The 72,089-nt window shown below is 35.9% G+C and overlaps 2 protein-coding genes across 2 annotated transcripts; one reads left to right on the top strand and one right to left on the bottom strand.

Annotated features, from left to right (window-relative positions):
* Positions 1-22,504: 22,504 nt before the first annotated feature.
* Positions 22,505-28,105, bottom strand: ALG2 (ALG2 alpha-1,3/1,6-mannosyltransferase). The gene is made up of 2 exons (XM_074280090.1): positions 27,558-28,105; positions 22,505-24,224 (listed from the first exon to the last, which is right to left on the bottom strand). The coding sequence occupies exons 1-2, from the start codon at positions 27,897-27,899 to the stop codon at positions 23,322-23,324; spliced, it is 1,245 nt and encodes a 414-aa protein (XP_074136191.1). The 5' UTR covers positions 27,900-28,105; the 3' UTR covers positions 22,505-23,321.
* A 213-nt stretch (positions 28,106-28,318) lies between these two features.
* SEC61B (SEC61 translocon subunit beta) lies at positions 28,319-36,904 on the top strand. Its single transcript, XM_074280091.1, has 4 exons — positions 28,319-28,472; positions 28,658-28,755; positions 34,300-34,401; positions 36,534-36,904. The coding sequence occupies exons 1-4, from the start codon at positions 28,470-28,472 to the stop codon at positions 36,619-36,621; spliced, it is 291 nt and encodes a 96-aa protein (XP_074136192.1). The 5' UTR covers positions 28,319-28,469; the 3' UTR covers positions 36,622-36,904.
* Positions 36,905-72,089: the final 35,185 nt, after the last annotated feature.

The raw sequence follows: 72,089 nt of genomic DNA, 5'->3' as shown, positions 1-72,089 counted from the left end.
TAGTACCAATCTACATGAGGAAGGAAGGGATGAAGGAAACATTTATCAAATGCCTATTTAGTGCCAGCCATAGTACAAAGCATTTTACAAATATATCATTTGATCATCAAGACCTAGGGAAAGAGATACTTTATATTTATAGTTGAGAAAACTGAGGGCTCTGTCATTTTGCTTGCCTCTAGAAAGAAAAGTCCTTTTTCTGTCTTGCTCCCTAACCTTAATCCATATCTTACTCTGGTGACTCATGGTTGTAAGTATAGAGTAAATATCATTTGAAAGAGTGTAAAACTTAGAGCTGGGAGAGACGTGGATTCAAAACTGACCTCTCACATATTGTTTGACCATAGGCAAGTGATTTACTTTTTTGGTTTCATCACCTATAAAATGGAGGTAATAGTATTTGTGGCATCCTTGTATCAGAATTTTGTTAATTATAAAATACTATGTAAATATCAGCTGTTATTATTATTATAGCTAACATTTATCTAGCACTATATACCAGACATTATATATTATATTATATTATATTATATTATATTATATTATATTATATTATATTATATTATATTATATTATATTATGTGTATATATACATAATATAATTTTCATTTTATTCTCACAACAACCCTGGAAAAGAGGTGTCATCATTATTTCCATTTTACAGATGAGAAAACTGAGGCAAATAGAGATCAAGTGATTTACCCAATGTTACCTAGTTAGTAAGTATCTGAGACTAGATTTGAATTCAGATCTAGGGTCCTATTACCATTATTATCATTGTTAAGTCTCTTGTCCTTTACAATCTCACACTGAAAAATGCAAGAATATTCAGCATTGCCATAATGGATTGCAGGCATTCACTTTCCAGATTCACAAAGATACTGCCACTTCTAATCTAACACAGAGGTGTCAGCTTAATCAGGCAACACTCCCAAGTGCTACTCAAACCAGACTAAAATATTTAACAATAATTAAAATATAATAGAATATAGGCAATGTTAATATGTGGTTTTCTAAGTCAATATATACCTACAGGGAGGGACCTATATGTATAGTCTAGTGGCCCTGCCTTCCAATTAAGTTTGACACCACTGGTGTATCACACCAACCATACCCTGTCATCCCACCTGTCCTCCATGAAAGCAAAGTACAATGTATAATCCAGCATCTGCCAAGGTGCTCGGGTAGCATTACTATAAATACCAGACAGGTGAACATTCTGGCCTGTTGGGATACAATCCCCTAAATCTCCAAGGACTACATTAATAGGTACCAACTCCTACCTTTCCACCTGTGATTGTAGGGCCCAGGAAAGGTGTCCTCTAGGAAAGGGAGTTTTAGTTAGCTCACTGGAAAAATTCCAGGGCTAAATATAAATAATATTTTTTAAAAATCCAGGCTAATAGATAACTGATTCCTAGAGGCTTCTATTGTAGCCATAATCAGGGAGGTGAGACAATTCATTCATAGGGTGGTAAGGAAGCAGCCTAAGTCAGAAGGCAGAAAGCCCATTCAGTGCGTGGTGGTACTCTCATGGATCTAAGCAATGGTGAAAGACTGATGAAGAGGCATGGTAGGCCATAGGTTGTGTAGTCCAATTAGCTCACAGAAGGAGAGTTGGAAGGGAACGTCTGTGTCCCATCAATGTTGTTATTCAGTTGTTAGTATCTACCTCTTTGTGGCTCATTTTAGGTTTTCTTCGCAAAGATTCTGAAGTGGTTTGCCATTTTCTTCTCTAGCTCATTTTAGTAATGAGGTACCTGAAGCAAATGGGGTTAACTGACTTGCCTAAGATCCCACCACCTCCATCTGAGGCTAGATTTTAACTCAGGTCAGCTTGAGCCCAGCCCCCACCTCATTGCTTGTTATCCCCTCTATAGTATCTTTGATTAAAGATTGCACCATCTACTTGATCACTTCTGGTAATGGGAAATATATTTCCTTCTCTGACAAGGCTTTGAGTGGGCCTTAGAAGAAAGAAGGCACACTAATAAAACTTTACGTCTAAGCTCTAATCATGTTTCTTGTTTTATCTAAACCTGTCTCTAATTCCCCTGAGTCTTAGAAGCCTATACCTATCTCCTGAAACCTAGCCTGACTCTGCATCCAGAAATGCCAAAGTCAACTTTTGTGCTTCCTGAGATGTTAAGATTTTCTAATAGTCTTTAACCCCAGAGAACTTCACTCTTGATGCTTTCTTTGTACTGTAAGAATAATCCCTAGTTCACCCAAACTCCAGAAGTATTTAGCAGGTTCAAGACATTCCTACCCAGAGTTAGGTCCAGTTTTATTTTAGCATAGAGAAGCAGATTCATTCTATTTTATTTTTGTTTTTACAATACCCTTATTTCTAAATATATCTTTCTCAGAGAGCTAAATTTTATAACAAAGAATTAAAAAGAAAGGGAAAAGAAATCTGGTTCAGTTTAAAACTGGTCATTTGATCTGACAATCATATGCAATGCTCAATGAGTATAGTCCCCCTCATCTCTACAAAAAAAAAGGAAGACGAATTTTCTCATCTCTTCTTCAGGGACAAAATAACAATTAGGGTTAGAGTTAGGTTACATGGTATTTTTGTTGATTGACATTGGTGTGTACATGGTTTCCAGGTCTCTAAGATTTCTCTGAATTATTTCTATTCATCATTTCTTTTAGTGTATTCATTGCATTTAGGTATCACAATAGGTTTATCCATTCATTCACAAAGCTAGAGTTACCCAATTCCTTCCCAATTATTTTCTAGGGCAAAAAGTATAAGCATTCATTTATGGGTAATTGCAGGCTGTAGGTCCATTGATATGCAACTCTCCTTATTGGTGGAGATCAATGCTCCCTGCTTATGTGAGCAGGACAACTCCAGCTTTCTTCAGTTCTCTTCAAGTCTGACAAGTTGTTCTGAGTTATCCAATTTTGAGTGGTTTTGGACCCTGCACACAATCTGGGGATTTCTGACTTTGTTTCGAGAGGGAAGATGAATGAGGCTAATCCCACTTTAGCTTGTTTAAAGAAAAGACTTTGGAAGGAGCCAATACAAAAGGAGTAGATAGTCTTCATCATATCCCTGTCCCCCAGCTTGTTATACTAGAGATTTTGGGGAACTTCCCCTTGAATGAGATTTAGGACTCTCAATTGAACTTACTTCCTTCCCCTTTAGAGAACTCCTCCACTCTGTATTGTCTATTAAATATTCTTCTTTGTATATTTTATTTGAATTGTTTTACTGTATATTTGGATAAATAGGTTTTCTTTTACAATTGTTATGTGTATTCATTGTAAAGATGATTTGTAGGAGAAAGGAGTCAAATCTTGGATATAAAGCTTAGGGTTTTGCTTCCACCAATAATGAAAAATGTCCAAAAGTTAGATTGAACCTAATCATATCCTCTAAACTAAGAATATTTAAGGGAGCAGACATAGTATCCCTTCTCTTTATAAAAAAGAACAGAATGGCCAACCTTTCCCTTCTGATGAATTAAAGGCTTGCTTGGAGAAGTAGGGGAGGAGGGAGGAGAAGAGACAGGAGATGTTTATTCTGTCTCCCTTTGGGGATATTCTATGGGTAGGGGAACAGTTTTGGGGATATATGGAGTCTTATTGTATATAAAAAATCAGAACAACAGTCATTGTGGTCTCAGTCAAAGAGATCTGGGTTTGCACTTCTAACATTTACTGCCTTTGTGATCTTTGGCAAGTTAGTTTTTTGTTTTTTTTTTTCTTTTGAGCCTGAGTCCCCTTATCTCACCTACACTATATATTTAGCAGCCTCTCATGACCCAGGCCCATTGATAAGACGCTTAAGACAAATAAAATAGTCCCTACCCTCAAGAAGCTTAAATTATATGAAGGGAAGGCATCTTAGAGGTCAATTAGCCCAAACCACACACTTAACAGAGAGAGAAATTGAGGCCCAGAGAGGTTAATGAATTCTTAAGATATAAACCCATTGCAAAACTGGATTTTGAGGCTAGGTCTTCAGACTTCATAGCCACTGTTTCCCTACCCCACCCCCACCCATCCTCCATTCCACCTCATCACACTCTTGAACCAAAGGAGGATACTCCAAAAATGCACTATAGCATATAAACAAAGTAATTTGAAACTCAGTAAAGGACATTGGACAGTCTGATACATAAGAAAAGCATTGGCCCTAAAGTCAAGTGACTTGAGCTCTTATACCATTTCCAATACTTATTATCTGTATATCTTAGGCAAATTAATGTCCCCAGAATTCAGTTTCTTTCTCTATAAAACTGGAGAGTCTCTGAAAGACTTTCCAGCTCTTTGAATTCTGATATTATAACTAGATGATTTGTAATTCTTTTCTAGTTCTAACTCTATGATCCTATGAAATGATCCAAGAATTATTATTTTAAAACAATTTAGTAAGGTGGATTGAATTTGTTTGGCTCTGATTCTCAGTTCCAAAATAGCTTGAGTGTCATTCATTCATGGGCTCAATTCTTGGGGCAAGGCTAGCAAAAATTGACAGTAAAATCAATTCAATTTTAAATTATAAATTATTTGCTATAAAAGAGAGGTGCTTTTGATCTGTCCCCTGCCCCCTAAAAATGACAAAAAGCAAAACAAAATAAAAACATGGTCTTTTCTATAGTGGTAGAATGGAACAAAAGTCAAGGTATGGTTTTTCTTCTGCTTCTGACATTATTAGAATTTTCTTTTTTTAAGGGCAGCAACCAATTAAACATGGTAGCATATTTCACACTAAAACCTTCTCCCAAGAGGATTTGGAATCCTTTGTATATTTAAGTAGATTGTTGTGACTTTGAGGTATGTGTTTTTGAGATTTTGATTGATGTGCCACTTTAATGTATGTTTCTCATAATATTGATTGACAGCTGATCAAAGATATTAATCTCTTTAAATTCAACAAATATTTATTTAGTACTAATGGGCATAGAGGTTTTGATAATCTCCTTTCTTGTTTTAGTAACATCTGTCAACAAAGTAACTTTTTTTCATAGACTTTCTCCCCTGGTTTGAAAGGAAATTATTCAAACAGCTTTTAAACAATTCATCTTTCAGAGGGTTTAATTGGAGAATGTAAACCTGTAGAGAATCTAACCAAACTAAGGATCTCAAGCATCCAAGATTATCTATGTGTCACCCTGTGACCCTTTTCCTTCACACCACCTTTTAATTTTTGTTGCAATTATGGTGTATATGGATAATACCGATTAGCATATTTATGGTCATTGCTTCATATTTATTGTCTGCACAACTCATTAATCTTCATCTAGTGTGTGTGGCTGACAGCTCAATCTATTTTGCAATCTCTGGGTAGCAGCCACATCCCCAAAAGCCTTTGTTTTCCTGTAAATAAACTGTGTTTAGGACCAGAGGACAATGGTGCATCATACTTGATTGACACAAGCCATGGCTACTAATCAAAAGTGGATTTTATTACCAGCTGAGTCAAGTGCATTATGGGGCCATTGTTCTAATGCTATCAGGGCAAGAGCATACATAGGCAGTCACCTTCTCAAGATGGGTTGATTGTTCTCCAAGATTAGACAGAGTTGCCTTATTATCCAACCCAGACAACAAGGCATCTCACCCAAACAGACGCTTTTGCAGGAGCTGCCTGTACATTGACTCTATTTGAATTGCTAATTTATAATCTGTCCGGCACAGATGTGCAATGAATATTTGGATGTTGTTTTGCATGTCAGTGGAAGAGGCTGAATGATGAGGTGATGATTATTCAGTGATGGCTATTGGACAATCGCCAGTGATTGAGCTTGAGCATTTTCCCTGACAGTAATCAGATCAGCTCCCAAGGCTGATTTTCTTTAATTCTGAGACAATTTATGTTAGAAGATAATACATTCCCCTTTCTAGTTAACTGAACTGGCAGAAAGTTGCCTTCCATTTTATTGCAATTAGATTTTAAAAACTTTCTCAGAATTTAGACAAGTAGAAAAACTTCAAGCAATTGAGGTGACCTGGTTATCTGTACCAGTTAGGATAATGTAAAAAAAGTTATCAGAGATACAAGAACATTATTTTCATTCTCTTCCCAGAAAAGTTAGTAGTGATTATTTAAACAGCCTATGGATGTGGTTTCTGGTACATGACATTGATGGATAATAGGTATCAAAGTTCTAGCAGTATCTTCTCTTAGGTGTGTCTTTTTAATTTTCCTTTCCTTTCCTTTCTCTTCCTTCCTTCCTTTTCTTCCTTCCTTCCTTTCCTTCCTTTCCTCCTTCCTTCCTTCCTTCCTTCCTTCCTTCCTTCCTTCCTTCCTTTTCTTCCTTCCTTCCTTTCCTTCCTTTCCTCCTTCCTTCCTTCCTTCCTTTCCTCCTTCCTTCCTTCCTTCCTTCCCTCCTTCCTTCCTTTCCTCCCTCCTTCCTTCCTTCCTTCCTTCCTTCCTTCCTTCCTTCCTTCCTTCCTTCCTTCCTTCCTTCCTTCCTTCCTTCCTTCCTTCCTTCCTTCCTTCCTTCCTTCCTTTCTTCTATCTTTTTACAGTTATGACATGACACTCAGCTACAAATGGAACTTAGCAATCCACACTTTTTGAGCCAAAGACAGTTATTTTGCAAGAGTGTGAACTTGAATTTGTACATTTTTAAATCTTCCATTTTTCTTTCATCAGGGCAATGTAGTATAGAGATGATGACACAGGACTGTGAGCCAAAAGACCTCATTTCAAGTCCTGTCTCTGCCACTCTTTAGTAATATGATTTCAAACAAATTATTTCAACTTTCTGGGCCACATAGAACCAAAGGATCGTAGATTTGGAGTTGGAAAGAACCCAATTTCACCTCCCCCATCCCCATTTTACAAATGTGGAAACAGAAATCTAATGAAGCTATGTGATTTATCCAGTGTCATACAGGTTGTAATCAGTATAATGGAATTTGAATCCAGGTCTTCTGACTCTAAAAGCTAATATTCTTTCCACTGTATCATGCTTCTACGTAAAATGGTGATAATACTTTTGATACCTATTTTATAGGAGAAAGTAATTTTTTTGTGTGTGTCTGGATCTCAGTTTTTGTTGCTTGTTTGCTATGGTTCAGAAATGTGATTTAATCAATACTAAGAACTTGCAGTCCAGAAACTCTATCAATGTAGATATTCTATTATATATTCTATTATATATATAATATATATTCTATTCTATTTAATTTTATATTCTATTATATATAAAATGAGGATAATAGTTTAAGGGCAGATAGGTGGGAAATTCATCCCCCCCCCCCCAAGCTCCCTGCTCTGTTTATGTAGTCACTGAATAGAATTACAGATGATGAAGTGTTATAGTATTGATATAAAAAGGGAAAAAAAAGGTTTGGGTCTACTTTCCCTCTCCACTTACTCCCAATTTACTTGATAGTCACAGGATCTAATTACAGATGAAGAAGGTATTGATGTGTTAGTAAGAAATTAACATCTGATGATACCTTTACAAACTGTGATTCTTTGGTGAAATTAAAGGAAGTCTGAAGATTAGAAGAATTTTAAAAAGGCATTTAAATACTTTAGCCTGGAGTCAATGAACTTGATATTGATAGTTCAGCAGTCCAGTCTTGGAGCATCTGTAGAGTGTTACCCCATGAGGCAGGTGAAGGAGGGGTTTTAGATAACCTCCTATTCCCCATCATTGACTATGGCATCTAGCAGTTGAGCTATTCATCCAGAAGACAGACACTTCTTCAAGCAATTAGTTCTAGAGAGTTCAAAGCATAGTTCAGGAAAAAGGGATGTATTCTCCAGAACCCTTTTCAAAGATGATTACCCCTGGTAGCATAGAAAAAAAAAAAAAAAGTTGACTATGAACTCAAGAAAGAAATAGCTCTAATATTTGAGTTTAGTTGCATAAAAGGTTCCACAAACAGAGAAATTATATTAGGCTCTGTAATTCTGGAACTGTGAATTGCTTCAGCCACATGTTCCTTACAGGTATACCTCCTTATTTTGGTGTGCAAAAGTTGTTTACATTTTCTGAATGCAGTAAATGAGTGGGTAAGTGTTGTTTCAGGTTTGTGAATGTTATGGTTTTTAAAAGTTTTACATTAAAACTTTTTTTATTTTCAAAACATATGCATGGATAATTTTTAAACATTGACTTTTGCAAAACTTCTTGTTCAAAATTCCCCCCCTTCTCCCAACTCTCACTCCTAGATGGCAAATAATCTAATATATGTTAAACATGTTAAAGGGGATGCTATGTTTTTTGGCCATATTCTTACTATGCTTTTAAAAAATATATGCCTTTGCTAAGAACAAATCTTTAGGAGGAGGAGGCTTGTGAGCTAATTTTAAGAGAGTACCTGTATGGTGCCTAAGAATCTTTGAGTATTAGCTGCTCCCTGGGCCTCATTCAACAGGTGCAAGTGTAAATTGGTAGGTTGATTTACTTTATAAGTTTACTGGATAGAAAGGAACTTTTTTGACCTTGACTCAAATGACTCAGTGTCATCTTAGAGGTAGGTCCAACTGGGAGCAAAGAAGTAATGCAGTGGATGGAGTACTGGGCCTGGAATCAGGAAGCTCTAAGTTCAAATTTGGTTTCAGGTATTTACTATTTGGCCCTAAGTCACTTAGCTTGTCTGCCTCAGTTTCCTCAACTGCAAAATGGGACTAATAATAGTATCTACCTCCCAGAGTTGTGTGGGGACAAAAATGAGATATTTGTAAAGCACTTGGGACAGTACCTGGCACATAGCTTAATAAACACTTGTCCCTCTCCTATCCCCCCTCCTATTGTGAATGACCTCAGGGTTCTGTTTATGGTTCTCTGTTTTTCAATATTTTTATGTGATTGTATGTATACTGCAGATGGCTCAAATGAGATAAATAACATGCTATAAGATGATATCTTAACCCAAGAAAATGTCAATATTCTTGAAGGATGGATCAAATCAATCAAGAGGAAATGCAATAGAAACAAATATAAAGTTCCAAAATGGGTTAAACAATTGACTTTATAATAGATGGGAGAGAGAAGTGACTAAACAACTATTCCTACAGAAACAATATGAGCATGATAGTGGATTGAAAGCTCGATATGAGTTAACAGTATTATGAGACAGCCAAGATCTTGGATGATCTTGGGCTGTGCTGAGGCATTTGTAAAATGAAGGAATTTGGCTTTTAAGGTGCCTGAAACTCTATATATGATTTTACAATACTATGAGTATGAATGTAGAAACCTCTGTGGTAAGCAGCTCTTAAGCATAAGCACTAGCAAACCCAACTTGATCCAGAATATTCCTTATATGTATCAAACTTTGTCCTCTGTTTATTGAGTGCAATCCCAGATCAATATTGATATGCTTTATTGCTAATTACTTGGACCTTTAATTTAATCTCTGCTTATCCACTTACCTTTTGGATAATGATCTAGGATTTCTCTGTGAGTCTTAATAATGGCTTCTCTGAATGATCTGTAACAAGTAATTTCAAAACTGGTTTCTGGAAGTGTTTGATGATTTCCAACAACTAAGGACTTAATACAGCAGCAATAATGGCTATGTTGGGGCTGGTGGGAAGGAGGTTGCCTAGACCTATAGAGACCATTGAGCTGTTATCACTGTGGTACACTTCATCACATAGTCTGGGATTGCCTTCCTCAGGATCATGAAGAAGGAAGAACAGGCAAATGCCTGGAACTCATCCTTAGCACTATGGTGGGTACCTGGGACAAAGGTTTCAATTCTTACAAGAAAGAGGTCCAAAAGACATTTAAAGGGAACATGTTACAAATGGGGGCATCTCTCATCACTACTGGGCAATTTCTTTTTTTTTAATAGCTTTTCATTTACAAGATATATGCATGAGTAAGTTTTCAGCATTGACAATTGCAAAACCTTTTGTTCCAACTTTTCCCCTCCTTCCTCCCACCCCTTCCCCCAGATGGCAGGTTGACCAAGACATGTTAAATATGTTAAAGTATAAGTAAAATAAAATGTATATATACATGTCCAAACAGTTGTTTTGCTGAACAAAAAGAATCAGACTTTGAAATAGTGTACAGTTGGCCTGTGAAAGAAATCCAAAATGCAGGCAGACAAAAATAGAGGGATTGGGAATTCTATGTAGTGGTTCATAGTCATCTCCCAGAGTTCTTTCGCTGGGTGTAGCTGGTTCTGCTCATTACTGCTCTATTGGAACAGATTGGGTTCATTTCATTGTTGAAGAGGGCCACGTCCATCAGAATTGATCATCATATAGTATTTTTGTTGAAGTATATAATGATCTTTTGGTCCTGCTCATTTCACTCAGCAACAGTTCATGTAAGTCTCTCCATGACTTTCTGAAATCATCCTGCTGATCGTTTCTTACAGAACAGTAATATTCCATAACACTCATATACTACAATTTATTCAGCCAATCTCCAATTGATGGGCATCCACTTAGTTTCCAGCTTCTGGCCACTACAAAGAGGACTGCCACAAACATTCTTGCACATACAGGTCCCTTTCCCTTCTTTAAAAATCTCTTTTGGATATAAGCAATTACTGGGCAATTTCAAGAGTTATGCCCATTTAATGATCACTAGATTATCAAGAAACTGCTAATTAAATGAAGAAATTCACTTCAGAAAATGGATGTTGCAGATTTATCAGTAGATAGGAAACTACTAGTAAAGGCTCTAAAAGGGAGCCACTCCTCTTATATATCAACAATGGTACTGGCAACCAAGGAAATGGGAGTATGGGTTAGAATGCATGTAGCAAGATAACACAGTGTCAGACATAGAGATAAAGGCATTCAAAAGTTCGGATTCATGTGAGGCACCCTCTCCCATGGCTCTTCTGTTACTTGGCTAAACAGTAGGCAAGTCACCCAGTCTCTCTAGGTATTTCTCTTTCTTCATATGTAAAATATGGGGATTAGACTAGAACAGGATTTTTAACATAGGCTTCATGAAATGATTTCAGGATGGTCTTTGAACTTGAATGAGAAAATGATTTTATTTTTATTTTTATAAGCTTCTAATTGAAATTAAGCATTTTCTTCAATTATAAATGTAAAAACAAACAAAAGAAAAATATCCCAAACATTATTCTGGAAAGGGGTATGTGGACTTTATTGGATAAGGGGTATGTGGACTTTATTGGATAAGACACAATAAAAGGTTAAGAAACTCTGAATTGGATGATGTCAATGATTTATACAACTCTAATTAGTTACTATACATTAAGTAAGGAGAGCCTGAATCTTTTCAGAAATGTCCTGAAGACCTAGCTCTTAAAGGAACTTCAATTTAATATGCCTTCAGAATATTTGGTTCTATGGGACATCTTTTATAAGTCATGTAGTGACTTATTCTCTATCAAAACATCTCCATGCACTCACTCAAAAAAAAAAGTTGACATTTAGAGATGATACTCAAGGTCTGCAAAATGCTTAATATGTCCTTGCTATATAACACTAGCAGGTATGTGCTGACTTTCTGGATTTCAAAGGTATGCCTCCATTGCAGTCTCATCTTCAAAGTTTCCTCCATACCTGGGGCATTCTCACCCTGGAACAACTATTTGCTCCCATACCCGTCTCACCTTGGAACATCCCTCTATCATGTTAACTTCTTTCCCTTACTCCTAGCCTTCCATTTTGGGGAGGGATCCAGGCTGCTTAACTTTTATTCCCCTTCCAGGTGTTCTTTTGACTTTCAAAACCCCATCCATTTCAGTACCTCTCCATTTTTCAGATCCTTTCAGTATGTTTTTCCCCATTAAAATATAAACTCATGGGTACTGGTTTTAAGTTTGCTTGTATTTGTATTCTGAGGCGTCTTCTATCTCTTGTCACTGAACCCAGATGACTCAGGAGGCAGTGAGACTGGTGACACTGCAGAGCCTGTCACACTTAACTCCAATTCACTCAAGTCATGACATTACCTTATGGATGTCATAGTTCTCTTCAAGAACAAACAACAATCTGCGAGTTGTAGCAGCTGCCCACTGGAGACCCAGCTGCCCAGGTCCAGAAAAGTTAGGCAACACAACTCTTCCCTTTCTTTTATCCTTCCTTCTTTCCTTCCCTTGGTCCATAAAGGGAATCATACCCTTATCTGCAAGTGCTTTGCCCAAAGGAATACAAATTTTGATTGCTGAAACCTAGCAAGACAGATTTACAGACTAGATTTCTTTTTTAAGTACATGCCTTAAACTCAAATCATTCTGGCTCTCATTGATTGGCCAATACCAGTCCAAGATTCATTTGGTCATTGGCTCAGAGTTCAAATAAAAACTTTTGTTTTGCCTACAAACCCTAAGGATATACCTCTGCTAAATAATATTTTTTTCTCTTTTGTCTAGGTAAAAGAAGCCATTCTTTGCTTAACTAATTAATTAGCTTAAAAAGGTTAAGGTCTCCCATTGCATCTAAGGCCATCTGGAGTGGTCCTGATCTATATCTTGCCCCTGGATCCGAGTGATTCTGGAGCAGAAATGAGACAGGTAACCTTGCACAGCCCTTCCTCACTTAAATCCAATTTATTTGCATTTGACCACTTTCCTAAAGTCATGATATTCTTAAAGAATGAAGGATAATCAACAATTTATATTCCCAAAACTTAGCATCATAGCTGCTAGACAAATAGGAAAGGCCTGCCTCTAAGTCATTTTGTGACTATATATTGGTTTGTATTCCTATTTATCATCTTTTTAAAGTGAACTTGGGTAGAATTTTAGGCTTTGAGTTTCTATTTGCTACCTAAACTTAAATCTACTCCTACAAAATAAAAGTTTAATTATGTTCTTCTCTATCACAAATTCAAAGAAAGCCTGGCCAATTCCACCCAATGTTTCTATCATTTTTATTAAGCAAGGCAGTTTCTTATAAGTTAGAATCAGCTCCAAAATAGCAGGTCTCTTGGACACTTTGTTCATCTTCTGAAGAAAAAAAAATATTGAAAAGTTAATACTTTTTGCATTAGTTTAGGAGAAAGACATCCACTGGATGTAGAAGGGTGAAAATTCCCATTCCTAATAAATCTTATCTCTGTACCAGTTTTTTTAAAATATGCTTTCAGAATTTATAATCCATTTCCTCAGGCTGTTTATACTTCCATGAAAACAGTTTTTATTCATCTTCATGCAAAGGCTCTCACCATACCCTGCACCAGGTATTTTGCTAGGCACAGAGAATAAAAAAAGTCATAGACCTGCCCTGATGGAACTTATTTTCTACCTAGACAATCTGGAGTCAGACAGGAAAATAACATATAAATAAGGACAAAAGAAATGCCAAAGAAACTCAACATCAGTGGTGAGTTGTGGGAGAGGTAGACTGAGAATCAGAAAAGGCCTCTGGGGAAATGATGAGGTGAAATATTATTGGCATGGAGAATAGCCTCTTCAAAGACATAGAAATGTGAGGTGGATAGATGGAGAGCAAAAAGGCTAGTCTGACTGAAGCACATAGTGTGTGAGAGTCATGTACAAAAAAAACTAGAAAGATAGATTGGAATCTACAAAAAGCTTTGAATGCTAAATAATAGTTTTGAATTTTTACTAGAGGCAACAGGGAGCCATAGGAGTTTATGGACCAGGAAAGCAATGATCAGTGTTTTAGGAATACTAATTTGGCATCTGCATGAAGGACTAACTGGAGATGGAGAGATGATTATTGAGATTGTTTCAAAAACTCCGCTCTTCAGTTGGCTTAATACAGAAGAAAAAGTACTGGGCTTTTAAGTCAGAGGAGAAAAGTTCAAATTCCACTTTAAAATTGCTAATTGTGTGCCCTTGGGCAAGATCTCAATTTTCTAATCTACAAAATGAAGGAGGCTGAACAAGTCCCTTCCAGGTCGGATTCTTAGATCTTAAAATCACCTCGATGTCTGCCTTTCCAACTCCCCCACATACATACATATTCTCATTTCCCCCGATTTCTGATAATGAGGTTTTCTCTTTGCCAAAGCCAAATGATTCATCCATATATGTTTATTTTATCCTCAGTATCATCCAGCAGTTTGTCCCTATAACCAGTTCTTCTCTTCTTAATCTTCAATCTCTTCATTTCTACTAGTTCCTCTCCTAATGCCTCCAAATATGCTCATCTCTCTTATCCTTAAAAAGGGGGGAGAGGGAAATTCTGCAAACCCTTTACTAAATCCTGCTATCTTGTCAAGTTGATCCCCTTGAGAACTCATAGTCCAATCCCTTCATTTTATAGATGAGAAAACTGTGGCACAAAGATATAAGGAGACTTACTGAGACTTATCAAACAGTGATTTGAACTCAAGTGTTCTTGATTCTAAATCTAGTTAACTAACCACCCCTTTGCATTAGTTTATCAGTATTCCACCTAGGAAAATGAATTGAACAGATCTCATGTGGGAAAATGCTGAGCAATGTCAATCTCAAACTGCTTGCTGTAACAAGAACTCATACTTTTTAAGTAGTTTTTCTTAGTGACATCAGAATCACACAAAAGTAATAGGACAATTCATCAATTGTGGGAGCACACACAGGTTACAATATTCCATGAATAACAATATGTATCGGATAAATGGTATAAAGAACATCACACTAAAGGCATTGCAGGACTTGAAAAAGTTAGCTGATCATGTGGCAAGACTGGAAAAAAAAAAGATGGAATTTTGAAGTGTTTCACTGGTAATGAAGAACCAGAGGAAGGCCACAAGTACATTGAGTGATTCTCAATTTACAGAAAGACACTGTTAAGAATGACCTAGGATATGAACTGATGCTGAGTGAAATGAGCAGAACCAGATCACTATACACTTCAACAACAATACTGTATGAAGATATATTCTGATGGAAGTGTCAATCTTCAACATAAAGAAGATCCAACTCACTTCCAGTTGATCAATGATGGATAGAAACAACTACACTCAGAGAAGGAACACTGGGAATTGAATGTAAACTGTTAGCACGACTGTCTTTTTACCCAGGTTACTTATACCTTCGGAATCTAATTCTTTTTTTTTTAATTGAAAACAAAGTCACTTTATTATAAAAAATTTTTGACATTATATATGCATGAGTAATTTTTTTATAACATTATCCCTTGTAATCATTTTTCCAAATTATCCCCTCCCTCCCTCTACTCCCTCTCCTAGATGACAGGCAATCCCATACATTTTACATGTGTTACAGTATAACCTAGATACAATATATGTGTGTAAATCCAATTTTCTTGTTGCACGTTAAGTATTAGACGGAATCTAATCTATTTTCCAAGCTAGTCATAATTATTGTTTTGGTATTATATAAAAATTCACTAAGAATTCCATCTTTTTCTTTTTGTACATCAAAATAACTGTTTGGACATGTATACATATATTGTATTTAATTTATACTTTAACATATGTAACATGTATTGGTCAAAATGCCATCTGAGGGAGGTGGTGGAGAGAAGGAGGTGAAAAATTGGAACAAAAGGCTTGGCAATTATCGCCGCTGTAAAATTACCCATGCATATATCTGGTAAATAAAAAGCTATAATTAAAAAAAAAAAAAAAAAAAAAAGAATGACCTAGGATAAATGGCTATTAAATCCAAGCTAGCTCTCTGGAGGCCTCAGGATCAGCTAGAGTAAGGATAAATTAAAGTCTTTGGTCTTTAGTGGGAGGAATGAAAGAAGCAGGCAAACTGCCAGAAGTTTTGCCAAAGATCTCTTTTTGATTCTGGAGCCCAGAATCTCTATCTTTCTCCTCCTGCCAATAAGTGAGTTTTGCCTCTCACCCCACCCTCTAATCCTTGCCTAGGATTACTTAAAATCAAACATTAAGCCCTATTGAGAAGAGCCATTTATCCAAAACATATGCTAATAGAGTCATTGTCTCATATTAGCCTTAAGTGCTTGGTTGTCTGATTCAAGTATACTTTTTAATAGTTTCAGCCCTTTAAATCTTCAGCTTTCTTCCATTTTAGAACACAGGTGGTCACACCATCCCAGAACCCCAAAAGGAGGTGACACACCCCCTGACTTCTCAGGAGGTGAGAACCCCAAAAAGGAGGTGATCACACCCCCCCCCCGAACTTATCAGGAAGAGGGATGAAAAATACCAAAGGGAAGTGGGGAGTCAAGCCAGATATTGTTAGCAGGTTTCTGGGCTGAAGGGTCTTACTAGAAATAGGTATGCCAAACCCATCAGTATGGGAAGTATTATACAAGCACATAGCAATAAAGCACAGGTTATTAGTGATGACTCTCCCCACAGCTGGTGCTGGCTCAATGTGGTATTACAAACATGAATTGTATATGCAAGAAGTGATATAAAAAACAATATAAATCAACATGGTATTGTAAAAGATTTCCAGAAGTTCTAGAAGGAGGGTATCTAAGCAACAATCACACATATGCCTTCTTCAGCAGCCAAGAGATAGTTCAAAACCAATCTATTGTCCATTGCTTCACGTGTCAGGGATAACAATGATCCCCACAAGTTTTTGAAGTCCTGCAACAGTCTTTTTATATGTTAGGGAATCCAATGATTCCTGAAGATTTTGAAGTCTTGCAACAAACAGTCTTATCATGTCTCAGGGACTCCAAAGATTCCTGAAGGTTTTTAAGTCTGCATCAGTCTCCTTAACAATTTTTGATGTCCATGAGTCAATCGCCATAACTGCCATGCTCTTTCAATGGTGGGCACAGTCAGCAATGGAACCACACAATGTTTCTTGGGTCTTCTCCCTCATTTCAAGGGTTTGCTCCATCTCTCTTTGATGGACAAGGTGAATATGGCTCATTGGCACCCATCTGATTCCTTCTCCATCTGTAGAGATACAAGCAAACCCTCTCCCCTAAGCAGTTAACCTATCTGGTCCCTTCCATTCACCACTTTCTGGGTCTCTCCACATCACTTGGCGATTATCTAAAGATAGTGGAGCTGCTCACACTGGACACTGCCCAGAGCCAGTGCATCTTTGTCAAAAATCAAGAAGTTAATAGTATAAAAAGCTAAATTTAGAAGTTCTCTAGGGTTGCCTGTGGCTCCTCCTTTCTTTTGTTTTTGGAGGAATGTCTCAATGTCTCTGTTTCTCCTCTATATTATTGCCTGTCTTGAGCATTAAAGGGTATGCCAGTGGTGTGTAAAATCTTATATTGTGGACAAAAGTATACAAAATTTTAGAAGTATATGCAGGCCAATTGTCTATTTTTATTGCTTGTGGCATACCCATAATTGCAAATGCTTGCATAAGGAATTCAGTGACCACTCAGGCTGTCTCTTTGGCTGCTTGTATTGCAAAAGTAAATCCTGAAAAGGTATCTACTACAACATGGATAAAAAAAGACAACCAAAAGATTTATAATGGGTCACATCCATTTGCCAAATTTCATTGGGTCTCAAACCATGAGGGTTCTTCCCTGGAGGGAGTGTAGAAGCATGGAAAGGAAGGCAAGTTATACAGGCTTTTACTATGCTCCTAGCTTCCTCTCTTGTTATCCCAAATTGTAAATGTAAAGTTGAGCAGCCTGATGATATTTAGAATGAGATTCTTGGGCTGCCTGAAATAAAGGAGTATTGGCCAACATGGTTAGAAGGCTATCTGTCTTTGAATTACCATTAAAAATAGGACCTGAAAATCCACTATGAGAGGGGATATGCAAGATATAACTTTTACCTGGATGCTTTCTCATTTGCTCCTGAAATTCCTTAAAGAGCTGATATATATTGGAAATTACAAATTTTATTTGGGCTATGGAAAGTCTTTGTACCACACCTACTGAATAGGCCGAATCAGATATTATATTTATATCTCCTGGATAATAAGCAAGAGCTAGAATGATTGCATACAATTCATTCTTCTGAGTGAACTGAAAAAGAGTTCTGATTACTCTCTTTATAGTTAAGTCATGAGAGTATACAATACAAATATTATGTTTGGATGCATCTGTAAAGATAGTTGGTCCTTTAAGATGAACTTTAGAAACCTCTTCTTCAAGACTCCATCGCCAATTATGTAACAGTCTGGTTATCTTTAATGGATACCCGTGTGTAAAATTTGGAGCCATGGCTAATAAAATTTGCCATTCTGAGATGGTTTCACAGCACACATTAACTTGTGCTTTTAGTATAAAAGGTGTATATCTTGTCAGGCCTTATCCCAGATAATTGTACTGCTTGTTTAATGGCCTTTAATAAAATTCTAGCTACAAGCACTGGGTAAGGAATAAGGCTTTGTTCTGGTTGTGCTGGGAGGTTCACCCACTCTATCACACTGTCTCCTTGATGAAGGACTGCTGTGGGTGTCTCTTGTGTAGCAAAAACTGATAGTTCCAAGGGTTTTTGAGTGACTCTTTCAACCACATTGGATAAAGCCAGTTCAACCCTTATGAAAACCTCTTGAGTTTCTTTTGTAAGGTGACATAGTGAGTTTAAAGCACTGTCTCCCCTTAAAATGTCATATAATGGTTGCAATTGATAGGTAGTCAAGCCTAACATTGAACACATCCATTGGATATCTCCAATCAATTTCTGAAAGTCATTTAAGATATTTAGCTTCTCTGTTCTTAAAGAAAGTTTTTGTATTGTAAGCAACTTAGGGTATACTTCATATCCTAAATATTGAAAAAGAACATGTTTTTGAATTTTTTCTGGAGTTATATGTGATTTGTAGTTCCTTAGTGTTTCTATGGTCTTTTGTAGACATATTTCTAACATTTGTTCCTCAGGTACATATCCCAATATATCATCCATGTAATAGAATAACATTACTTTTGGAAATGCTTTTCTTACTGGAATAAGAGCAGCAGCAACATACATTTGCACATAATAGAGCTGTTTTTCATTCCCTGTGGCAAAACTATCCATTCATATCTTTTATGAAAAGGCAAATCTTTTCATATCCTCCATATCTAGAGGGATAGAATAGAAATAATCCTTAAATGTCTAGAACCCAAAGAGGCCATTCTCTAGGCAATTGATTAGGAGATGGAAGTCCAGGCTGAAGAGTTCCCATAGTTTCCATATGTTCATTTATTTTTCTTAAATCAGTCAGCATCCTCCATTTTCAGATTTCTTTCTTACAACAAATAAAGAGGAATTCCAAGGACTTAGAGAAGGTTGTAAGTGTCCTTGGTCAAGTTGCTCCTGTACTATATCTAATAAGGCCTGAATTTTATCTCTGGCTAAGGGCCACTGTTCTATCCATTGGTGTATCTGTTTTCCATTGAATAAGAACAGGTGAGAGTACAGGCGGGCCTTCAACAGTAGCCCTGCCTAAAAAACTAAAGTACTCATTTTTTAATCCTAATTGTTGTAAAACAGTGGTCCTCAAACTTTTTAAATAAGGGGCCAGTTCACTGTCCCTCAGACTATTGGAGGACCGGACTATAGTAAAAACAAAAACTCACACTCTGTCTCCGCCCCTCAGCCCATTTGCCATAACCGGATGGGCTGCAACTGGCCCTCAGCCCGTAGTTTGAGAACCCTTGTTGTAAAATGCTTCTTCCCCACAGATTGATGGGGATTTTTTCAACTATAAAAGCAGTAAAAACTCCTGTTTTGCCTTCAGAAGTCCATCTCAAAGGGGTAGCACTAACTTCAGCTGCTATTGTTCCTCCTACACCAGATATGTAGGTGTCTGCCTTAATCTTTGGCCAGTGACTGGGCCAGTTGGAGACTGGGCCAGTTGGTACCTGTAATGACTGTGCGATCTGCACCTGTGTCTACCAGTCTTTCTAATGGTATGCCATTTATATAGATAGTGAGCATAGGACTGTCAGCTGTAACTGCTGCAGTCCAGAATATTCCTGGATTCTATTGCTTGGAGTCAGAATCTGGGCAACTATCATCAGATTGTTTATTAGGAGTCTGTATCAGTAAACCTGATGCTACTACTTCGTCTGGTTGATAAGTCACACATTGTCTACCTGTATTAGCGACTGGGATATTATCTATACATTCCCTAGTTTCCTACATTAGTGTATGGATGGACACTTTTGTAAGTACTCTCAGGCAGTGAAATGGTCAAGGCTTCTGTGCCTACAGGCAAGGGATCCATAGGTTGGAGAGCAACAGATTTCACTTTTCCAGGGGGTATCTCAGTAGTCCCAGCTGCACACAACTCTATTGTCTCCAATTGTAATCCCTTTCTCCCATCAGGTTGTTTCTTGGATGATTGGTCATGTCTGAATACTGAATTTCCAAGGCTCTCTGGGTATAGCATTAGCTGCCATCATTCCCCAAGTACTTTTTGTTTTGGGCCCTGGGGTTGGGCCCCTCATCCCATTTCCCTGAATCAGTCTACATTTTGATGCCCACTGGAAGCCTCTGTTGCATTTTGACATGGGGTTTTGGGACTTGTTCTCCCATCTTGTTTTCTCACTGTCTCTATGCCAACATCGAGCTTTCAGATGCTCTACTTTGCCACACTGAAAGCATTGACAAGTCTCTCTGGAAGTTCCTTGCCAAAAAAGACCCTGTCTTCCCATGTTCGGATCTTGGAAAGGCTGCATCATAGCCTGGCTATAAAAAGTATTTGTGTCCACTGTGCCACAGTGACTTATGATTTCCTCTAAAGGAGCCTGTATAGTCCTAGTAATTATTTTACAAACCTCATTAGCATTTTCTTTAGCAAGTTGCCTTATCATAATTTCTGTTGCTGCATTTTCACCAATAGTTCGTATGACAGCTGTCTGCAGATGTCCCACAAAATCAGCAAAAGGTTCATTTGGCTCTTGTGCTATTTTTGTGAAGGCTTCTCCTCTGTCCTGTTTACTTGAGATAAAACCCCATGCTTTGATAGCAGCAGAAGCAATTTGCTCATATGCTGCTATGGGGTAATTAATCTGTGCTGAAGTGTCTAGATAATACCTGTTAGTTGGTCACAGGTGATTGGAGTATTAATTCCAGTTTGCCTATTTCATTGGGCTTGTATCCTACAGAGTTCACTATATTCAGAAAGCCACAACAAGTTTTGTCCAGGTTCTAAGCATGTCCTTGCTATAGATTTCCAATCACTAGGGGTTAAAATTTCATAAGCCAAATTCTGTAATAACATCTTAACATAAGATAATGTAGCCCCATAAAGCCTTTTCCAGGTCTTTGATTATTTCTAGATCAAAAGGAGTGTATCTTCTGCTTTCTTGAACTGAAGAGTTAAGCTGTTCAATCACAGGATAATTCCTATTCTCAAATCAGCTGTATTCTGCCCTTGCTCTTTGGCTTTAAGTAGTGCTTTTTGTAATTGGGTCATAGGAGGGGGTGATTGCCCGAGGGGAGGTGCTGGTGATATCACTGCCCCTCCCCCTCCTTCTGTTCCCTCTATCCAGGAAGGTGAAGTTGATGGGGGAGGGTCAAGGACCTGCTCCGTGTAGGTGGAGTTAAAGCTGGGCTGTGAGAGAATCACATTCTTTAAATTCACTTAATTCCCCATGCCTTCTGGCAATATTGCCATTAACCTCTCCCTTCTCTTCCTCTTCCTCCTCAAGCTTCCTCATCTGGCTGTTCTTAAAACATCTTTTTTCTAGAACTTGCAGCATTCTTTAAGGCCAATTGAATTAAGTTGTACGTATAGAATGTTTCCTTAGAAATTGTCTTTTATCATTGTAATATTCACATAGTTGATCTCCTACTAGTTTCCAATTATCTGCCTCTATTTCTTCTTCCTTGAAGAATCAAGGGGACATGCATTCTAATGTATCCATGAGTCCATCAATCTGCTCCCAAGTTACAATCAAACCTTGCCTCTTTATCAGTCTGAGTATGCTTCCTGTAGATCTCCCTTGGGTTGGGGTTGGGGGAGAATCTTTTCCTAATATCTGCCCCATTTCAGCTAGAAAATGAGAGTTACTTAACATCCCTTAATAAAGTAAGTTCCCTGTTTGTCTATTAAAATACTCACCTTATTTTCAGGTCACAGGGACTTGTTCAATGAAATTAGGGTCCTTGGTTCACACGTTGGGCACCAAAATGTTAAACCCAAGCTAGTTCCCTGGAGGCCTCAGGATCAGCCAGAGTCAAGATAAATTAAAGTCCTTGGTCTTTAGGCGGAGGAGTGAAAGAAGCAAGCAAACTGCCAGGAGTTTTGCCAAAGATCTCTTCTGGATTCTGAGTCTAGAATCTCCACCTTTCTCCTCCTCCTCCTGCTGCCAAGTAAGATCTGGCCTCTCTCATCCTACCCTCTAATCCTTGCCTAGGATTATTTTAACATCAAACATTGAGCCCCAGGGAGAAGAGCCATTTATCCAAAACATTTGCTAATAGTCATTATCTCATATTGAATAGGTAATTAGCCTTAAGTGTGGCTTGATAGATGTATACCTTTTTATAGTTTCAACCCTTTACAAATGGTAATGGGCATTGTTTTTCACTGAGAACTAATTTTTCTTCCCAATTTTTCTTTTCTATCTCATTGCATTTATAGAAAAAAATCATATACTTATTGTCATCTTTTAATTTGATTTGTTACAGATATTTTAAAAATGTGACATTACAGATATCTCTTTTATGACTTTTAAATGATGTCATTTCAAACTTTGGTACTAAGATGTTTTCCCTATTGGCAATACTAGAAAAATACAGCCCAAAATTTAAAAAAAAAAAAAAAATGCTTACAAAATACTTTTATTTGTTTCTTCACATGTATTTGTTTTCACCTTTTGGCAAGCAAAAACATTATATAAAAATATCATTATTTATAATGTTATAATTAATCTTTCCAAAATATATATACATTTTCCCCCAAGTATGGCAGTCCTTGTAAAAATGATCAAGTATTTTTAGTGCAGAAATACTAAATATTACTGCTGAAATTTAATGATGATTTAATCTCACACAAGTGTGTATCTTAAATGCATATGAGTGCATAACTTAAATACTACTTGTATAGATAAAATTAAAATTTGAGGAACTTTTTTCAGGTTTTATGCCTTAACATTTTAAAGACAATAATAAGATCTCTAGGGTTTTGTTTCATTTAAAATTATTTATAGGATGAGAAAGATTAGATCTATGTTGTTTTTAGTAAATGATGAATCCACTCTGCACCAGAAAATTTTGTTTTTGTTTTTTTTTGAAGTACAACTGAGTCTTAGAACCCAAGTCAATTGGATTAGTCAACCTACTCAAAATTAGTCAATCAATAGTAACCCAATATTAACCATTTATTTGGTACTTTAAGGTTTGCAAAGCACTTTACATGTGTAATTTCATTTGATCCTCAACAACCCTATGAGGTAGGTGCTATTATTACTCCTACTTTTACAAATGAGGAAACTGAAGCTGAGAGGTTACATGAGTTGCTCAGTCACACGACTAGTAATTGGTTAAGGTAGGATTCAAACTTGAGTCTGCTTGACTCCAAATCCAGGCTTTAAAACCTCTGTACCATCTAATTGCCTCTAGAAAAGTTTTAAAACTATATAATTATTCTGACAATTTACTTATGTATTGGTATAGCTGATTTGTAAATGCCTCTAATGAAAATTTTTCCTTCACTCTGGCTCTTCCTGCTGACCCCATTGTGGCTTTTAAGGAAGGATTTCTGATAAATTTTTCCATTGCTTTAGAAAATTGTTTTGGGTCAGGTTCACATAAAAACCCTGTTACATTATCTACAATAGATTCCAGAGGTCCACCTGAATTCACTGCAATGACAGGACACTGCATGTACATGGATTCCAAAGGAACTATGCCAAAATGTTCATTGCTTGGTGTATAAAGCACACAAGTACAATTATGAAGAAGAGAAATTTTTTGTGTGTCTGAAAAAGACTTCAGGAATGTAACATGGTGGGTAAGGTCAAATTGGTTGGCTGTATTCCTCAGTTCTTTATAATACTCTACATTTTCTAGGACTCGATCATCATAACCACCAGCCATAATTAGATGAATTTTTTCCCAGTCTTGAAGATCTAATCTCCCACGTAGTTCAAGTAATGCTTCTAAAGCAAGAGTTAGATTTTTCTTCCTTTCATACCTGTTGATTGAAAGAAAAACAAACTTCCTTCCTTTGGGAATTAAGTTATCTATATCTGAAGGCACTGTGTTGTCAAAGCTGCTGACATTCAAAGAAGGGTAGAGAACATCTGGGTTTATGTGTGCTAGGGACTTGAAAGTGTTTTTAAAAACATTTGCCGTGAAGGAGCTATTAACCACAATGCAGTCCGCCATGCCAGTAGTATACTCTTCTACCCAGTCAATTGGGGTTCGGTAGAGTCGTTTAAGAAAAGAATTTCTCTGAGTAAGAAGTAAATCAGGAAAATGACAGTAAAACAATATCTTCTTCCGATGTCTGGCCAGTCTAAACACTGGGATACAAGCAGATACCTAATTAAAGCAGAAATGAAAACTGGTTAAGAAAATGATTTTTATTTATTATTTCAAGAAAACTATCTACTTTGTGTTGTGTGTACTTAAAATTACAAATGTGATGGGACTTTCTCTACATTTTCATGTCCCCTTCCTACAAAAAAACTGCATATACAGAATCATAAATTTGGAGGTAGAATGGACCTTAAAAGTCATCTTGTTCAGGTCCCTCATTTTTCTAGAGTTTGCTAGAGTTTGAAAGTAAAATTATGAGAGGATAAATGAATTGCTCAGGAACACAATGGTAGAAAACGGCAGAGGCAAGTTGGGATAGAATGCAATAAGATTTGGTGAATGATTTCTAAACTTACCCCCAAATTCATAAAAATTAACCTAGAGAATATTTAGTATTCATTACCTAATTTTCTGTAGCATTAGAAATATACTGCAAACTTCCAAATTAATATTGAGTTTAATTTCTCTTAAAATAAAAAAAAATCCTTAAGCCTCTGCAAAATTTCATTGATCCTATTCATTCTCAAACAATGCTATTTCCCACTACTTTGGGCTGATGTTTGTGCTAAATACATTCAGGTCCTCTGATATAGAAACTGGAAAAACAAGACAAAAATGTTTGGAAAGGAGGAAGAGAATTTATGTTGATACTGTATAAAAATCTCCTGCTAAGTACTATCTAATTCTTAGCACAGTGCTTGGTACACAGTAGATGCTAAACAAATGCTTATTAACTGAATAATTTTGTCTGCAAGGCCTGTTATATGCTTTCATTTTATATCTTAAACAATTTCATTTTTTAAAGCATTCCTTTCTAGAAAAAAATATATTTAAAAAAAACAAAAGATCATAGATATCAACATGTCCATTTTGGAAATAAAAATGAGAGGTTAAAATCCCAAGTCTTTCCATCATAAAAAGATCCACTGAAGAAATACTGCATATTCAGCCTAGAGGAAACAGACCTATCTTCAAATATTTGGATATTACTAGTATTTTAAACTAAGAGTAAAAAAGCATCAAGTTCAACCTCACTTTTCAGATAAGGAAACTGGGTCCAACCAAAATTATGACCTGCCCAAGTTCATCCAATACTTTGGAAATTCAAACTTGCATTCTCTGAATCAAAATCTGGTGTCTTTTAAAATACGTGGAAGGTCTGCTTGATCTCAGAAGGAAGAACCAAGCACAATAGGTGCAAAATATTCAGCTCAATACAAAAGAGCATCAGTAATGTCCAAATACAGAATGAGCTGTTCCAGTAGACAATAAATTACCAAACACTGAAGTCTTAAAGCAAAATCTTATAGAAGGAATTCTAGATCAGTTAAAAATCCCTAATGAAAAATTTTCTAATTCTTAGATTCTAAGAATCAAATTGATTTGGCCATGTATGTGAGGGTCAAGGTATTTTATCTGGCAGTCAATTTTTAGTGAAAGTAAAGAATCTCTGAAATATACTCCCAGTAGTTTGGTCTGTTACCTTACATAGGATTTTTTTGCACAGTAGATTCTTTTTAAAATGGAGTCAAGATCACAATTTGTACATGACACTCTAGTCAACTCCTTCCCACTTTACAGATGGGGAAAACAAGACTCAAAGGAGATTTAATAACTTGTTGAAAGACACAGTCTACAAGCATATATGCTTATATGCTAGGCACTGTGTCCCGCTATGAAAAACAAAAACAAAACATGTCCAAATACATGGTGTCTCTCAACCCTTAAAGAATCAGATTCTAATGGGAAAAACAATGGGTAAACTACTACACATATAATAAATATATCAAAACTGAAAGTAATCTCAGAATGAAGGTACTTGGGAGAATAAGAGATGGGAGAAAAGATGGTGGTAAAAGTTATTAAAACCTCCCCCAATAAGGTGGGATTTGATGGAAGCCAGAAAGGAAGGCATGCAATCATTATTTGCAATTCAATTTTTTTTCCCCCCAAGAAATAGTTATTTTACTATGAAAACTGTAGCAGGGAGGCAAGGGACACTTTTGAAGTCTTCTAGGGTAATTTAGCTCTACTTAAAAAAAAAAAAAAAAGGCATTCTGCGGTTCTCTTAGTAAAAGAGTATCATTTCCCTCCTGATGCCCCAATGTCTTCATCTGCGAATAAAATGGGTTGAATTACATGACTCAGGTTGATGGTAATAAAAGTATATGCAAGACAGATTTCAAAAAGAGAATTGGAACTAAATAGATTTCCTTTTAAAGTAAACATTTAACGTTTATTGTTTCCAACTTTATCGATTACTTATTGTGAGGTATGGGGCAAATCATAGAATCATGGTTAGAGCTAGGAGGAGTCTTGGAAATCATCTAGCCCAATTGCGTCCTTTTACCAGTTGAGGAAACTGAAGAGATGGGCAATGTCTTGCTCAAGGTCATCCGTAGGGATTAAATTAAATGGCAAAGTGGGGCATGAAATTCGGGGGTCACGTCTACTTCCGGTGTTCTATAAAACTTGTAGCTAGTCCTGATTCCCTTCTCATAAACGGTATTTATACAATGCACTTGTACAGCAAAGGGAATGGGATTTAGAGCCCGACTCTGAGTTCAAGTTCACTCTCCAACACTCCCTACCAGTGAGTCAGATAATCACATTAAGAGTCACCAAGCATTAATAAGACACTTACTTTGTGCCAGGTACTGTGATGGGCTAGAGATGGTGGTGGTGGGGGAGGGGAAGGAGTCCCTGCTCTCAAAGAGCTCACTCCCATTTTAACGGGAGAGGCAACATGCAAACAACTGTCTATATGTGACATATTCGGAGATGGAGAGTAATCTAGAAGGGGAGGCACTGGGAACTAAGCCCTTGCTCTCAAGGATCTCAGTGTAAGGGAGAGCGGGTGACATAAGCGGGTGACACAAAAGGTAAAGCAAAAACTAAAAGTGAGAAGTCACTCTAACAAGTAAACTTATTTTTAATTCCCTCTATGACCAGGCACAGTAGTACTTGCTCACAAATAGTAACTTACTGGAATCCCAGTGTTTACGGAAATGTTTACTGAACCAAGGATCCTCACAATTCTCGGAGGAAAGTTATTAGGGAAACTCTGGCCGAGCCCAGAGGTCGCGTAACTAACTACAAGCGTCGGGAGGGATTAGAACTCAGCTCTTGTCGCCTCCGGGCTCCGCATTCTGCCCATTGCTCCACGAAAAGTGAGAAGTGTGGGCTTGTAGGGGGACTTTAAAAAGCAGACGGTCAATAAATGATTCGACTTGACTTTAAGAGATTAATTCCCTGCTCTTAGTCTGTTTTTCGCAAAACGTTATCGCTAAGGCCCCCAGCAGCCCCCGGTGATAGGCCCGAGGGTCCTCCCCTCACCTGGTCGCACACGATCACGTCCATCTCCTCGCCGCTCAGCAGCAAGATGTAGAGCGCCAGGTAGATCATGCGCAGGTAGGCGCACAGCGCCGCGCCGCGCCCGCCCCAACCCAGGCTCCGGGGCAGCCAGTCCCCGGCGCAGTGCACCTGCAGCTGCCGGCTCTCCGAGAAGCAGTGGCGCGGATCATAGTGTGCCGTCCACACCTGGACGCGACAGCCGCGAGACTGCAATGCCAAGGCCGCATCCAGCACCAGCCTCTCCGCGCCTCCCACGCCGAAGTCCGGGTGCACGAACAGCACAGACAGACCGCGGGCGCGGCCCTCCGACCCCCGAGGCTGCATGGCCGCCGGCCCCTGACTTCCCAAGGGCTGGCGCTTGCGCCAACCCCTCCAGGAAACCCAAGAGGAACCGAAGTTCCGGCGACGGCCGTGGCGAAGACTCGAGGACCAGACCCGCCCCTTTCACCACACCGCAATCCCGCCCCTCCGCAGCCGACCTGGCGCTGGCGTGGCATTGGATCGATTTCTCTGACCCATCTTTGGAGAGAATGGCTCCGCCCCTCTCGGGGCCTGAATGAATTTGGACACGTTAGCTAAAAGTTTGCGATGTCTCTCACATTGCCGGAAATCCTCAAGCGTGTTTTTTTAATTTGTCTGTTTTTTTCAGCGGTGTAACTAATTTTCATGTACTTCTTCTTGTCTAGCGGAGAAAACAGATATCCGAACGACTAGCATTTTTTATTCTTTTTTGAGATTTTTGCATATTTCAAATCAGGCACTTGTTAAAGCACCACAGGAAGCGGCTGTCGCTCAGGCTGAAAAGCCTAGCCGAGGCTGACTCTTCTGGTTACGGTAACTGCCACAGAACTTGGACGGTCTGCTGCCGGGTCTGCTGCCTCCTCAGCTCCAGTGATGGTAAGGGTTCCCCCTCGGTCCGCTTCCATTTGGCCTGGATGTCATTGCTGGCATTTAAGGAGTCCGGGGACCAGACGGCTTGCTGAGAAAACTCCGGGTGGGAGTCCCTGGGTTGGAGGCGGACGGTGGTGCTGGGCTGGGCTTGTGTAAGTGACGCTACACGGTCTTTTTCTCTCCGTCCACAGCCGGGCCCTACTCCCAGTGGTACCAACGTGGGCGCCTCGGGCCGGTCTCCCAGCAAAGCTGTGGCCGCTAGGGCCGCGGGGTCTACAGTCAGACAAAGGTAAGCAGCGAGGCCTGCCTGACCCTGGGCCTAGGCCAGTGGGTGTTGAAACAGAATCTCCCTCATGTCTGTGCTTTAGGGGTATGTCCTAATTATCTTAAGCTAGGTACCAAGATTAATAAATACAATGTAATTCGGAAGAAGAGAGCACTCATCAGGGATGAGGATTAATAGGAAAGTTTTCCCAGAGGAGAGTGGTTATCTGATGGAGAGGCAGGAATAAGGAGAGAGGACATTCCAGATGTGGGGGGAAGGGCTCTTATAAGAGCCGAAAAGTAAGTTGGAGCCAGAGTATCTGGAAACCCTTCAATATCAGGGTTAGATATTTGTTTATTCTTCGGTGGCTATAGGAAGCACATTAGCTAAGAGTGATATGATCAAGTGCTTTCAAGGAAGGGGCTCTTTTCAGCCTTTCTTTTTACCCCCTGTGCTTAGATCTGTGCTTGTCACAGAAACTTGAATTGATTGTTTCTAATCTGGAGAATTAATGAAGAGAATGATAAATGGGCAATTATGCCTCATTTCTACTTTTTTTAAAAATAGTTTTTATTTACAAGATTATGTGCATGGGTAATTTTTCAGCATTGACAATTTTTTTTTATTTGCCAGATATATGCACGGGTAGTTTTACAACATTGACAATTGCCAAACTTTTGTTCTAATTTTTCCCCTCCCCCCCATTATGCCTCATTTCTTAAGATCATCTTTGTTAACAAAAATTTTACTACTTTGATCTTTTAAACTGAATAGTTGGAGGTCCACAAAGCAGGCCAAGAGACAAGTTTTGGAGATCGAATAACAGTTTAATCACTTTCAGAAAGAGGAATACAGTTTGCAAACTGGAAGGTCTCCTAGGCTGGAGACCTTCACTGTTGCAGGAAAAAGAGATTTTATACACAAATCATAAGTGGGAAGGGAAGAAAAGGGTATATTAATAAAATCATCTTCAGAGCTTGAGTGGTTTCCATGACAAGAATACAGGTGTAGGAAAATGTGCATCATCTCCAGTCCTGTCGGAATGGGTCTTAAGTAATTGTTTCAAATTTTGAGAGTTGTTACTTGGTAGGGGACAATACCAGAATTCTGTGACGGGAACAAGTTCTGCTATTTTCTTATTCACTTCACTAAGCATATACAGGAGAGCATTATCAAGAATTGATGCATCATTTCAAGCTGCATTGTAAGACTGAAGCCCATCCAGAAAACTCAGTTCTGAAAAGTCTCAGTTATTAGTATATTCATTACACATGTCAGTAATTATGAAAATCATAACCACTTTCACCCCTTTGAATTTTTAAAGGTGTTATTTAAGAACCTTAAATTATGGCTGCCTTAAATTTTTTTAACTGAATACTTATTCTGAGGGCCCATCAATTACGTTCATGTAAATAATTTGTTCAGCCATTCTCAGATTCATGAGCACTTAGTTTCCAGTTTTCTTTGTGCTACCAAAAAAAAAAAAGGTCTCTAAGTATTTTTGTGTATATGGATCCTTTTCCTTTTTCTTTCACTCTTTTAAAGTATAGACTTCTTATTTGTATTAGCAGTTATATAATTTGATGGCTTGGAACGTAATTCCACAGTTCACATGTCCACTAGTAGTGCATCAGTATTCCTGTTTTCTCTCTCTCTCTCTTTTTTTTTAAGTATTTTATTTTCCCCCAATTACATCTAAAATAATTTTTAGCATTCATTTTTGAAACTTTTGAGTTTATAGTTCTGTCCTTTCTTCCCTTCTCGTTGATAAGGCAAGCAGTTTGATACAATTATTCATTAGCTTGATACAGTTCATTCATTTTTACTCATGCAGAATATGTCCATTATAGTCATGTTGTATAGGAAAATAGATCAAATTTTAAAATTATGCTTCAATCTATATTCAAACACAATCAGTTCTTTCTCCGGGAATGGATAGCATTTTTTATCTTAAGTCCTTCATAGTTGTGTAAGTCACTAACAGCCAATCATCTTCTGATATTGCTTTTATTTTGTACATAGTACATTTCACATTTCATTTTTCATCAGCTCATGAAGGTTTTACGTTTTTCTGAAAGCATCTGCTCATATCAATGCAAAATAATATTTCATTATAATCAAATACCACAATTTCAACCCTCCCTCAGTTGATGGGCATTCCCTAAATTTGCCCTAGAAAAGAGCTGCTATAAATATTTTTAGTCGGGCTTTTCCCTTTTTGATTTTTATTTCTTTGGGGCTAATGGCATTATTAATTTTATAGCCCTTTGGGCATAGTTCAAATTGATCTATACAAATCTACATGTTTTGTTTTAATTGATTTCTTGATTTCTCATTAAAAATCTCCCACCCTAATGAAAATAAAATTTTCAAGATTATTTAAAAAAAAAAAAAAAAAAAGAGAAAAATAGAGAATGCTTCCTTCAGAATAGTTGTGGATGCATGTATTACTAAGAATTACAAAGTCATTTTCAGCTGGTCATCCTAGAACATTGAAGTTACTTTGTATACTGCAATGGAGGACTTTCTAGGTTTTGTTTTTGTTTTTGTTTTTCCTGAGACTGTCCTGCTTATCATTTCCCAGAGAATGATGATAATCCATCAAAAACACATACAAAAGTTTATTGAGCCATCCCCAATTGCCTTTCACAATTTCTAAATTTTGTTTTATTTTTTTTGGAGGGGGGGAGAGCTGCTATAATTTTTTTTTTTTTTTTTTTTATATAGAGATCATTTTTTCTTTTTTCTTTTTTTTTCTTTTTCCTTTTCTGTTTTTTCTTTTGGTATTTATGCCTAGTAGTAGTATTGTTAGGTCAAAGGATATCCATGAAATAATTTGCAGTCATTTGGACATAGATCATATCTTTTCATCATTTAACAACTGAGGCATGGTTCTTAATTTTTTTATAAATTTGACTTCGTCAAGAGAAGCTTGCTTTGAAAATTTTTTGTTACAATTACTATTGTTAATTGTATTTCCCTTCATTTATTCTCCTTTCAAAAATGTTTTGCTACTGAGCACTCCCTGTCCCAATAATCCCTTTCTTTTATCACCTCTCCCATTCCTTATCCCATTCCTCTCCAGTTTTCCTGCAGGGTAAGGTACATTTCTATACCCCTAGTGAATATGTGTATTATTTCTTATTTGAGCCAGTTCTGAGGACAGTAAGGTTCACTCTCTCCTCTCCTTCCCTTCTTCCTCTCTACTGTAAAAGTTTTTTCTTGCCTCTTTTGTATGGCAGATAATTTGTACCATTCCACTTCTCCATTTCCCTTTTTCTCAGTACATTCTTCTCTCATCCTTTAATTTCATTATTTTTTAAAAAAAGATTATCCCTTCATATTCAACTCACTCCTGTGCCCTCTATATATTCTCCTTCTAACTGTCATAATGAAAATGTTATAATGAGTTAAAAGAATGTAAACAGATAAGCCTTATTAATTCCCTTATGATATCACTTTACTGATTACCTCCTTATGCTTCTCCAAAGTCCTGTATTTGAAAATCAGATTTTCCATTCATCTCTGATCTTTTCATCATGAATTGTCTGAAGATCCTGTTTCATTGAATGACCACCTTTTCCTTTGAAGGAAAATACTCAGTTTTCTTGAGTAGATGATTCTTGGTTGCAAATTCTAGCACTGGAATTTCATACTCCAAGCCCTCCAGTTCTTTAATGTAAAAGCTGCTAAATGTTGTGTTATCCTGAGTATGGCTACACTATACTTGAATTATTTTTTTTTAAATGCTTACAATATTTTCTCTTTGACCTGGGAATTCCAGAATTTGGTTATAATATTCTGGGTAGTTTTCATTTTGGAATCTCTTTCAGGAGGTGATTGTTGGATTCTTTTAATTTCTATTTTACCTTATGGTTACAGAATGTTAGGACAGTTTTCCTTAATTTCTTGAAAGTTGATGTCCAGGCTTTTTTTTTTATCATGACATTAAGGTAGACCAATAATTTTTAAATTATTTCTCCTGGATCTATTTTCCAAGTCAGTTGTTTTTCCAATGAGATATTTCACTTTTTTCTCTTTTATTTGGATTTTGGTTTATTGGATTTTGCTTGATTTCTCATAAAGTCATTAGTTTCCGTTTGCTCAATTCTATTTTTTAAGGAATTATTTTCCTCAGTGAGCTTCTGTGCCTCCTTTCCCAATTGACCGATTTTGCTTTTTAAGACATTCTCATTAGTTTTTTGTATTTCCTTTGGCACCTCTCTCAGTTCTTCAATTTTCCCTCTACCTTTCTTTCTTACTTTTCAGAGCTCTTTGAGCTCTTCCATTGAGCCTGAGACCAATTCTTATTTTTCTTAGAAGCTTTAGATGGAACTTTGATTTTGTCATTATCTTCTCAATGTGTGTTTTGATTTTCCTTGTCACCATAATAACTTTCAATGATCAAAAAGGTTTTTTGTTTTTTTCTGTTCATTTTCCTAGCCCATCTTTAACTCTTTGTCATAGTAGGTCAGTTTCCAGGAGGGAAGATGCACTTTCCCAGGCTTCAGGGTTTTATGCAACTGTTTTCAGAGATCCTTCTAGGAATCTGACTTCAAGTACTTTTCTGCTTTGGAACTGTTAGAAGTGTCCCTGCTCCACTGTAAGATCTAGTGTGCTGGGCCTGCATACCAGACCCCCCACTCTGTTGCTATGGACCCCCTCCCAGACCTCCCTAATTCTTTGGGCAGAGAGGTCCCAAAGCCTCTAGCACTGCTGCTTATTCCTGCTCCAGGACTGTGCACTGGACTCCCATCGTATTGTCACAGACCTTTTCTGCTGATTGTCCAAGTTGCCTTCTGTTAGAAAATATTCTACATATTTTTGGCTATTCTGATGCTCTAAAATTTGTTTAGATTCATTATTTAAAAGGATTTAGAGCTGTTTGGAGGAGAGGTTGGGCAAGTTCTTGCCTTTATTCTGCCATCTTGGCTCCGCCTCCTTGAGCATATGTTTTGATTTTCTTTATTACTGTACTAAATTTTTATGGTCAGATTTTATTTTATTTTTTTTCTGTTTACTTATTTTCCCATTCTATTTCTTAACTTCTTAAACTCTTTGTTAAAGTAGGGTTCTGTTTTCTGGATATCCCAAGTGTTAGCAGTTTTGTATAGCTATTTTCAGAGATACTTCTAGGGACCTGTAAGTTTTCAATTCTTCTAAGTTGGCGTGATCTAAAGAAAGGATTGTTTACTACTTTTGGCTTATGCTTTGGTCTATAAGTGACTACCAGCACTCTATTTCTACCCTGGTATTGTGACGAAGGTCCCTGGTCTTCTGCAGCCACAAACTCTAGTGTGTTACTGTTCCTCCTCACCCTGGGACTGCCACATAGGATTTCGATGTAGATCTGAGTTTGGACAAAGCAATAAAGTCCTGCACGCTCCTCTCTCCTCCTCCTTGTGCCAGCTAGGGAGACTCATGTAATCTCTTTCTGATCAATTGTTCAACCCCCTTGCTGTCAACAGGACAAAATGGAGACTTTTGCTAATATGTTGTAAGTTTATTGTGGAGGGGAGAGTACATGTTACTGAATTTTATTTATTTGTTTATTTACTTTTTGGGTAGGAAAAATGCCAGCTGTGGGACAAGGAGTGCAGGCCGTACTACTTCAGCAGGCACAGGGGGTATGTGGAGATTCTACACTGAAGATTCCCCTGGACTCAAAGTGTAAGTTAATGAAACATAAAAAAAGTGAATATAAGCTAAGTTCCACTTTTCTTTTTTCTTTTTTTTTTTTTTTTTCCCTGAGGCTGGGGTTAAGTGACTTGCCCAGGGTCACACAGCTAGGAAGTGTTAAGTGTCTGAGACCAGATTTGAACTCAGGTCCTCCTGAATTCAGGGCTGGTGCTTTATCCACTGCACCACCTAGCTGCCCCCGACTTTTCTTATATTTGTTGCTTTTTGCTTTTGTTAATCTTTCTATGTCTAACTATTTTGAGGTAATTTATAGGATAAGGGAGAATTGGAGGAATGCTTTATCAAATTTCAGTTTCTTTTTATTTGTTCCATTGCCAAAAACTGCTTTTGTTTAAGAAATGGGAATAGTAAATTATTAATTAGGTTATTGGCAGGGAGAGGGGAGCTTGTAACAGACATGAGCATGTTTCCAATTTTAAAATACAATATGTCAGAGTTTGAAATTTTTTTAGTAATTTTGATGATAGAATTCCACTGCTTATGCTTTTCTTCCATGTATAGTAAATAAATTTAGATACAAAATTAAATTCATTAAGAACTGTCAAAAAATGAGGGAGTTCAAATTGCACCTCTGAAATTTTTCTACGTTGGGGGCAGTTAGATGGCACAGTGGATAGAGCACCAGCCCTAAAGTCAGGAGGACCTGAGTTCAAATTTGACCACAGACACTTAACACTTCCTAGCTGTGTGACCTTGGGCAAGTCACTTAACCCCAATTGCCTGGGAGGGGGGGTATTTACTACTTTGTGAATGCTTAGACTTTTTGCTGACCTTCATGTTGAATCTGTAGGAAGAAATTGGCATGTTCTCTACCCATTACTAGTGTGAGTCAAATGAATTTGTATTAGGGAGTCCTGATTTTAAGTATTATAAGAGTTGATGAGGTAGGACTCACCCTCCAGGCTGGTCAGCAGTTAGTGATTCAGACATACCTGCCAGTTACTACCTCTTGTTTTGTGCAGTGTTTTTATTAGTGATGTGGAAAAACACATAAATGACTAACTTAGCAGGTAATGTAGGTGACACAAATGCAGGGTATTGAAGGAGAAGCCAGCATGCTAGTTAACAAAACTTGATGGGCCAGATCCAATATGCAACTTAACAAGAAACATATAGTCTTCTACTTTGGTTCAACTAATAAATATGGGAGATGTTAGAAGAGAAGTTAGGTTCAATTGAGGCAATCCAATAAGTAGCCATAATCTAATATCATAAATTGCATTAATAGGAGCATAGTGTCAGGAAAAGGGAAGTAATAATTCAACAGCATTTTCTTCTAGTCAGATCATGTCTAGTCTTACATCTAGTTGAAGTGACATTTTAGGAAAAGTGCTCACAAGTTAATCATTTTTTTCCATAGTAGAACAATCAGGATAGTTAAAGATTGGAATTCATGCTGTAATTTAATTGTTTGAGGCAACTGGAAATATTTAGCAAGGGGAAAGGTAGTTTGGAGATGCATCAGTAAACATTATTGTCTTCAAATATTGGCAGTGGAAGAGAATTAAGGTTTTTTTGTTTGTTTGTATGGTCTCCAATTCTGCAGTCCAATGGGTAGAAACTTTAGGAAACAAGAATTTGGCACAATATAGAGAAAAACTACATAATAGAAATAGAATGGACTACTTTGAGAAGAAATGAATGAAGCCTGGTCATTAAAAAGCCTTCAGGTAGAGCATGAATTAATATCTTTTATACAGAAGGTTCATACTTTTAGATAGTAGAGGGATTAGTCAACATTTAAAAGCCTGTTCAACCTAGAGATTAAATGTTTTGCATGGGACAGTCATTATTTTATACTGACAGCTGATTTAAGAAAATGTAATGATGACATTTTTTAAATTAAAATATTATTTGGGAATGAAGCATTCATAGAATTTTCTTCTAATTTTATAAATTAGAACTGTGTTACCAGGCTCAAGATAGCATTTTAATTTGGTAATTTTTTAAAATTACATTTACTTTAAGAGCTTTTGGTTGTTTGTTGTTTTCTCCAAAGATATACTTATTAAAATTCCTAGTTTTTAAATATTTTTTTCCTGATAACTGATAAATGTTTTTTATAATGCTAAAGTTATTATTTTTTTCTTTTTACTTTTCAGTGGTCCTGTTCCAGTATTGGTAATGAGTCTTCTGTTCATTGCTTCAGTGTTTATGTTGCATATCTGGGGCAAGTATACACGTTCATAGACTCAGCTACATCCATTTTTCTGTCAGCAATTGTATTCTGGACCAAAAGCATGGTGGACTTTATATGCTTGAAGAGAGACCTTTTTTGAAAGCTTACTGTTTTATAAGGAACTTTAAAAAAAATTTACAAGTTGATTTTCAAGACCTTTTTTAATTTGTCTATAATGAACTTTAAAATTTTCTTTATATCCCAACTCTGTTTTCTGAAGCCCATCTTGTCACAGTTTTCATCTGCCGAAAGATTTACAGGTCAGACATAATAAAATGGCAAGTACAAATGAAACTTTTATTCTGTCTTGTGATTTCTCCTCCCCAATATAGCATCATTTCACATGTTGCAAATTATTTGAAAATACAGACATTTTTGTATCTTAGTCATGACAGTGTCTTTATTTGATGGTTGTATCAGGAAAGCTTTTTTAGATTGAACTGAAACTTCTGTTGGACATTGAAGATTTCCTGTATTAGGACTGCTAAGGTGGTGCAATGGATAGAGCACCAGTGCTGGAGTCAGGAGGACCTGAGTTCAAATGTGGCCTCAGATACTTAACACTTGCTAGCTGTGTGATCCTGGACAAGTCACTTAATCCCAGTTGCATCAATTAAAAAAAAAAAAAAAAAAAAAAAAAAAAAAGACAGAAAGAAAATTAGTTGATGTGATGACCTTTTCATGTGGTTTTCCAAGGCAGAGATAATATAGTTCAGATTTCATTAACCTCATGTCAATATATTTTTACTTAGTTATTAGTACTGTTTTGAATTCCATTACTATAATCTGGCTTTTAAATTCTCTCCTTCATATTTCTTCTGGGATACTTGGGGCATTTGGAGAAATTCATTAAATGACAAGGAGATGTTAGAACTACTCTGAACTCAGCATGGTATTTTCTCTGTTCTATCTTAGACTTGATGATAGTACAATGTTGATAGTGACTGAAGTAATTTGTGTTTACATAATACATAATAACATTGTTTAAAATAATTTAGTATAAATTAAAACTTATTCTTACTTGTCTCTAAAACTATAGGAAGTATTTGAATTACTATTCATGCTCAGCAAATCACTGAAATTTTAATGTTGTTTATCATGTATACTGTAACCTTTTTGAGTTGAGTTAGCACAATCTTTTATTGATAAAGGTATTGGGTTCTGGGCTAGTCTCACTAAGTAGGCCAGTCCAGTGGTTCAAGTTTAGGATTGAAAGGAAATGAGATACTTGTAGAGAGACCATCTAATATGTGGCAAAAAGAGGTTTACTTTACAATAGCATAGAAAGAGAATTAAAAAAGAATACAGCAGTGATGCAATTGAGTGTATTTACTGAGATAAAAGAAAAGCAAATATTGACTGAGGAGCACCTGATTTCTAAAGTGCTGGATATTGGAATTCAGGCAACCTGGAAAAAACAGCAGTGCTTCAAGCTTTAGTTCTCCAGACCAATTAAGTCTTATATGTAATTTCATTGACTAAAGTCCAAAGAATCAAATATACTCTTTTTATTTATTTATTTGTTTGTTTGTTTGTTTGTTTGTTTGTTTGTTTATTTATTTTTTGCTGAGGCAATTGGGGTTAAGTGATTTGTCACACAGCTAGGAAATGATAAGTGTCTGAGACAATCTGAACTCAGGTCCTCCTGGCTTCAGGGCTGGTACTATATCCATTGTGCCATCTAGCTACCCTAATTTACTAGATATGTTCTTCAACACTTGAAGACTGGTCATTCCTTCAGCTATTATCTTCTTACTCATGACTCCCAGTCAGCAATCTCTGACCTGACTTTTTAAAATTTATTATTTTTTTATTATAGCTTTTTATTTACAAGTTATATGCATGGGTAATTTTTCAGCTCAGAACCTTGCAAAACCTTCTGTTCCAACTTTTCTCTTCCTCCTCCCCATCCCCTCCTCTAAATGGCAGGTAGGCCAACACATGTTAAATATGTTAAAGTATATGGTAAATACAATATATGTGTACATATCTATACAGTTATTTTGCTGCACAAGAAAAATTGGATTTTGAAATAAGGTAAAAATAACCCGAGAAGGAAATAAAAAATTCAAGTGGACAAAAATAGAGGGAGTAGAAATGCTATGTTGTGGTTCATACTCATTTCCCATAGTTCTTTTGCTAGGTGAAGCTGTTTCTCTTCATTATTGAACAAATGGAACTGATTTGTTTCATCTCATTGTTGAAGAGAGCCACATCCATCAGAATTGATCATCAGATAGTATTGTTGTAGTATATAATGATCTCCTGGTCCTGCTCATTTCACTCAGCATCAGTTCATATAAGTCTCTCCAGGCCTTTCTGAAATCATCCCCGGTGGTCATTTCTTACAGAACAATAATATTCCATAACATTCATATACCACAACTTATTCAGCCATTCTCCAATTGATGGGCATCCATTCAATTTCCAGTTTTTGGCCATTACAAAGAGGGCTGCCACAAACATTCTTGCACATACAGGTCCGTTACCCTTCTTTAAGATCTCTTTGGGATATAAGCCCAGAAGTAACACTGCTGGATCAAAGGGTATGTACAGTTTGATAACTTTTTGAGCATAGTTCCACATTGCTCTCCACCAACAATGTATCTAACCTGACTTCTTAAATTACTATTGTGTATCTGACTATTTACTGGTGGTTTAGTAAAAGTACTTTGTAATGACTTTATGTTAACTCAAAAGCTATCATCTTTATCACTTCATTTCTGGCTATATTCTGGATTTCTGAGGCAAGCAACTTTATGCATAGATTATGTTCAAGTAAATATGTCAGCCTTGCTGAAATGGGATTCATAATGACAGAAAAATATACTTTGAATGAAACATCTAAAAAGAGTGGATCATGTGTCAACAATGTATTTTCTGCAGTAGAAAAGCATAAACCTTCCAGTGCAAACAGAAAATACCTGGGTAAGAGAGAGTCCAAAGTAATTATTTTGAGATTTTCCAGCCAGGTGGAAGATATGAATAATATTTACCTAATGTAGATTGTGAAACATAATTTAGATACCTCTATCAACATAAAAATTCTGGAGTACTGCTATATTAATATTTTTAGGCCAGTTTTCTTCACTTAATCTATTAATACTTTACTCCTGAAAGGCAGAGGAAGCGATGGAGAAAACATTTATTTTGTCAAGCAAAGAAGAAATAGTAGTTAATAACAGGAGTAGGAACCTTAAAGGGATGATATTATGACTTCACAATAGAGAAAATGAATGCATTAGATTTTAGGAGGTTTTGTAAAGTATAAAAAAAAAAAATTGACTTTTGAGGAACTGGAGAGCCCATGAACTCCAGAGAAATTGTGACAGATTTCATGAATGGTCTCAGAAAAAAGAATAGGCAAAAATCAATGAGCTCAAATTTTTAGAAGAGATATAAAAGATGGAAGAAAGGCTAATTATGAAAATAGGCTAACATGAGTTTGTAAGTATGGACTAAAGCACAATATACATTTTGTCTTGGGAGGAAAAAGCTTTGTTGCTTATGGATCCTTGGGTATTCCACTGATATATATTGAAGTCTTTTCATCTATAATTCTAGTTCATATCCTTCCATAAGATGTTTACATAAAGCACACTACAGAAAACTATAATAGAATATGCTTTTTTCATTTTTTTCTATTTAATCTTTAGAGGATAATGATAGAAATTTTGTTATGAACATAGTGTATTTCCCTGTTTGCTGGATATAGGTGATCTGAGTCTGTGGGTAGTCTGGTCAACGTTTATGGCTACTTAACCCTTGATGTCTCAGGATCCATTTACATATTATTTCATGCTACATATATACAAAAGAATTCTGTTCACTCAGTGACTAATGCTGGCTCAGAAGGCACCTCAGATTTTCATAGTACAGGTGAAAGAAGGTATGACCACTAGCTCTGTGGAAGTAGAATGCACCATGAGTTCCCAAGTACTTACTGATGCAAGTAACTCCCATTTACTTCTTGGGCTCCCAGGATACCTGCATATCCCCTCTCTTCTTGCACTATCTCACTTGTATGAATTAACCAGGATGTGAAGAATCAAAATTTTTCAAATAGGCATCATGGAAATTTATATCTGCAAGGAATCTTAGAAACCATTTAGTCAGAGGCCTAAAAAATCATTTACAAAAATATGACTAGAACCCAGTGAACTTTCTTTTACACTATACTGTTTTATCAAGTTCTCATGTCTGCTGGACATACAGGCCCTTAGCCAGGCAATTAGCAGATACAGGAGTATTCTTCAATGCTTCAAGAGATCTGTAATTCCACCAGTGCTGATGGTAGACCTTCCATACCTAACTAGACTGTCTTAAATTCACTAAAAATTTATTACCTGGTAATAGATTCTGTTGTGTCTTATATATTGGTAAGGATCTCCTGAAGAGTAGTTGGCTGTGATGATTTGAGACTCAAGGTTATCTTCACCTTATGATGGCAAAAGAGAGAATTGTAAAGGGCTGCAGACAGTGGGGGAACTCTGAGTAAGGTATAAGACCCTTCAGCCCAGAGGGAACCTGCTGATAATGTCTGTCTTGGCTTCCCATCTCCTTTCAGGGCTCTCTGCCTTCCTGAGAAGTCAGGGAGGGCGTGACAACCTGTGTTCTACTTGAAGAGGAATTTATATATCAATAGTGTTTATAGTTAACACTTGCGCAGTGTGATGTGATGATGTGGTGATATAATGGTTTCTATAGTTGGCACATGTTCAGTGTGCTGTAGTGATGTAATCGTACTAAGGTATGTAAGGGCTGAGAGGACTTTAAATAAAGGACTCCATCTTTGACCATCCTCCTGGGTCTCCTGTCTTCTCCACTAAGACCAATGACTTGGACTGGTCCCAGAGAGCTAGTCTGTAGTATATTTTGACACCCTAGTGTAGGGGCTCTAGAAAGCATAGTACATCTTGGCACCTCAATTTGGGGGCATACTACAAAAAACTATAATAGAATATTGACCAGAATAAGTTAGTCACTTAGCATGAACCATTTCCTCCTACTTCTGTCTGCTGTATCCTGTGCTTTGTGGCTTCTGGGCACAGAGCCATCATAACTGAAATATCTTGTTCTTTTATGAAAATGGGTTCCATATACTTTTCTTTTCCCTCCTACCCTCACTTTGTATTCTTCTGTTCTTTCCATTCTTAGTATCCCCTTTGAAATTTCCAGCAGGGCTGTTTCCTTTTATTTCTCCTTTATAGTCCTGTTCTACTCCTACCTATTTTTCAGTATTACTGGTTTTAATTTCACTTAACATTGCTTTTTCTAAAACTTCTCCTTTTCAAATTTAATTACTATTTCTCTTAATTCAATTTACTTATCTTGAATGTAGTTAAACTCCTAAGGTGTCTTTCCTAGAATAGAATAATTTTTTGCTGTGTTTAAAGATTGATTATACTTATTTTTGCTTCAAAACGCTTGCTCCTTCTTCTCTTCAATTAACTTTGTGATCCTGAAACTTACTGGATCTTGCCAACAGTTGTCTGAAGACAAACTTTTTTTAGATCTTTCTTGAAGAAAGGAAAGCAAAAACTCTCAAATCTTAATCTCTTATTCTCTTTGATAATCTGCCTCAGTTTCTTCAAAAGAGAATGATACTCATTACCCTAATATTTACAGGTCATATAAAGAATATTAAATGTGTAATGGAGGTGAATAGAAGATCTCCCTATCTGCTGAAAAAGTGTACTTTTTATAAATTGGTCATACATAGTCTTGTTCCATGGGGAGTTCAGCAATGAAGGACTGGTGCTTTGGACTGACACTGAATCCCTTATTAGCCCCAATCAATGGTCCCAATCACTGGAAATTTCTAGAATGATTAATGCCTGAGCAGTAAGAGGCACTGACTGTTCAGGAAGCACAAAAGGGGAAAAAAAAAAATCCATTCTTGCTCTCTTCCTTTATATCAAGCATGTCAAGACTGAACATTTCTTTAAACTTCTATAAGATGGGTGGGGGAATTTTCCTCCCTCTTCCCTTTTTCCACAGCTAAGGAAGTAGTGTGCTCAGATAGCAAATACATGTATTTGTCTGAGACTGTATGTCAAGTCCCTAGCTGCCTCTTCTATTTTGTGTTTTTTCCCAGAACACAGGAATTCTGACATAGATGTTTCCAGTCTTTTCAGCTATCTTATAAGCTCAAGAGATCCAGGGTCATTGAGAAGTTCAGGTGTTTTCAGCAGAGATTCCTGTAACTGTTCTCTTTCCAGAGATAGATAGCATGTTGTTTCTAGATCTGTTTATAGGTTCCTATGCATTCTTTGTTATAGGTCTTTTCAGATTTTAAATATTTATCAATAAATGTTTCCAAATCTTTTGTATTTCGCTGTGGAGGAAATAAATAGCTATCCTATAGCTAGATTATTAATTCCTTTGGGAAAAGTCCTTAGAAGCCAAAACTAAGTTTTAAGAGTTTTTCCTTGGGTATCTTGAATTGGGTCATAAAAGCCAGAGAGTGTGAGAAAAGCCTGACTCTCTCTTTTATAGGTCAAACTCCCCTAGAATTGAGTGCTAGGGTCTGTATGAGCATATATATATTTAGAGCCCCTTTGTAAGAGGGATGTCCTGTGGGCCATAGGGTACAAATATTTTAAGATCTAAATAGTAATATAATACCAAAAAGTCATTCTCTAATGGATAAGTGGTAAAATTTACAAACTATTCTAAAAAAAAAATGCAAACTATTAGTAGCTACATGAAACATTGCTTTAAATTGCTAATAATAAACAAGTCAAAGCAAATCCTAGATTTTTGCCTCATACCCCAACAATTATCTTAAGAGATGAAGAAAAATAAGTAAAGTTAAAGTTAGAGGGGATGCAGAATGATGATGAAATGGTATACTTTTTGTAGACCTGTAGATTAATTAAACTGTTTTGGAAATTATTTAAAGTTATACTAATAAATGACCTTTAACTTAGAGATCCTGCTGCTATATACATATCTCAAATAAGTCAATGATTTTTTAAAAAGGGTCTTAAATGTTCCAAAATATTTATAGTAGCTCTTTATTTTAGCAAAGAACTGAAAATAGATTTGATTGACTAGGTATATAAAAGACTCAGAAGATGTAAATGTAATGTAACATTACTAAATTGAAATAAACAAACCAGTAGAGTTAATACAAGAAAAGGGCAAAAATGGTACTTATATGTTGGATGCTATCACCAGATCAATATGTAGATATTTCTCAGAGTTAAAGGGTCTCTCCACTTGAATATGGGGAAATATTCTGCATGTTGGTCTCAAGCCTCATGTCAGACTTAACTATTAAGGACAGAGAGTTCCCTAATCTTCAAAAGTGTGTCTCCTTAACCACCTACCTGTAGCTTCAACACGGGTCCAGATCAAGGGGTTTGGGGAGGGGAAATTTAAGGAGTCCTAGATCAGTAACTCAAATTTACTGATAGTTTTATTCTAACTCATGCCCTTATTCCCCAATACCTTAGTCCCTGCAGTGTTTCATATGACAAGTATACCCCTTGCCTAAACCGTCACCAATAACCTGTTGCTTAACCCTTCAACAATCATCGATGTTATGCTATCCTCATTGGAGAACCTGAATCTTGAATCAGCCATATGGTCCTTTTTACTTTTGGAACTCATACCCCTTTGTTCCTTCCTCTATGAATCTCTTGTTTGGGATCTACACTTAAATTGACCTCCCTATGTGATTAGCCCCTGAACAAACTACTTTTATCCTTTTATATTCAGATGTATTAACTACATCAAAGCCTGAAAATTTGTCTGACCTTGTCACTTTGGCCTGCCTCGTTCCTATCCAAACCTAAGATTCCAGAATCTTTATTTATGGCTGTAGTCCATCCAGATAGTTCTGATGTTCTTGCCTCAAACTTTGGAAGTATAATATCTTTGAAAACGAGGCTTGTAATAGAACTCTGACTACAACCTTGGGATTATTTAAAATCTCTGGACTCTAAAAACATGGCCTAGTATTCCTTTCTATCTAAGGGATAAAGCTTTTGCTTCCCACTGTCATTTTTGACAGTGTTAGTTATAACAGAAAAACAAGAGAAATAAAATGGAATATACATTGGCAAAGAGGAAGGAAAATTATTCATTTGTAAATAATATGATTTACCTAGAAAACCACAGAGAATTAATGAATAAAGTAATTGGGTTGAGCTTTGGTATATTGGAAGAATATAAAATATCTAAAAATTGTAAGCATTTCTGTCCATTACTAAAACAAAACAAAACAAAACCCACAGGAAGAAAATGATAGAAAAAGAGATTCCATTAAAAATTACTACTAAATGCACAAAATATTTGGGAGTTAACCCACCAAGACATAAACATAGCCATAAAACACTTTATAGAAATAAAAGAAATAATTGGAGTCATGGTCATGTTCATGTCTGGGCTGGGCCAATATAATAAAAATGATGAGTTATCCTAAATCTGTAGATTTATGGCTATACTAATCAAACTACCAAGGGATGACTTTATAGATCCAGATAAAATAATAATATATCACTTATGGGAACAAAAGGTCAAATTTATAAGAGAAATTATGAAAAATGCAGGAAAAAAGAAGACATAGAATTGTCATGTCTCAAATTATAAAAAAGTAATCCTCTAAGTGATTTGATATTTTTTATTAAAACTTTTTATTTTCAAAAAATATGCATGCATTATTTTTTAACATTGACAGTTGCATACCCTTGTGTTCCAAATTTTCCCCTCCTCCCCCCACCCTCTCTCCTAGATAGTAAGCAATCCAATATATGCTATACAATATTCAATATATGTAAACATATTTATACAATTATCTTTTTTTTTATAATATTATCCCTTGTATTGATTTTTCCAAATTATCCTCCCCCTCCCTTCACTCCCTCCCCCCATGACAGGTAATCCCATACATTTTACATGTGTTACAATATAACCTAGATACAATACATGTGTGTAAATACCATTTTCTTATTGCACATTAAGTATTAGATTCCGAAGGTATAAGTAACCTGAATAGATAGACAGTAGTGATAACAATTTACATTCACTTCCCAGTGTTCCTTCTCTGGGTGTAGTTATTTCTGTCCATCATTGATCAACTGGAAGTGAGTTGGCCCTTCTTTATGTTGAAGATTTCCACTTCCATCAGAATACATTCTCATACAGTATTGTTGTTGAAGTGTACAGTGATCTTCTGGTTCTGCTCATTTCATTCAGCATCAGTTGATGTAAGTCTCTCCAAGCCTCTCTGTATTCCTCCTGCTGGTCATTTCTTACAGAGCAATAATATTCCATAACCTTCATATACCATAATTTACCCAACCATTCTCCAATTGATGGACATCCATTCAACTTCCAGTTTCTAGCTACAACAAAAAGAGCTGCCACAAACATTTTGGCACATACAGGTCCCTTTCTGCTCTTTAGTATTCTTTGGGATATAATCCCAATAGCAGCAATGCTGGGTCAAAGGGTATGCACAGTTTGATAACTTTTTGGGCATAGTTCCAAATTACTCTCCAGAATGGCTGGATTCTTTCACAACTCCACCAACAATGTATCAGTGTCCCAGTTTTCCCACATCCTCTCCAACATTCATCATTATTTGTTCCTGTCATCTTAGCCAATCTGACAGGTGTGTAGTGGTATCTCAGAGTTGTCTTAATTTGCATTTCTCTGGTCAGTAGTGATTTGGAACATTCTTTCATATGAGTGGAAATAGTTTCAATTTCATCATCTGAGAATTGTCTGTTCATATCCTTTGACCATTTATCAATTGGAGAATGGCTTGATTTCTTATAAATTAGGGTCAGTTCTCTATATATTTTGGAAATGAGACCTTTGTCAGAACCTTTACTTTTAAAAATATTTTCCCAATTTGTTACTTCCCTTCTAATCTTGTTTGCATTAGTATTGTTTGTACAGAAACTTTTTAGTTTGATGTAATCAAAATCTTCTATTTTGTGATCAATAATGATCTCTAGTTCTCCTCTGGTCATAAATTCCTTCCTCCTCCACAGGTCTGAGAGGTAGACTATTCTCTGTTCCTCTAATCTATTTATGATCTCATTCTTTATGCCTAAATCATGGACCCATTTTGATCTTATCTTGGTATATGGTGTTAAGTGTGGGTCCATATCTAATTTCTGCCATACTAATTTCCAGTTTTCTCAACAGTTTTTTTCCAAATAATGAATTTTTGTCCCTAATGTTGGTATCTTTGGGTTTGTCAAAGATTAGATTGCTATAGATGTACCCTTTTTTGTCCTTTGTATCTAATCTGTTCCACTGATCTACCGGTCTATTTCTTAGCCAATACCAAATGGTTTTGGTGACTGCTGCTATATAATATAGCTTTAGATCAGGTACACTTAGACCACCTTCCTCTGAGTTTTTTTTCATTAGTTCCCTTGCAATTCTCGACCTTTTATTCTTCCATATGAATTTTGTTGTTATTTTTTCTAGGTCATTAAAATAGTTTCTTGGGAGTCTGATTGGTATAGCACTAAATAAATAGATTAGTTTGGGGAGTATTGTCATCTTTATTATATTCGCTCGACCTATCCAAGAGCACTGAATGTCTTTCCAATTATTTAAATCTGACTTTATTTTTGTGGCAAGTGTTTTGTAATTTTTCTCATATAATTCCTGACTATTCTTTGGTAGATGGATTCCCAAATACTTTATACTCTCAACATTTGTTTGGAATGGAATTTCTCTTTGTATCTCTTGCTGTTGATTTGATATTTTTTAAAAAATAGAAAAATTAGTAGAATATTCTAAACAAGCAAGATATAGAAACAAGTAAATGCCATAGCCCAGTACATTTTAAATTATATACCACAATAGACTTCAAATGAATAATCAATTTAAACATAAAAATAATTACAAAAAAATATAAGTTCTTTTATTAATGATAATTATAGACAGAACTATAATAGGAATTGAAGGGATTCCAAAAGGCAGAATAGACAATTTTGATTATATATGAAATATTTATCCATGTAATTTGTCTAAAAGCCTATCTTTTACAGGAAACCTTTCCTTATCCCCTGAATTCTAATGCTTTACCTATGTTAATTATTTCCCAATTATTAGATAGATAGAGCTTACTTTATACATATTTGTTTACATGTCTCTTCTATTAGATTGTAAATTCCTTGAAAGCAGGGAGTGCTTTTTACTTCTTTTTTGTATCCCCAGCTTTTAACCCAGTGCCCAACAGAGAAATGGAGCTTAATGAATGTTAATTGTTTGATGGTTCACCTTTTTAAGCTCTGGGGATCCATATCTCAACTTCCAGTCTCTCACTGGCAAATCTAGTCCCCAGAGCTGGTTACATCTCTTACTCAGGATTTTAGGACTACCCCTAAGGTATTGGGGTATCTTTTCCCTAATGCTATAGGTTTAAGCCCCCATTCTGCTGTTACTTGTCTCTCATTTAAATATAGCCAGGCAATAAAAAGGCCAAGTTCAACATATGGGGCCTTTCAATTACATGTGTACATACACATGTACATATAAATGCATATATAAACATGCATGTATATGTATATTCCCCAATTACATGTGAAAACAATCTTTTTTTTTTTTTTTTTAAGTTTTGGGTTCCAAATTTTCTCTCTCTTCCTCTTCTTCCTTGAGATGCTAAGTAATCTGATATAGATTATATATGTGTAATTATGTAAAACATTTCCTATTAGTCATTTTGTGCAAGAAAACTCAAGCAGAAACAAAGAAAAATAGTATGCTTCAGTCTGCAATCAGACAACATCAGTTCTTTCTCTGGCGATAACATTTTTTATCATGAATCCTTTTGAATTATCTTGGACCATTAGATTGCTGAGAATACCCAAGTCATTCATAGTTCTTCATTGTACAATATTGATATTACCGTGGCAGTGTTCTCCTGGTTCTGTTTATTTAACTTTTCATCAGCTTATGTAAATCCTTCCAGTTTTTTTTTTCTGAAATCACCCTGCTTGTTATTTCTGATAGCACAATAATATTCCATTACAATTATATACCATAACTTATTCAGCCATTGTGGTGCTTTTTATATGCATGCTCAGTTCTGGCTCAGAAACAAATCAAAAAGCCCTTTCTCCCATGTACAAATGAACTAGAAACAATCACCTGTCCATGCTATTAAGTGGAAAGCCAGACTTTTGTCATTTTACTTCATCAGACACACTTCCAAAAATATATCCCCAAACACTTATATCCCCAGGACTGAACCTTTATTGGCCAGTATACAAGTACATATAAAATTAAAAGTCTTTGCATAAACTTATAAATAATTTTTAAAAATGTTCTGAACTTTATGAACTCCTGTGCTTGTAAAGGATTTAGTGTCTACCTTTTGAAAGTTAGGGACATGGACTAAGTCTGTGGTTTCATTGTTACAGGAAATTTCCTTGTGAAGAAGTTTCCTCTGCTAATGCTGAATGGTACTTTCTCTGTAACTTGTATTTGGGAATCTGAGAGTTGTCTAGAGTACTAAGAGTGTAAAGAGTTTGCCTGGGGTCTCATAGCCAGTATGTATCAGAGGTTGGACTTTGCTAACTTTGACTTTAGCTCTTTATCCATTATGCTGTGCTTCTTATTTTTTGAGGTGTCAAAAGCTGATGCTTCTGATCATCTGGATGAAGACAATGAGCCAGAGAGGTGAGGGGTTCCCAAAATGTGTGTATCTGGCCTTCTGTGGATCCTGATCTGTGGCTTTTATTCTGACCTTTTCTATCAGAATTAGTTCCCAGTGGGGATGTGAGATTCAGAGTTTCATCTTGACCATGAGCCTTTCAATTCTGTCATTAATGCCTTGTCTTGTTTCAGCTCTCCTAGTCTTGCCTCCATACTCTGAAATCTATAAGAATGCTCAACATTTACAGTGGAGTTGTACAATTTTAAAGTGCTTTAAATACCTTATATATTATACCAATTGATTCTCATAGTAACCTTGTGAGATAAATCTACAGATATTATTATCATCAATTTTACTAATGAACAGATGAGGCTAGGAGCTGTTCATTTAATTACACAGCTAGCATATGTCAGAGGCAATGCTTGAACCCTCATAACATAGTAATTGTTCTTGATAACAAATATAGACTTCTTATCACCTCAGATAGTTAGCCACTGCCTGTATTCCCAATACCGATTGTATTTGTAGAGCACTTTAATGTTTGCCAGGTACTTTACTTCTATTATTTCATCTTATCTTCACAATAGCCCTCTGAGGTAGTCACAATTATATTCCATTATTATTGCTCAGAAAAACAAGTTGAGGCTAAAGTATGTTCCACAGAGTGAAATGAGTTAACCAGGGTAAAATAGCTAATGTCTAAAGTAGGATTTGAATTCAGGATGGTTTGGCCTGCTTATCATTATGTCCCCATGATGCATGATAAACTCATTTTGGAGTCTGCTGAGTTTCTCTCTTTACTCACCTTTATGTCATTATCCATCTGCTCTGTTCTTTCCTTCTCATTTTTCTTTACTTTCTATCCCTTTCTCTCTTTTTTCTCCCTTAATGTGGAAATGAAGCATAATTGTTTTTGCTATGTTTCACATTTTTGAATACTTTTTTAAAATGTCCTTGGACTTTAGAAATTTTTCTGTCTTAAATAAAAAGTTATTTTTTTATGGCCTCATATTTTTTATGAGTCTCCACTATTCTTTTGAGAATTATTGAAGTGGTTCATATAGGATTTATTACTTTTCTTACTGGGAAAATATTTTTAGGTCACAGATTGGCCAATGGACAATGACTCATGGACAGTTTAACAATGCCAGATTTTTGGTGTGATTTTTCTACTACAGAATGCCAGACTTAATTGAGTTACCTTTAGAAAAGCAGAAATCTCTTTGGGATTACACTCTTACTGTCAAGGATTTACAAGTAAAAAAAAAATTCTGAAACATCCTGGATATTTGGCCTGATTTCTGTTTTTCAGTGAAAATGAAGATCGTGCCAAACTGAATTCTGAGTTTTCTCACTTCAGCTGCATGACTGAGTTATCTGAATCTCTCTCTCTCCTTATTCCTCCCTTCTTTGGAGGTACATATTTTTTCTTAAGTGTGGGAAAAATGTGTAATTGTTCTCACATTTGCATAACTCTTGTCTGTCCTAAATTCCAGCTAACTGGACACATCACTGAAGGGGCTGATTCTACATCCTTTATGAGAGACATCACCCAGAAGGTTTCCAAGAATTATTTATGGTTATAGTGTGTCTTCATACTTAATACCCATATAGAATGATACATGCCAGAGGAAAGAGGGAGCTAATTTATTTTATTATAAGGGATGATATAGAGTTCATTTTCACATTACACATTTCATGAAAAGTAACTGCCAAGCTCTGTGATAAGCTAATAACATGACCAAGGTTTAGGATTCTAAACATTCACTGGGTAGCTCAAATATATAGATCTTAGTTGTTGCTGGATTTTTTTCTTTATTTTTGATTGCCTCAACTAGAATCACAAAATAGTAAATAATCAATTTTGTTGTTGCTCAGCAATTTTTCAGTCATGTCAACCCTTTGTGACATTTGGGATTTTCTTGGCAAAAGTATTAGTTTGCCATTCCCTTCTCCAGCTAATTGTTAGAGATAAGACTACTCAGGTAAACAAGGGTTTGCCTGACTTGCCCAGGGTTACACAGTTAGTTAGTGTCTGAGCCCAGATTTGAACTCATGAAGATGAATTTTCCTAACTATAAGTCCAGTGCTCTATCTACTGTGCCATCTAGCTTTCCCAGCTAGCACTTATTAAACACAATCCATGTGCCAGGTACTGTGCTAAGCACTGGAGATACAAAGAAAGATAAAATACAGTCTCTACACTCTAGGAGGTTATAGTCTAATAAACCCTAGATGTCAATTAGTCCAATCCTACCATTTTGCTGATGAAGAAACCAAAATCTAGGAAAGGGAAATGCTTTTCCTGATGTCATAGAGTCAGGATTTCAATTCAACTAGGGAGTTCCAATTGCAATGATCTTTCTATTATTAGTTTCCTATGATTTTAGAACTTGCCATTCATTCATGTATGTAACTCTCACTCAAAATCAGGTAAATGGAATACTCTATATTCCTTCTAGTAAACTGAACATTTACTCAGCTGCTGTGTATGTGCCCACACCAGAAGATTTGAAAGATAACAAAGAAAATTTAAGATATGGTCTCTATCCTTAAAATACTTAACATCTTTTTGGAAAGATAAAAATTATACATGTTAAATAGTTAGAAAATATAGTAAGGGATGTTAATATGGTATAGAAACAAACAGTGCCGAAAAAATGCTCAGTGAGAGAAGGATTATTATGATGGGCTAGATTTATCAAAGGACAACTTCTTGGAGGAGGTGCTGGGATTTGAATTGCACTTGACCCCGAATGGCATTGGAGAAGTAGTACAGAGAAAACTATACAACTAAAGAAATAGCCTTAACAAAAAGCATATAGATGGGAACAGGGAGCTGGTTGGGAGATAGTCAGAAGACTAATTTGCTAAAAATGGAGAAAGATAAAAAGATGGTCTAAGGTTGAAAGATTGAAGTAGGCCCAGTGGATGAAGGGTTTAGAATGTTAGGCTCAGGAATCTGGATATGAATTCACAAAAATAAAGAAGTCATTTCAAGTTGGAGAAGCCAAATTTTTTTAGGCAATTGTGGTTAAGCTAGTTAATGTCTGAGGTCAAATATAAATTCAGGTCCACCTGACTCCAGGGCTGATGTGCCTCCAATATAACCAGTTTTAACATTTTCTTTCTTGCCATGAATCTAGTCATGTAAAGTAAACTTCATTTCTTCAAAGAAGCATAAACAGCACCAGTTACAGCTTTAAAAGTGATAGGACATTGCCCTCAGAGTAAGCGAGACCAGTCTTCTGCTATGATCATTTTCAGGCTAGAAAGCTGAACAGAAAAGTTGTGGGCTAGTCTCTCAAAGTCCAAAGTTAGGTATGGAAGTTAGAGCACACACACACACACACACACACACACACACACACACACACACACACATATTATAGAGTTAGAGATACATATTATAGAGTTAGGTATAGTTAGGTGCATATATATATATATATTATAGAGTTAGATATGGTGAGCAAAGATTAAAGGGAATTTTGACTAGGCTTTTCCTAAAATTCTCCAAAATAACTTGTTCCAATCAAAATATGGAGGGAATTGAGCTGGGTATAGTTGTCTTTTTAACATAGAAAAAGTATCAGATCCATATGGAAGATTTAATTAGCAGGAGTCTGTTAAAATGTACGCACTGCCCCATCTTGTGGGGAAACCAATAACAACTGTTAGTCTTGGCAAAGGTGAACATTTCTTAATTATATGGGATCTCCTTGAATATATTCCCCTTATCTTTTTTTTTTTCTTTTCTTTGTTTTTCTTTTTCTTTGGGTCCCATGGTAAGGTTTCTTTTTTGTATAATATATACATGAGGGGAAAAGAAACTACCATTTAAATGTGAAAGTTTATATATTAGTAGTGATTAAGGTTAATTCATTATTCTTAATATTCCAAACTTCTAGGTTTGTCTGAATTTGCATGTAACAGTCTTATGGCACAATTCATATTTATTTCTATTAAAGTGGCCAGATATCTGAATTTGTTGCTCCAAATCCAAGATGGTCCTTTGGGACCTCTCTTTCTGGATATACAAACATACCAGTTTGAGTTTTAGCTCTTTCTGGAAGTGGAAGAGTCCAATTGTAGTAGAAATCTAGATCCTAAAAACTTACAGGGATGCTTCAAGAAGAAAACATTAAATATTATAAAAATAAGTCATTCAGCAAGCAGGTCTGGATTAACTGTGTGTTCCAGACTGTCTTGTCTGTCTGTCTATCAATCTCATAGATTTCTATCTGGGGATCCTGATTTTTCCCTGGCAAGTCTAGTCCCTAGAGTATGAAGCTGGCTGGCTATACATTTCCTTCTCAGAATTTTAGGACTACTCCTGAGGTGTTGGGGAATCTTTTTTTTTTTTTAAAGAAAACAAACACAGACAAATAGGAAAAAATGCCTATATAGAGAGATATGGAGAGAGAGAGATATGGAAGAGAGAGAGAGAGAGAGAGAGAGAGAGAGAGAGAGAGAGAGAGAGAGAGAGAGAGACAGAGAGAGAGAGAGAGAGACAGAGACAGAGAGAGAGAGAGAGAGAGAGAGACAGAGAGAGAGAGAGAGACAGAGAGAGAGAGAGAGAGAGACAGAGAGAGAGAGAGACAGAGAGAGAGAGAGAGAGAGAGAGAGAGAGAGAGAGAGAGAGAGAGAGAGAGAGAGAGAGAGAGAATGACCAGAGATGCAGGTGCTGGGGAAAGGAAGTAGGGATGAATAATGGTAACATTTTTAAGTTGTAGATTTCAAGACACAATTTTTAGATGCTAATTAATTCTTTTGTTTGCAATTGAAACAGATACCTCAAGGTAGTGCTAGAGATAGAAAAGAAATGCTCCAAATTCATATTTACAAAAAACATAGACTCATAAAATATTTGTGTTGTACAAAACCTTAGGGAGCATAGATTTAGAGCTGGCTGGGGCTATTCATGTCATCAAGTCAACCTCTCCTCCTTTTACAGATTATGGAGCTGAGACTCAGAATGATTTGGTGATTTGCCAAAGATTACATAGCTAAGGTTGTTGAGAGGTAAAGCTAGAACCCAGCTCTTTAAAGTAATGGGCCAGTGTACATTGCAGTATATCATGTTGACATATACAGAAGAAATCTCACAGGATTGTTGAGAGGATTAAATGAGATAATATTTGTAAAGTGCTTAACACAGTGTCTGGCTTGTAGTAGGTGCCATACAAGTGCTTATTCCTTTTCCCTTCCAATCCTGTGGAACAAGGAGCAAAGACAAGTGCAAATGAATAGTATAGACCTATAAGACAGAGTTTGGAATGGGAAAAAGTAGAAAGAATGAGCTGAGACTTTTATAAAATGCTAAGGATAACAGAAAGAATCCAGGTGGGAGTGGGGACAGATGAGAAAGTTGGTGTGGCAGATGGGCTTATCTTTGTATACTTTTGGACTGTGTTGTATTATATTTTTGAGGTGATATAAATTCTGTTTGTATTTCTTTAACTTTTCTTTTGTTGGGAATTGGACTGAGGTAGGAAAATTAGAGTGATAATATATACCGTAGAAACAGACACTGAAAAACCCAGAAACCAATGTAAGTAAGACTCCTTCTTCATATTTTTCCAGGAGACCAAAATTTCTTAGATTGTCTTACTGAGCTCTGCCCTCCAATTCTGTTACTTGCATTTATAGAAATTTCAAATACTTCGCCAATTATACTGTTTTTTTTAAAACTTTGTTTAATTCTTTGTTCTACCTCCTATGCAATTTTGTCTTCCATCTGGACTATTTTATTCCTTGGAGAATTCACTGTTTTATTAAGATTATACACTGCATATTCCAAATTGTTAAGTCCTATCTCTATCTCCTTTTTCTTTCATCTTCTCTTTATTTCCTCCATCTCCTTCTTGATGTCTTCCTTGTGATATAAGCCTAATTATGGAGTTTCTGGTTCAAAGGGTTTGAAAATTTTAGTCATTTTATTTTCATTATTCCAAATTGCTTTCCAAAATGGTCATACTATTTTATAGCTCCACCAACAATATATTGGTTTGCCTGTCACTCCACAACCTCTCCATCATAGGGTATTGAAATTTTTTGTTGTTTTGGTCATTTGTAGTCTGTGAGGGAAAGCCTTGGGTTTAAAAAAATTTGTCTTTCTTCAATTTTTAGTGATTTTGATGATTATTTCCCATGCATATTTAATAATTCTTCTTATGAGAACTGTTTGTTTATATTCTTTCCCCACTTATCCATTGGGGAATGGTTATTAGTCATATATCTTAGTTATTAGTCTTGAGGAATTATCTATTAAGGATTGGTTAATAGTGATATATCTTGTTTATGTATCTTGAATACCAAAATCTTGCAACAGAAACTTGATACTGAGATTTTTTTCCCTATTCAACCAGCTCCCTTTTTCTCATAAGTGACTTAATTTCATCTCAGAAGTTTTTCAGAATCAAGTAACCAAAGGCATCTATTTCAACTTTATTAATTACCTCTATCTCTTGTTTGCTAAAGTATATATTTCCTGCTCACTTTTGTGAGAGATACATGATTTGCTTCTATTCTAAAATTTTTATAGTGTGAGCTATAGTATTAAGGTTGCATATTCATTTAGAATATATTATTTAAAATGATGTAGGATGTTGATCTAAACCTAATTTCTGCCAGGCTGATTTCAAGTTTTTTTTTTTTTTTTTTTTTTAACAATTTTGATCAAGTAAGGAAGTTTTTTCCCCCCTTAGGTAATTTGTTTTAAATTTGCTCAAACAGGGGCAGCTAGGTGGCGCAGTGGATAGAGCACTGGCCTTGAATTCAGGAGGACCTGAGTTCAAATATGATCTCAGATACTTAACACGGCCTAGCTGTGTGACCCTGGGCAAGTCACTTAACCCCAGCCTCAGAAAAAAAAAAGGAAAAAAAAATTTGCTCAAACATCAAGTTATTGATTTCCATTTTTCCTGATTCTCTTTTTTGTCTACTCTTCTATCTCTGTTTTTTAACCAATGCCCGATGTCCTTAGTCATTTTCATAATTTTCTTTGATAATGTAGATTTTTAGTTTTTCTGGATGCATTTTATTATTTTGTCAAGTTCTATAAAGAATCTCCTTGGTAATTTGATTGATATAGAATAACAAAATTTAAAGTTTATTTATTAATTTATACAAATTAAGTAATCATTTTTATTATATTGGCACAGCCTAGCCACAAACATTGAATATTCTTCCAGATATTTAAATTGTATTTTAAGGAACAGTTGGTAACAGAATCTACATTAGACTTTTGTGCACTTTTGTAGGTCAAACCCCAGGTATTTTATAGATTAGTTATTTCCTTTTTTATTATTACTTCTTATATTTTATTATTAGCAGATTTCTATCTGCTTTTGATTCCTGAGGATTTATTTTGTAATCTGAAACTTTGCTAAAGCTCTTCATTATCTCACTAAATAGTTTCCTGATTCTCTACTTTTGATTTCTTTCTATTGTTTTGTTGCTATTGCTATATTTCCAGAATTATATCAAATAATGATGTGAAGAATAGACCCTTGCTTCACACTAGTATTTCTTGGGAAAGGTTCTAGTGTATCGCCTTGCATATAATGCTTGTTTTTCTTTTTGGAGAGATGCTTTTTAAAAAATATTAATAAAAGGTCCCTCTATTTCTATAATTTATAACATTTTTAGAATTAAAAAAAAAACTATTGTACTTTACCCAAACCTTTTTCTGTGTCTATTGAGATGATAACATGATTTTAGACATTTTGGTTTTTAATATGATCAATTATGTTGATTATTTTCCTAATGTTGAATTATCCTGGCATTAATCCCACTTGATCATAGTGAATACTTTGTCAGATAAATTGTTGCATTCTGTTAGACAGTCTCTTTGACTACAGACAAAATTTTTTTAAAAGTTAAATCAATATTCATTAAAGATATTGGCCTATAGTTTTTCCTCTATTTTATCTTTCCCTGGCTTAGGTATTAGGACTACATTTGCCTTAGAAAAAGATTCTGGAAGGTTATTTTCTCAATCTTTCAGAATAATTTGTAAAGGATGAGTATAACTGTTCTTTAAATGTTTGATAGAATTCTCCTATGAATCCATCAGGACCAAGGTTCCCTCATGCCCCCCTCTTCTTTTGTAGTTCCTCTACACTATATCCATTTGTTATTTAAGTTTTCTATCTGGTCTTCTGATAGTTTGAATATTTTATATTTTTGAAGTATAAATCTTTCTTTTATGTTCTCAGTTCTGTTAGCATATAATTGTGTAATATGTTCTGATTATTCTCTTATTTCTTCTGATTTTGTTGTGATTTTACTTTGCTCATCATTTGCTATTGTATTAATTTAAATTTTACTCTCTTTAATTACATCAGCTAAAATTTATCAATTTTATTAGTTTAAAAAAATAAACCAGCTTTTACTTTTGCTTACTGTTTCTAAGGGGTTTTTCTTCCAATTTATTTATTTCCCTTCTAATTTTTTTAATTCCTCTTTTGTGTTAATTTTAGATTTATTTGCTTATTTTTAATTTTTAAAAAATTCTACATTCAGTTCATCAATCCTCTCTTTTTCTACATTTTAAAATATATGTTTGTAAGGATATGACTTTCTCTCAAGTATTACTTTAGTTTCATCCCAGAAATTGTATATTGTTTTATTGTTACTATCTTTTACATAGTTATTGTTTCCATGATTTATTCTTTGACCTACATGTTGTAAGAATTCAAAAATGTATGTTAAATTTGTTAAAGAAGGATAGAAGATTCTAAAAAAAAATCTGGCAAGCTAATCATATTGTGCTTCTTCACAAAGAAGAAAAAAGAAGGAGGTTTCTAAAGAAACAAATGTCACTGCAGAAGAGCTAGTCTCTGTGAGTGACAGAACTATTGTACCTCAAATCCATTAAGGGTCTTCCTCTAAGGTTCTTTTTTTAGTAACTGACCATAGGATGTTTGATGGGCTAAACTTAACTTCATATTATTATGAGTAAAGGGCAGTGAAGTTGGAGGAAGGGCAATATCAAATGGGGACTAATAAGCATAGGTTTTATTGGGCCATTTTATAACTGAAAATTTACAAATCTATCAAAATTATTTCTCTAAAGTTATAATAAAACAGTTAATTATGACTCTAAAAACAGAAGACGTGCAAGCATCTCTTTAAAAAGAATAGATAAGAATTACCAATATCTGTCAGCCCAAAGGGACTTCCCATGTAGTTACTGGAGAGAAGGGGAGGAGCCAAGGGGAGTACTAGTCCTCTGCCCAGAAGAACAGAGGGGAATTACAAAGTTTTCCGCTCATCTGCCTACCAGGAAGGTAGAAAGAGGAAGACTAACGGGTTTTTACTCCTAAGGAAGAGAAAGAAGACCCTTCTCCTCTTTGGCCTAAGAGGAAGGAGAGGGAAGAGAGAAAGATCAAGGTTGTTTAGCAGATCTGGGTCACATATACTCCTTCCGTTACTTCCAGTATGGTTAGATCATATGATTTTGTTCATGTTTTTTATTCCTAGGATATAAGCCTGTCAATCTCTGTTCTCTTGAGGATTTGAGACATTATATTTTCTAAATTCTAAGCTCTATCAGCTTTTAGGTAAGTTGGCTGGAGGTGACTCATTTCTAAGGGACAAACCTGTTTTAAATCAAGATTATTATTAGCAAAAGAAAATTATCTCCTCTATTCAGTCAAGAAGATTTATTGGGATCCAAAAATTCTAAATGTTCTCATGTTCTAATGGTTCTAAATGGTTAGAAGATAACTTGCTACCATTTGATAATCATGATGTTGCCAAGAATGACTAAATAGTAATCTGACAAACTCAGATTTTAGAAGGGTAGATACAAAATTTGGACAAGAGAGACACATAGATCAGGATAAATAGAAAAGAGTAACATGATCTTATAAATATAACTAGAGTGTCTAAAAGCTTGAATAAATTGATGTTTCCTCCAAAAATTAAAGACAATAAAATGAACTTTTTGCCTTTGTTTGGAGAAAGAAGAAGGAAAGGAAAGGCCTTCATTTGGGGCCTATAGTATAATGTTTGTTTGCCTCTGAAAATATTTTAGCATAAGATTGGCACACAGTATACATTAATAAATGTTTAAAAGATAATAAATATAGATTGAATAACATATTTTTGCTTTAAAATATTTACATTTCTAAATGTATCCTTTCCTTCCTAGGGAGCAATTATTTAAAATGAAGACTGAAGAAAAAGTATTTACTAAACATTTGTTTGTGAAGAATAAAAAAGGGAAGGAAATATAATTTCATCAAAACTAATCAGATGAAACAATATTAATATATAACAGGTAAAAAGTGAAAATATTCAATTCCATCTTGCTTCCATTTCCTCTGTCAAGAAGAATGATCTTCAATCTGTAAATAATATCAAAGACCACTGTAAGTTAGTGGTTTAGTAAGTAGTATAGTAAGTAAGATATTAGTCAGCAACTTTAAATCAGTTCAAATACCCATGCCTAGTAAGTTACATGCTATAGTGCAGGAAGAACTTGCAAATGGGGAATGTAAGACCATTATTTGTGTCTGTTTAGGAATAGTGAACAAGAGAAGTAGCTAAAAGTTGCTTCAGTTTCCAAAAGTTAATCAAATTGGTCGATTCTAGACTACCCCAAGATTGAAATCGCTTCCTGAGAAAAACTTAAGGTTATAATTTGTGAGTACTTAGAAAAGAAAGGTATAGATTCAAGTAGGATCATAATAGAATCTTGAAGTTATTAGAATGGACTCAGGGGTCTTCTAGCTTAATTCTATCATGAAGAAATTACTAGCTCTTCAATATCCCTGGTAAGTGATCATTTAATTTCTCCCAGAAGACCTATAGAGATGAGGAACTTCTTGATAACTTCTATGGCAGCCTATTCATTCTATAAATTTATACATGCATGTGTATATATGTATACACATAGATTTTATTTATCTACTATATATGTAGTATATAGTAGGGGCAGCTAGGTGGCACAGTGGATAGGACACCAGCCCTGAAGTCAGGAGGACCTGAGTTCAGATCTGGTCTCTGACATTTGACACTTCCTAGCTGTGTGATCCTGGGCAGGTCACTTTACCCCAATTGCCTTAGCAAACACACACACACACACACACACACACACACACACACACACACACACACACACAAAATCCTAATAATAAATGAAATAGTAAAATATGACTAAATGTAAGAAAGTGTACTAGATGCTAAGAGCTATGAAGATAGTATGACATATTGATCTTCATAAGGCATGGTTTTCAGTTACCTTATCAGTCTCGTTGTCCTCTATTTGTATGCAATTTGTCAATATATATCCTAAAAATGCCACCAAATATTGAAACGAGTATTCCAGATAAAGTTCAACCAGGGCACAGTGTAACAAAACTAAAATAGTACTTATTCTAGGCACTAGAGACAGCATGAGTGGATTATCCTAACCACCACATGATCTCTATGAAAGTGGCTTAGGACCCAGAACCCTGGGAAAAGAAGGACCCTTTTGGGCCACTGACCCTGTTCCCAGCCTGACTTCTGTCCAACAGAACAATCCAACAGAGATCTGTCAGGGAACTGTTTCTGCTGGTGTTTCAGCCCCTGACCACCTGGAAAAGAAAGTTCTCACCACCAGTCCTTAACAAGGAGGTTTGATATCAGACAGATATGGTCTTATCAATCAAAGAAACATAAAGAATATATGTTTGTACATCAGCCTTATCTTCCTTGCCACTGGAACATTGATATCTGCCCTGCTAATGAACCTCAAGAACATTTGCATCTGCCTTGCAGATCTACTATGTCCTATATGTGTTTCTCCCTATTAGAATGTGAACTTCTTGAGAACAGGGACTGTCATATTTTTCTATTTCTGTCCTAATTGCTTAACCCATCAGTGCTTTGCACATAGTATGTGCTTAATAAGTATTTATTTATTCGTTCATGTAACATAAGGTCATTATAGCTTTTTGTGGTGTCATATCACACCACTGACTCATACTGACTTTGCTGTCTCTTAACAACCCAGTTTTTTTTAATGATTTTTTATCTAGCCATGCATTCTCCATTATGTACTACTGAAAATGATTTTTGAGCCTAATTATAGGACCATACATTTATCTTTAATCCATTTAATCTTTTACATGCAGTCCATTGTTCTAATCAATTGAGATATTTTTGAATGTCACTTCTTTTGACCAATGTGTCTCATCCCACTTCATATCATCTGCAGCTCTGATAGGTATGTTCTCTATCTATGTTTTTATTCACTTCTTTAATGATAAAATATTAAATACCAGGGCCATGGACAGACCCCTGTGGCATTTCATAGAAACTGCTCTTGAGTTTTAGATCTATCCATGCCTCATAATTCTTTGGGTCTAGTCATTCAACCAACATTGAGTTCACCTAACTATAATATCATCTAGTCAATATCTCACCATCTTGTTGACAAGGGTAACATTAACAATTTTTTCAAATACTTTCATAGAATCCAGAAATATTCTGTAAATGGCATTTTCCAGCTGTTTTAATCTAGAAACCTGTAAAAAAAAAAAAAAAAAAGGAAATGAGATTTTTTTTATGTGTGTAAATTATCTTACTCATTTCTTAGTATGATCACTACTTCCTTTTTCTAACTGTTCACAGTCCATTTCTTTAAAAATGCATTCTTGAATTTTGTCAGGAATCAAAATCAAGTTCATCAACTTGTAATATTACCACAATTGAAGAAGGCAAAACTATTGATCTGTGAGTCAGGAAGGTAGCAGCTATTGCCAGTAACTGTGAAGAGTATACCAGTACTTCTCCCCATTAGATCATCTATTACTATGATGTTCTGGCTCTCTGAAAGAAAAAAAAAAATATGCAGGATACACTTTTAACTTGAATCTTCATTGTTAGCATTTCCTCTACCACTTTCTTTAGTCTAGATAATCCATGAAACAATAAATTAAGCCACTTTTGTAGCAATTATTGTTTTTCAAGGGGTCAATGCTCACCTTGAAAATTAATAATTGGTTCTCCCAAGTCAGTTTGAGTTAGCTCCAGGACACTCCTGATAGAATCAATCCAAAAAAGCAAAACTAAATAAACGCCCTTGATTGATGTTTCTTCAACTGATTCTTTTACTGTAGAGCTGACGGTTCATAGGAAGGAATAAGAGAATCAGATGAAATCCTTTCATGGCAAAGCAGTAGTTAGTGGATTCAGGTTACCTGGGTGCTTTTCCATGTATTTGTGTTCCTCTCTTCTGTTTGTGCATGACTCTGGGAAAAATCCTAGGTGGTGGGATGTACTGCAATCAGCTGAAAGTCCTAAGATACAGCATATAGCAAAATGCTTCATAGTGATGATGCTGAATTACAAGGTCATTCATAGCTGTATTCTTGGCAACAACTACCCAGTCCTGGGCTGAAAATAATTTTGCTTGGTGTAGGAGAAGCAAAAACAGAGCTGCTCCTCCCTTTTCCATTCTAATTATATCATCCATTCCAATAAATGATCTTATTCATACTTTAACTTTTTTTGCCCTAAATACCTTAAAAATATCTTATAGAATTTATCTTTAACATATATTGCAAATCTTAGATTGTTTTGCATTTTAGCTTTCCTTGCCGAATAATACCAGTTACTTGAATTTGTTCTTAAGTCAATTACTTGTACTTGTTTCTATTATATTATATATTATACTATGTATCATTATGTTATGTATAAACACACACAATTTACATATACATAATATATCTACATATACACATATATACATATACATATGCATATGTGTTTCTATATACACACTAATCGAAAATTATTTATCTATTACTCCAATTCTTTTAGAGTGAATGGATTTATGTTGGTGAATAAACATATACCAAACTAACTTCATTTTCTGTTTCTATAAGCTTCCTAAGCTGTTAAGATTTCTTCATTTTAACCAGTCTTTCATGTTATATTGAACAATATCCATTTAGGGCTTTAAGGCTGGCAACTGTGTGTGTGTGTGTGTGCGTGTGTGTGTGTGTGTGTGTGTGTGTGTGCGCGTACACAATATATGTATACCTACATACGTATATATAAATATGACAATATTATGTATATATATACATGTACATAAGCACAACATCAATTGTGTTGTTTTTATTTCATAGAGGAAGAAATAAGCTCAAAGAAAGAAAGCAATTTATATATGATCATTCAGCTATTAAGTATTAGAGTTGTAATTTAAACTTAGGTCTCTTGATCTCAGGTCCAGTTCTCTTTCTACCACACCTTATTACTCCACTGTATTTTCAGGTAAAATAGAGAATGGTACACTGGATGATACTGGAATAAATGATAGTGATGGAACAACCATATTGAGAGGATATTGATGTTAATAAGAATGGATGTCTCTAATGGTGTGCCACAGGCCATTATTCTTGGTTCTATCCAATATTCTTATTAATGAATTGGATGAAGACCAAAGAATATATAATAATGCACTTCATGTTTGTTCCTTTACTGCAGTGAGAGAATTAATGAAAGGACCCTAGAATATACCAACCCCTTGTACAGCATGAAGTACCTTCGTAGTATCCTAATAATCAACCATCCAACCTCTTCTTCCTCCACTGATGGGGAAATTTACTACCTTACAAGGAAGCACCTTCCACTAATAAGTTTTTCATTATACAGAGCTGAAATCTACCTCTCTGTAATTTTCATTTTCTGATCAAAGTTCTATCTTTAGGGACCATCCTAAAAGATTTACAGATAGGAAGCCCCTTAGAAATGATTCAGCTCAGCCCCATTGTTTTGTAGCTGAGACCTAGAGAGTGGAAATGATTTGTTCAAGATCATACAGTCAGTAAATACCAAAGCTAGAATTTAAATGGGGTTTGGACTCCAAATCCAGGATTTTTCTACTACACCATGATGAAGTATAATGAATCTTTCTCTGGGGAGCTTTTCAAATATTTGAAGATAGTTAGTTGTGCTTTATTTTATGTACAAAGAATTGTGCCTTTGAGCATAATTCTCTGAGAATATGCCTCTTGTCAGTTTGGACAGCTGATCTTTGTTTTCTGATAGTGAAGCTCCACAATTCTCGATTATTTTTGTTGCTTTTTGAAGATATTACAGTTCTCCAGATTTCTTTCTTCAGGTATACAAGCCATAATTGAGTTTAGAATCACAAAGGTGTAATGACAATATAATTTTTTTTCCTAATGAAGATAGTGTTGAATAAAAAAAAAATTATTCAGAATCCTTAATAACAACCCATTTAAAGCTGGTCATTTGGTGCAAGAAATATTCTATGATGATTCCCAGGTCCCTTTTATGGGTAGTAACTGAGAACTCTAATTCCATCACCTTGTAAACATAGTTTGGATTATATTTCCCCAAGTGTATTACTTTGCACTTACCCACAGTGAAACTCATCTCTCACATTGCTGCTCACACACAACCTTGCAAGTTCTTCTTGTAACTTATCTCCATTTGCTTGGCACAGACTGTACAATTTGGAAGCCAAGTCTAGAGGTGAATGATTTGTCTAAGTTACATTTCTAGTTAGAACCAAAACTACGCCCTAAGTCTCCTGTTGCCCAATTCAGTATGTTCTGCTATCTTTCTGGAAAAATCTAAGCACACAATTTGGAGATTATATTATGCATTTCCTTTTATAAACATGTTGAATATGATTGGTCCCCAACCCTGATACCTATGGATACATCTTCATCTAGAAAAGTAGATACCTTTTTGGGATAAATCACTCTCCAATCCCATGGAGACTCAATTTGTTTTAATAACTTTTGCTTTCATGACAAATATAATTTAACTTACTGCTTTATTTTTATTAAAAGAAGAAAGTCAAACACATCATTATAGTTGCTTAGAACTTTATTTCTAGCTGAATATTTGGACCAGAAAAACAACAGCTTTACTTTTGGCTGTGAACATTTAATGCTTCCACGTTGGCAGCCAAGAAGTAAGCTGTTAGCCCTCCTCCTCTCTTGCACAGCTTTTCCTCCTCAAGCTGAGCTAAATCTGTCCTTCATAAGGAGGAAGAGCAGTCAGAATCTTAGAGATCTGTGTTTTTCTTCATAGGAAAATTTCCAAGAATTACCTCTATGTTTTTTGGTGGACTTTTGTAATATGTCATTAGCACCAAAGCCCTCCTCTCCTCTGCTGAAAGCTCTAAAGATGCAGGTTTTTCTTCATACTTCTAATATCATAATTTCTATGATGCTTACTTGGGATACTTTCTGATCTGCTTTTTGTCCACTGAAGGGTTTTGTTTTTGCTTTTGCTTTTGCTTTTGCTAGTAGAAAGGTCAGAATATAAATGACTTGTGTAACATAGAATAAAATCATCAAATCATTTCATCCATTATCATACAAAAGTCTATCTGTGAAACTTATTGTCTGCCCTACTTTGTTTATGTATCCCATCTTCCCATATTTCTTATACTTTCTACCTCTTACTCTTTCTATAGATCATTTTTCTTGAAAAGGGTGTAATATTTACTTGCCCTATAATTTCACTCACAATCCAGTGACTATAATTCATAACTCTCTTTCCTGGTTCCCATTCCTCTATGCATCTTGAATACCCTATTAGAGTATAAGCTCCTTGAGGGCAGGAAATATCTCATTTTGTTTTTGTAAACATAGTGCCTAACACAGTACTTAGTGCCACAGCACATAACAGGTGCTTATTAATTTCGTTGTGTTTGTAAGTTCAATATAAGAAAAATACTTTCTAGCAGCTATCTAAAAATTCAATGAAATACTTCGTTAGTGGTGAGTTCCCCATCACAGGAAGTATTTAAATAGTGGCTGAATAACTATATATTAGATGTATGGTAAAGGATAGAATCATGGATCCAGAGTTGAGAGGGATCTTTGAAGATTACATCATTCAAGTCCTATTTTTACGATGATTTGTTCAAGGTCAGAAAGGTAGTAAGTAGTAGATCGGTATTTGAACTTAGATTCTATGTTATATCCATTGCATCATGCTCTACACTGGCAATTAGAGCAGCCAATTAGAGTCCTTGATAACTATGACTCTCTGATCATTCTATGCCAAAATATCTATGGACATTTTCATGGATGACATGACATTTGAATTAGACTTTGAATGATGTGAAGATCTCAACAAGTGGAGATGGGAGAAAGGTTTTCCCACCGAGATGAAATGTGTGAAAAAGGCATGAAAATGGAACAGTTTAGGGGTTTAGAAAATATTATTTACCTGGACCATAGGACATATGTAATGGAGTTCTGGAAAAATAAAGTAAGGAAGGTACATAGGATAGCTCTGTGGTAAAGAGGCTTAAATAACCAGGTAAGGTATTTGGACTTAATAGGCAAGGAAATTGCCACAGAAAGTTTTTGCAACAGTAAGAACTATATATTAAGAAAATTAAACAGCAAAGTGCTTGACCTGTAAAAGGTACTTAACAAATGTTTATTGATTAATCTGGTAGCTTTACAAAAGATGGCTTGAAAGGCAGAGATACTGAAACAAGGGAGGTTTGGTAAGATATTCTTTTAATAGTCTAAGGAAAAAGTAGGCATGAAAAAAAGAATAAATGTGAAAAATTCTTTGTTACTAGCTCTTTGGCTCCTCTACTTTCCCCCTAACTTCACCTATCTCACACTTATAACCCATTGCTTCCCTGTTCAGGATCCTGAATATTGGTACTTAGTGGATTACCCATATTATAAAACCAATCCTCTTTGAATGACATTGGTTCTAACTTGAAATAATTTCCTTTATAGAATTTTGGGTATGACTTTTTGAGACTGTCTGTATTCCTCACTTAATGAATATTGAATTGTTGATCATGGAGAATTTTAAATTCCGCCCCCCCCTTTCTACTTTTCTAAGACTGGCACATGTATAGAATGCATTAGTATGCTTGGCTGATAGACACTCCCCCTGTGGAATAGTCTGGGGAACATATTTATGGGAGAGTTGTGATGAAATATAATGGAAGTGCCTTGGACAGACGGTGGAGCATGTGTAGACATTCTGTAACATGATTAGGAGAAGACTTTTCAATTGGCTGTGTAGTCAGAACTCTGGGTGACTTTAAAAGGCTATCTTGTTGGTCGTTCTCTCTTGGTGAGTTCTGCTTTTGACTTGACCCCTCTACTGATAGTATCCAAGGAGAGACAATGCTGTAAATCAGGAGGCCTTGGGCCTTCTCCCTTCTAAGGCTAACATGTGTCCCCGTGAAAATAGGCCTGTCTTTTTCCTTGAAATGGATCTGAATATTCCAATCTTGAGTCTTGACAGATCAGGAGAGAAATTTTCTATGAATCATCCATCGTCTAGGCTGCTGAAAATCTGAATCCATGGTGAGTCTTGCAGCTAGCCTAGCACTGATTGTACCAAGAAGCAGGGAATGACCTTTGGGACACAATATAGTGGTAACTAAAATGAAGATTTAACTAGTAATGGTGCTACTTGATGTTAGTGGCATCAATACTTTGTAGAAACTGTGCTAAATTTTAGCCACTTTTTGCAGAGACCAAGATAGCGTAGGAAAGATGGTACCCCTCAAGGTATTATTGGGGGAAAATGTCTGTACTTTTGTTACTGCTGCATGTTCAAAGTAAATATCCGTTTGTAAAAGCTTGTTGATATTAAGAGATTAAATGTTCTGTGGTGCTATTATTCAGTTAACAGAAATGATAGCTCCACTGATAGTTTCTAATTCTAGAGAAGAGATGTCCCCAACTCTTCAAGATATTCCAAGGCACATTTGGCTCTTGAATAGTGAACCCAGATAATATGTTATATGTTAATCAAAATAGAAAAATACTGTTAAAATAAATTGTATAAATACAGATCTAGATTTATATTTTGTTCTTCATACAAATAGAAACTAAATTAATAAATCATTGATAAGGAATTGCTAACACAGAAAGAATGTAAAAATAAATTTTGATCCAATTTAGTATCTCCAAAGAAGACCAACCCAAAATAAACAACCCAATGCCTAACACTCTATACTAAGATAAAGTTGAAATGAGTTCATGATTTAGACTTAAGTAGTGATACTATAAGCAAATTAGAAGGACAAAGAATAGTCTACCTCTCAGATCTGTGGAGAAAGAAGGAATTTGTGGCCAAAGAAGAACTAGACTACATTATGAAATGCAAAATGGAAAATTTTTGATTTATAAAGCAATGTGTAATAAAAGCAAATAAATTTAATAAAAAAGAAAAAAATGGATAATCTTGATTATATTAAGTTAAAAAGTTTTTGTACAAATAGAACCAATGCAGATAAGATTAGAAGGGAAGCAGAAAACAGGAAAAAAAAATTACATCCAAGGGTTCTGATAAAGGTCTCATATCTAAAATATATGGAGAATTGACTCAAATTTATACTAATTCAAGCCATTTTCTAATTGACAGATGGTCAAAGAATACAAAAAAAAATCTGAAAATTGACAAAAAGACAATTTTCAGATAAAGAAATTAAAACCATTTCTAGTCATACAAAAATGCTCTAAATCATTATTGGTCAGAGAAATACAAATTAAGGCAACTTTAGGGTACCACTACATATCTCTCAGATTAGCTAAGATAAGAAAAAAAAATGATGAATGTTGGAAGGGAAGTGGGAAAACTGGGAAACTAATGCATTGTTGGTAGAATTGTAAATTGATCCAACCATTCTGGAGAGCAATTTGGAACTATGTCCAAAGGGCTATCAAACTGTGGATACCCTTTGATACAGCAGTGTCTCTGCTAGGCCAGTGTCTCAAAGAGATCATAAAAAAGGGAAAAGGACCGACATGGGCAAAAATGTTTGTGACAGCCCTTTTCATAGTCAAGAAACTGGAAATTGAGTGAATGCCCATCAGTTAGAAAATGGCTGAATAAGTTATTGTATATTAATGTTATGAAATATTACTCTTCTATAAGAAACAATCAACAAGATGATTTCAGAAAAGCCTGGAGAGACTTACATGAACTAATGCTAAATGAAGTGAGTAGAACCAATGTATAAGAACATTGTATATAGCAGCAAGATTATGTGATGATCAATTCTGATGTGACTCTTCAACAATGAGGTGATTCAAACCAATTCCAATAGACTTGTGATGAGAGAGCCATCTGAATCCAGAGAGAGGATTGTGGGGACCGAATGTGATCACAACACAGTATTTTCACCTTTTTTGTTGTTGTTTGCTTGATTTTTGTTTCCTTTCTCATTTTTTCCTCTTTGATCTGATTTTTCTTGTGCAGCATGATAATTGTGGAAATATGTGTAGAAGAATTGCACATGTTAATTATATATTAGATTACTTGCTGTCTAGAGGAGGGGATGGACGGAAAGGAGGAAAAAATTTGGAACACAAGTTTTGAAAGGGTGAATGTTGAAAACTGCATATATTTTGAAAATAAAAACTAAAAACCATTTTAATATATATAAATAAATAAAAATAAACAATCCAAGATTTTCAGTTTCGCTATTTTGTAAAAAACAAGGGATATTCTTATGAAGTTCACATAAATACTTAGAAAATATATTTTTCTCCACCTTACTTCAGCATTTTGCATTTGTATGATATCATTCATAATAAGGAACTGCATTTCAATTTCTTGTAAGGAAGAACTTACTAACAATCAGAATTTCCTCAAAGTGAAATGTACAATCAAAGTGGCAGATTCTCTATCATTGGTGATATTCACATGGTAGCTGGATGGATGATTGTTTTTGGTAGATTATTTAGAGGAGTTTGTTCTGGTGTCTCTTTTTCTCCAAGTTGTTGGTGTTCTCTTTTTTCTCAAATTATCTGGCATTTACTTTTTTGTACACATTACATTCCTAAAAGAGAATATATAACCATCCATTAAAAAAAATATTGGGTATGTTTAAAACTCCAAAACTTTATGTATTTTTTTCCTCCAGTCCAGCTTTGTGATTTCATCATCATAGACAAATCCCCCTCCCAAAAAAATGAAAAAACATAGACAAATCCCAGTATGGAAATCCCTTCCACTGCCACAAATCAAAAAATCTGTAATGTATAGTTTTAAATAGTTACTTTGGAGTACTGAAAAGTTAAGAGCTGACTCATTGTTATATAGCTAATATATATCAGGGATTTGAATTGAGGTCCTCCTGACTCCAAGGTAAGTTTTTTATCCATTATGCTGCCTTTCACTTTACTTATCATAAGCACTTACTATGTGTTTGTTGGATTGAAATATAGTCTAGGATTCCCTTAAGTGGGGATCACCCCAAAAAGCTGTTCTAGATTCAGTTTGATGAAAGTTCACCAAAGTTTGACAAGACTGACCAGAAGACATTGTTCCAAAGCACATGGCATTTAATTCAGTAGCATTATTGGAATGATGCTTTAAACTCCAAGTCATGGATTCACTCTTAATTGAGGTTCTGTTATTTGTCATAAAATTTTTTCTTTCACACAATGTCCCCTAGTAGATTAGGGGACCCACAGAGAATATACATCAGGGGGCTCATAAAGGAAAAATGATCATAGCAGCTCCTACTCCTGGAACTGTTCTGGCTATGACCCCCTCTGCCTATAGTTCTGCTGCTTTCTTTTCTGCAGATCTGGTTATGTTATCAGACTGATGTGTTTTCTTCACTGAGAAAGTGGGGATTCTCTGCTAAATTTTTCCTCTGCTGGCATCTCCATTGAATTGGTTTTTTGCTGATGGCTCAACAAACATCTGTTGTCATATGTCGGTCTTCAGCTGCTGCATAAACTCTTTAGATTAAAATCACAAGTGATATTTCAGCTCTTTGTGATTCAGATTCAGAGCACAGCCAGTCAAAGAAGTTCTCCATCATTAATTTTTTTTTCTGAAGCTTCTCAGACACTATCAGTTTAAACTTCCATTTGAGTTATGATCAGAAAATCCTATTTTACACCCCATCCCCTTATCTCTTTTTGTCTAGCCTGGATTTCTTGGAATCATCCTGGGAGTGAGACTAAAAGGATCCAGAATGATTCATGGCAAGGAGCTTTCTCTCCTGTGTTCTTCAGGCTCACCCTGTGGGGGGAAAACTCTTAAAAGGTACTGGAGAAGCTGGTGATTTTCATGACTTTTCTCCAGCAACCAAATCACAGAAGGCCCAGCAGAAAAGTCAAGTCTGGACTCAATGGTCTCAGTCTCTGCTATTCCATGGAAGGCCTAAAGGGCTGTCTAAATTTTGATGCAACCTATCTATAAAAAGAGATTGCTTCATTTTATTATGAAATGCAAACACAGTTAATGTAGCAGGTGTTTAGCTGAGGACTGTGATACTTCTCTACTAATCTGGTAACAAGAGAAAATACCCCAGGTTGAAAGGATGAGGGGGAACTGAGGTCGCAGAACTACTGTTTCCAGCTGGACTGTGGCTTAGACACATGACAGAGAGGGCTATGGGATACTTAAGTTACCACAAGTCACGAGGTGCCAAGATCTCTCTCTGACCTGTCATGTGAAAGAAGCCTGCTCTGGCAACACAGACCTTTTATCTAACATATCCCCCAGAGGAAGTAAGGGCATGACATGCCTGCCATTGTATCTCTTCTCTCTTACCCAGGAGCACCCAGGATTTTCCTCTGAGGTTTCCCATCTGGAGAGCCTCCGGCTGCTGAAAGGCATTTGGATGCTGGCCACTGAACCCAGGGAGATGTGTGGAAATATTTGTAACTTAGATAAGGATTCTACCCGTAGGAGAAAAGTAGTCTGGCTCTTCTTCTCAGGGTTCGCTAAGTTCTGGCTGACTTTCTGTGACCCCTTTTGGGGTTGTCTTGGCAAAGATACTGAAATGGTTTGCCATTTCCTGTTCCAGATTTTACAGATGAGGAAACTGAGGCAGAGTTAAGTGACTTGCTCAGA

This window comes from Sminthopsis crassicaudata, chromosome 1, assembly GCF_048593235.1.
Source record: "Sminthopsis crassicaudata isolate SCR6 chromosome 1, ASM4859323v1, whole genome shotgun sequence".
Taxonomy (NCBI): domain Eukaryota; kingdom Metazoa; phylum Chordata; class Mammalia; order Dasyuromorphia; family Dasyuridae; genus Sminthopsis; species Sminthopsis crassicaudata.
This window is presented reverse-complemented; position numbering and strand designations above follow the sequence as displayed.

Bases quoted from the DNA above. Each gene is read 5' to 3' on its own strand.
- ALG2 (XM_074280090.1), bottom strand. From the start codon at position 27,899: ATGCAGCCTCGGGGGTCGGAGGGCCGCGCCCGCGGTCTGTCTGTGCTG. The intron at 24,225-27,557 runs GTGAGGGGAGGA...TGCTTTAATTAG, and splicing joins ACGTGATCGTGTGCGACCAG to GTATCTGCTTGTATCCCAGT.
- SEC61B (XM_074280091.1), top strand. The intron at 28,756-34,299 runs GTAAGCAGCGAG...CTTTTTGGGTAG, and splicing joins GGGTCTACAGTCAGACAAAG to GAAAAATGCCAGCTGTGGGA. The intron at 34,402-36,533 runs GTAAGTTAATGA...TTTACTTTTCAG, and splicing joins GATTCCCCTGGACTCAAAGT to TGGTCCTGTTCCAGTATTGG.